Source organism: Mesoplodon mirus, assembly GCF_964341445.2.
Source record: "Mesoplodon mirus genome assembly, chromosome: 4".
NCBI classification, from domain to species: domain Eukaryota; kingdom Metazoa; phylum Chordata; class Mammalia; order Artiodactyla; family Ziphiidae; genus Mesoplodon; species Mesoplodon mirus.
In genome coordinates this window covers 148,852,427-148,923,145 of record NC_138979.1, presented here as the reverse complement: position 1 = coordinate 148,923,145, position 70,719 = coordinate 148,852,427, and the positions used below count along the sequence as shown (strand labels likewise).

The following is a 70,719-nucleotide window of genomic DNA, read 5'->3' as shown; positions in this document are numbered from 1 at the left end:
ATTTCTCTGATTGCATGTCATGCTATTCTTATTCTTTAGGAGAGATATCCAAAAAGCACAAGGGCTTTCTGTCTGTAGATGAGGTTCAACTCACTTAACTTTCCTGATATTGATCTTTAAAAAAATTTTTTTATGTAATATGCATTACAGGAAAACGTACGTAACATGTACGAGTAAAAAGCATAGCAAGAATACAAACACGTATGTACCTTCTACCTGTATAGGAACCAGAACATGTCCAACACCCATCACATCAATCTCTGAATTCCTCCTCTAACCTATTCTCCTGCCTCTGCCATTAGTTTGGTAATGACCACCTTATTTTGTTTCTCATTCTCTTGTAAATATTTTATCACACGTGTACGGATCTCTAGTAAACAATATATTGTTTAGTTGTGGTTGATTTTGAACTTTATTAAAATGGTAATGGTATTGCAATTTCTAACATAAAGTCTTTGAATTGCTTTTTAAGTGTAATAATATTTCTAAGATTCATTTATGTTATTTCTCGTAGCTTTAATTCATTTATTTTCACTGCTGCTTAATATTCCATTGTGTGAATAAACAGTTTATCCATTATTTCCTCAATGCAAATTTAGGTGGGTTCCAGATATTGCTGTTATAAACAATGTTATGATGAACACTTTTGTACCTGTCTCCTCTGGTGTGTAGGATTGCCAGATAAAATAAATGAGACCAAATTAAATTGAATTTCAGACTGCTTCTGGGGTTACTATTTACTTCCAAAGGTCAATTTAGATTTTGATACACTAATACCATACCCTAATTACTACAGCTTTTTTTTTCTTTTCCAAAATCTTATCTAGGAAGGAAAATCCTTTCATCTTATTATTCTTCATGAGTATCTTTTTTTTTTTTTTGGTCTGCTTTTCTTTTCTTTTAACATCTTTATTGGAGTATAATTGCTTTAGAATGTTGTGTTAGTTTCTGCTGTATAACAAAGTGAATCAGCTATATGTATACATACATCCCCATATCTCCTCCCTCTTGCGTCTCCCTCCCATCCTCCCTATCCCCCTCTAGGTGGTCAAAAAGCACCAAGCTGATCTCCTTGTGCTATGCAGCTGCTTCCTGCTAGCTACCTATTTTACAATTGGTAGTGTATATATGTCCATGCCACTTTCTCACTTCGTCCCAGCTTACCCTTCCCCTCCCCATATCCTCAAGTCGATTCTCTACGTCTGTGTCTTTATTCCTGTCCTGCCCCTAGGTTCCTCAGAATTTTTTTTTTTTTTAGATTCCATATATATGTGTTAGCATACAGTACTTGCTTTTCTCTTTCTGACTTACTTCACTCTGTAAGACAGACTCTAGGTCCATCCACCTCACTACAAATAACTCAATTTCATTTCTTTTTATGGCTGAGTAATATTCCATTGTATACATGTGCCACATCTTCTTTATCCATTCATCTGTCGATGGACACTTAGGTTGCTTCCATGTCCTGGCTATTGTAAATAGAGCTGCAACAAACATTGTGGTACTTGACTCTTTTTGAATTATGTTTTACTCAGGGTATATGCCCAGTAGTAGGATTGCTGGGTCGTATGGTAGTTGTATTTTTAGTTTTTTAAGGAACCTCCATACTGTTCTCCATAGTGGCTGTATCAATTTACATTCCCACCAACAGTGCAAGAGGATACCCTTTTCTCCACACCCTCTCCAGCATTTATTGTTTGTAGATTTTTTGATGTGGCCATTCTGACTGGTGTGAGGTGATACCTCGTTGTAGTTTTGATTTGCATTTCTCTAACGAATAGTGATGTTGAGCATCCTTTCATGTGTTTGTTGGCAATCTGTACATCTTCCTTGGAGAAATGTCCACTTGGGTCTTCTGACCATTTTTGGATTGGGTTGTTTGTTTTTTTGATATTGAGCTGCATGAGCTGCTTGTAAATTTTGGAGATTAACACTTTGTCAGTTGCTTCATTTGCAAATATTTTCTCCCATTCTGAGGGTTGTCTTTTCATCTTGTTTATGGTTTCCTTTGCTGTACAAAAGCTTCTAAGTTCATTAGGTCCCATTTGTTTATTTTTATTTCTATTTCTCTAGGAGGTGGTTCAAAAAGGATCTTGCTGTGATGTATGTCATAGAGTGTTCTGCCTATGTTTTCGTCTAAGAGTTTTATAGTGTCTGGCCTTACATTTAGGTCTTTAATCCATTTTGAGTTTATTTTTGTGTATGGTGTTAAGGAGTGTTCTAATTTCATTCTTTTACATGTAGCTGTCCAGTTTTCCCAGCACCACTTATTGAAGAGGTTGTCTTTTCTCCATTGTATATTCTTGCCTCCTTTATCTAAACTAAGGTGACCATATGTGCGTGGGTTTATCTCTGGGCTTTCTATCCTGTTCCATTGATGTATATTTCTGTTTTTGTGCCAGTACCATACTGTCTTGATTAGTGTAGATTTGTAGTATAGTCTGAAGTCCTGGAGCCTGATTCCTCCAGCTCCATTTTTCTTTCTCAAGATTGCTTTGGCTATTCGGGGTCTTTTGTGTCTCGATACAATTTGTGAAATTTTTTGTTCTAGTTCTGTGAAAAATGCCATTGGTAGTTTGATAGTGATTGCATTGAATCTGTAGATTGCTTTGGGTAGTATAGTCATTTTCACAATGTTGATTCTTCCAATCCAAGAACATGGTATATCTCTCCATCTGTTTTTATCATCTTTAATTTCTTTCATCAGTGTCTTATAGTTTTCTGCATACAGGTCTTTTGTCTCCTTAGGTACGTTTATTCCTAGGTATTTTATTCTTTTTGTTGCAGTGGTAAATGGGAGTGTTTCCTTAATTTCTCTTTCAGATTTTTCATCATTAGTGTGTAGGAATGCAAGAGATTTCTGTGCATTAATTTTGTATCCTGCTACTTTACCAAATTCATTGATTAGCTCTAGAATTGTTCTGGTAGCATCTTTAGAATTCTCTACGTATAGTATCATGTCATCTGCAAACAGTGACAGCTTTACTTCTTTTCCGATTTGGATTCCTTTTATTTCTTTTTCTTCTCTGATTGCTGTGGCTAAAACTTCCAAAACTATGTTGAATAATAATGGTGAGAGTGGACAGCCTTGTTTTGTTCCTGATCTTAGAGGAAATGGTTTCAGTTTCTCACCATTGAGAACGATGTTGGCTGTGGGTTTGTCATATATGGCCTTTATTATGTTGAGGTAAGTTCCCTCTACACCTACTTTCTGGAGGGGTTTTATCATAAATGGGTATTGAATTTTGTCAAAAGCTTTTTCTGCATCTATTGAGATGATCATATGGTTTTTCCCCTTCAAGTTGTTAATATGGTTTATCACATTGATTGAATTGTGTATACTGAAGAATCCTTGTATTCCTGGCATAAACCCCACCTGATCATGGTGTATGATCCTTTTAATGTGCTGTTGGATTCTGTTTGCTAGTATTTTGTTGAGGATTTTTGCATCTATGTTCAGCAGTGGTATTGGCCTGTAGTTTCCTTTCTTTGTGACATCTTTGTCTGGTTTTTGTATCAGGGTGATGGTAGCCTCGTAGAATGAGTTTGGGAGTGTTCCTCCCTCTGCTATATTTCTTCCAGAGTATCTTGACTGTTCTTGGACCTTTGCTTTTTCATATAAATTTTAAATTGAACTTGTCAGATTTCTCTAATAGTACCATTGCGATTTTAATTGAATTGCATTAAATCCATGTCACTTTGAGAAGGATAACATTTTTATCATATTGAGTCTCCCTATCCTATAAGTATTTAAGTAATCTTTAGCATCATCAATAAAGTTTTATAATTTTTCCTGCATATGGATCAATTCCCTAAGCCTATGCATACAGCCACAGTGTGATGATAGTGGTTTTAGCAGGGCTCTCTTTGACTGTCTCTTTCCCTGGTCTTTCCATTAAGCTGTCTGCCTCTTTTGGTATCACACCCAGCTAGTAGACTCCACTAAATGCCAGCTGATTGTTCTACTGCTTTTGACAATGTCCTGGGGCATGAACTGCTTCATAGTCCAATTATATTTAGGTTCCTTTGCAGAGATAGCCATTGAATGCAGTCTTGAGGTTTGTTCTGATCCCAGAGGGCTCTTCTTAGTTGTCTCTTTCTCGGGCTCTCTCTGGTAAACTAGCTGGTCTTCAGTTTATCTTCTTGCTGCATGGAGCTACCAGCCTCCTCTTAATTACTTGCCACCAAAATATGCATTGTTTTCAAGAGCACTTTGAAGTTTGAATTTTCTCACACTCTTCCAAATAAAATCAGTTCCTCTGGGGAGAACTTCAGAGTTCTCTGTTCTAGTGGACTTTTCTCTCCCCCCGGGCAAAATCTCTGATCCAATGCTCAAGCTGGGAATGGGGACTGTGTGCCATGACTTTCAGAGTGATACCCCTGCTTTATAAGCAGGGTTCTGGAAGGGGGCATTAGCTTCTGCCTCTCAAGCTGCCTCTCCCGGCATGGAACCCCCATGTGAGCTGTGTGAGCTGGGGTGAGGGTGACTGGGGTCCCAGCACTCATAGCCTCCTGAATCTGGGATAGGGCCTCTGTCCTATGAATAGTGTCTGAAAGGAAGAAAGGAGTTCCTAATCTCTCCAATCTATAGGACATACTTATCTGGAATTTAACGTTTGCAACATGAAGCTAAGGAGGATGAGAAATGCTGGCAGCTTGGCTCTCCCAGGGAGATCCATAGCATTTTTAACTGAGATCTGGGGGAAGAGTGAGCCCCACCTTCTTGGCCATGCCCGCCCAGAGTGGAGCTTTTGTCATACTGAGCAGGGTGGGGGAGGCAGCAGGTCATGGCTCAGGTGCCACTGACTCTTGCTGTTCCGACCAAGATTTAGTAGGTTTCCTTGAATAAATGTTTCTTCATCTGCTGTATTCCCTTCAAACAATTTCAAGAAACTTTAAACTGTTGTTGTCTAAAATTTTCACCAGTTATAGTTGTTTCACAGGGTAGTAAGTCCATAGGGCTCCTCATACTGCCGTTTTCCTGGGGATGCATTTAAAGGCACCTCAGGTTTTCAACCATCTAATGTAGAACAACTCACCTCAAGAAGGTAATTAAAATTTTAGTGGGATAAATATGAAAGAGGTGAGCACAGCACAACATGGGAACACCTAGGAGAAACTCCTAACCAGTCCCTGAGAGGATAAGCTTTCTAAAGTAGAACTGAATTGTGAAAACTCAGGGAAAGAATTAAGAAGATGAAGATGAAAATAGGAAGAGTGCTGCTGATGCAAAAAAAAAGCAAGTGCAAATGAGCAAAGAGGAAGAGAGAATATTAGGACGTTTTATCACTGCAGCACTGGATGCAAAAGAAAGAAGTTGTAATATTTGGAAAAATAGGCAGGAGATCCCAAGGTCTGGAATGGTTTGTGCTGGGAGATTCTCCCCACAACCCCCCAAAATTCTTAGTGTTCTTGTACATTCTGAGCCTTCTGAGTGAAGATGCTTGAATATACGTCCTAAAGACAGAAAACTCTGAAGAGGTTTAGAGACTTATCTCCCCTGGAGCCATTTGCTTGCATTCCAAGGCTGTAAAGGAAAGACAGAGACCCTCTCTGCCCTCCCCACAGAGAAATTTGTTTACATTCCTTAGATGGGCAGATGTGCCAGCTGCTGCATGTAAGCTCCAAGTCTCATAATTTGAGGGTTCCTCTCTTGTGGTACAAACCCTGCTGCACATACAGGTGAATACCTGGCCCTCACTGTGTAGCCTGTGGGGAATTGGGGCACCAGGGAACCAGAATTAACATGCTCTATGAATAATAAATGGTCTGTTCTCTGGTCTAGAGGTCTGGTGTTTGTGTGTGTGTGTATCAGATCCTCACAGTTTTGGACTTAACACCAAATATAAAAGCATTTGAACTATCAGCTAAAGACAATCAATAGCTATGAATATTTTTAAAAATGTTTTTTCTGTTAACAGAAGTAATCATATATTTCCTATACAATATTATAAAGATACAGAAATGTATTATTAGTAAAAGTCTTCTGATACTCCACCCCTCAAGGACAATTACTATTTTACACTCAGAATTTTTAAGTATGGAAATAACATAACCATAGTTTTGCTTTAGGAAGATTGGTTTAGCAACAGTGCCGTGCAGCAGGGACGGGGCAGATAACAGGGGAGGTATAGGAAACCCAGGCAAGAAAGGATGAGGCTCTATTAGTGGACATGTAGAGAATGGTGTAAATTAAATACCTAGAAAAAAAAAAAAAAGACTGTGTCACTGACTTTGACGATTTGATAACACTAAAGCATTACTGTTAAAGTTTTAGGTGTAATAATAGTATTGCGGTATGTCAAAAAAAGAATATAATTTTTAGAGATACATACTGAATTATTTACAAATGAAATTATATGATGTCTAGAATTTGCTTCAAAATAATGGGTGGGGTAGGGAGAGATGCGTAAAGGTACTGATGAAAAAAGCCACGAGTTGAGATTTTTGAAGCTGGTACTGTGGCTGATGCTGGATAAGGCACCCAGATGTCTCAGGAATGGCTTACTCTTCTGGCTGCTGGGAGTGCAGCAGCAGGTGGTCCTCAGTTGTCAGTCCTCCTTGGGGATTGTCTCAGCGGAAGAAGAGCGCCTTCATTAAAGGTCATTTCTTCAGAGGGCAGCCCACATTTAATGACTGGTCACTGTAAGGGCCTCAGCCCTCTCTGTAACTTGGTACCCCTCTCAAGGGCTATCCCAGGTTCACACCTCCCATGTGGCTGCTGAAAGCCTCTGCTGGGACTGCATCTCAGCTCAGTTTTCTCCCTCTGCCCACTTCTGCTTTTTCCTGTCCGCGTATTTTCCCTTAAAACACTCCCTGATAAATGTCCTGCAATCTCCATCTTGGAGTCTACTTCCCCAAGAACCCAAACTGCAGAGACACTTTGACATCATTATACTATTCTCTTTACTTTTGTACATGATCCAAAGTTTCCATAATGAACATTTAAGAAAAGGACAGCATCAGACTGGATGTGGTGGATAAGGGTAAAAGTGACAAGTTTTGTCTAGGGCTCTGATTTTGGAGACTGGGTGGTGCCATTCACTGAGCAGGTGATGCAGGAGGAAGAGCCATTTGCAGGGCATATGAGGAGTTAGTTTTTGTTTTTGTTTTTTTTAGGATTTTACTTTTTTTCATCATTTTTATTTTTTAACATCTTTATTGGAGTATAATTGCTTTACAGTGGCATGTTAGTTTCTGCTTTATAACAAAGTGAATCAGCTATACATATACATATATCCGCACATCTCCTCCCTCTTGCGTCTTCCTCCCACCCTCCCTATCCCACTCCTCTAGGTGGCCACAAAGTACCAAGCTGATCTCCCTGTGCTATGCGGCTGCTTCCCACTAGCTATCTATTCTACATTTGGTAGTGTATATATGTCCATGCCACTCTCTCACTTCGTCCCAGCTTACCCTTCCCCCTCCCCATGTCAAGTCCATTCTCTACATCTGCGTCTTTATTCCTGTCCTGCCCCTAGGTTCTTCAGTTAAGAACCTTTTTTTTTTTTTTTTTTAGATTCCATATATATGTGTTAGCATATTGTATTTGTTTTTCTCTTTCTGACTTACTTCACTCCATATGACAGACTCTAGGTCCATCCACCTCACTACAAATAACTCAATTTCATTTCTTTTTATGGCTAAGTAATATGAGGAGTTAGTTTTTGAGAGGCCAAACTTGACGTGCCTGTGGGGAGCAGTCCGGCCTGGACATGGACTATCAAGCTAGAGATAACTCTAGGTAATGATGATGATAATGAGTTATTACCTTGGTAATAACTCTAGGTAAGGTAATGATGACTTAGCACATCTTTAATGACCAATACAAACTTCACTTGTGTTTGCCCAATTATAGCTGAATGTGTTAGAACCTCGTAGAATGGGAATTAACCCACTGATAGCAGGCACCACATTCTAGAATATTTCTATCACCTACAGGTCTCAGAATAACCCTGTCTTAGTCTGTTCAAGCTGCTAAAACAAAACACCATAAACTGGGTAGTTTACTCCTCATGGTTCTAGAGTCTGGAAGTCCAAGACCAGAATACTATCACGGTTAGTGCTAGCTGTTGAGAGCCCTATTCCTGGTTGCAGATTCCTAACTTCTCATTGTATACTCACTTGGCCAAAGGGGTGATGGAGCTCTCTGAAGCCTCTTCAACGAGGGCACAAATCCCATTCATGAAGGCTCCACCCTCATGACCTAATCACCTCCCAAAGTCCCCACCTCCGAATACTGTATCATCTTGGAGGTAAGATTTCTACATATGAATTCTGAGGGACCACAAACATTCAAAACATCACAAAGATCTTAGACTCAGTCAACCCTCGGTAATTGTTCTTTGAATAAATGGATTTCATTGGAAGAGCTAGAAAATGGTCCTGTTTTCCCCATTCCATTCCTCTGATCATTTCTTCTCTGGTCTCTGTCACACAAGATCCTCTCCTACCTTCAATCATGTGAGTTGTCCTTGTGCAAGCAGAGTGCAAGGTTTTAGGAACAATCAAAGATGAATCAGATGGGAACCTTGCTCTGAAGGAACTAAGAGTTTGGTAGGGGAGATAAGACATGCATAAATGAGCACAGAACATTGAAAAAAAGAAAGAGAAGTAAGAAAGCAGAAGGACTAAAGGTGAAGTTCACAGGGATGGCAAATACTTGCAGTTGAATTTGCCTACAAAGAGGAAAAGCACCTACCCAGGCTGTGCTGGCTCCTCTGTAATTTGCAATGTTCGTAGCTTACTTCAGTTAGGTTTTTGCTTTAAATACTCTACCAGTAGGCTGGAGAATTAGGCAACAGCTTATAATGGCTTACCCCAAAGCTTGTCCAGTACTCCTATTAGAGTATGTCATAAGCAGTTGTGTGTGGAACCATTAAAAAAAAAAAAAAAAAAAAAGCCGTTTTAAAGAGCCAGTTATATTATCCAGAAATATATGGAAAGGATTTCTACATAAAAGTGTTTCTTAATGTTTTAATATTTCAAAGATCTCTAAAAAATATTTGACTTAGCGTCCTAGCCTACTTGTCAGGCTATATATGATGTTTCTCAATTTTAAAAAATGCTTTTGTGATAAACATTAAAGAACCCCACTCCTCCAATCCCCTGGCCTGCTCTCCTCCGTGAAGAATCACCAGTTTACAATGATTTATTAAGCATCCGTAAGACCAAAAGAGTTGTAGTATTCTCCCTAAATGACACCTTTAATTAAGCACAAACATGGTGACTGAGGCTACATTTCAGTTTTTATTAGGAAAAAAATATTTAGAATACCTCGGCCACTTGCTTTTTTCTGTTTTTTCGGCCACTTGTTTTAAATGTTAAAATTAAAAGAGAATTTTTAATGTCCTACTTTTTAGGAAATTCTATTTGAGAAAACATCAACAATGAATTTTCCTGAAAAAAACAATTTAAAATAAAATATAAAATGTAGTCAGCTGTGTATATACAAAAGCGAGTTTATTTATTCTAAACAATACCTGGCTCCGTACTTTACAACAAACTGCGCGATCATAACCTAATTACAGGAGACTAAATTTAATGCTCCAGGCTTTTCTGTTTTCCACACTCACCTCCCTTCTTTCCAAAAAGATTATCTTCTCCCAAAGGATTCTCAGGGTGCAGACACACAATAAGTTCAAAAAACACGACAAGCAAAAACAAAACAAAACAAAACAACAACAATAAAAACCCACCCGGGGCAGCTAAAGTTTCCATTTAATTACTTAATCAAGCATATCTCAAAGTGCTTTATTTAAAATAAACGAAGCCTTTGAGTGCCTTAGGGGTAATATGTTGAAATGTACTTCTCTGTTTTTTATAAGATTAGTGGCTAGGACTAATCTTTTTAAACTGTTGCATAGCTACGCAATCTGTTAGGCGACCCCTCGGCATTTCTCTGTTCTACAGAGCACAGCTTAACACTCCAAAGCATCTGCTTGGGAGTTCGGAAGACAGCTCTACCTACAGCAACACTTCACTTCTCCTTCCCTCAAATCTCCCCCCTGCCCCCAAACTCCAACATCCAAAACGGCCAAGTTTCAGGAAGGGCTGGCAGCCCAAGCGAGCAAGTCACGGAAGACAAAGGGGAGCGCGGAGCCCACGAGCCCCCGCCGGCCCTTCCGCCCGCGCGCGCGCGCGCATCCTAAGGCCGCGCGGGGCGGTGCCTCCACATGCGCTCCCACACGTAGGCGGGAGCCCGGAGCAGCAGCCACACACGCCATTCCTGCCGCCTGGCGCCGGCTCCCAGTCCCCGGCCGCGGGCGGGGCCGGGGCTGCGGTGCTGAGCCCCAGCACGTACTGGGGCGTGGCCTGCAGCGCGGCGGGCGGGGTTTGGAGAAGTTTCTCCGGGCGGCTCACATTTCACATCGTCATCATGTAGGCACCAGGGCGCCAGGGACAGAAGTGGTGCCGGTCCCTTCCGCATCCTTGCTGTTCTCCCCACTGAGGGTCTGATCACTGCCGCTCTCAGGCACCTGTCTTTCCTCTCCGTGCCGGAATGGAGCCAAGACAAAGGAATAAAAGAAATTAAATAGTACAAGGAGATCGGGTGTCTGAGCAGCGTCTTGGATAATACCGTCCACTACAGGTAAGCATAAAAATTATGTCCAAACCTCTGAAAGATGTGAACACAACAAAGCTCCGGAAGGTGTTCATAGGAGGGTAGAGGTAAGGTGTAGTTTTTGTCTTACAGGGAGACTATTTCATTTCACATCCTACAGATTGAACTAATTCTCTGTAAAATGATCTGGGACAACAGGCTCAGCGCTATTTAAAGGGAGGAAATATGAGCAAAGTGGTTAGTGGCAGACTTAAAAAACATCCCAGTAAAATTTTTTTTTACATTTTTGTTGGTTCCACATAGCAACATGTTTGCAAAAGTTTTATTTAACCAAACACCGTTAAAGAAAAAGATTTTGTATTATTTGCAACTTGTTTTTGACGTTGCTACATTGGAAATTTGAACTTTTGGAATGTTGAGGTTTCTGCAAAGCCAGTAATTTTAAGTTCATCATTTTTGCATTTTAGAGGTTGTAGGGGGAAATCAAACTTTAGAATGGTAGTTATGAGGTTAATACAAACTTAAAAGAAAATAAACGTGTCTAGCGTGCTATTAAATCAAATAGCGCTGACAGAACCATACCATATATTCATCTGGCCTTTTATAGTTTATCAACGTGCATTTCATATACCACCTCATTTACCTGAGTTAATGTCTCCATAACCAGACACCGAAATCTCTAGCTCAAACTCAAAACCCACTAAATAGCACCAGAACACCACTTTTATTCATTTCCATTTGCCTTGCCATTCCTCTCATAGAACATCCCCTCAGTGTCCTCTGTGATTTCATTACCATCAAGGGACACCCACCCTCAGTTCCCTACACCCCCATTGCTTTCTATTTGCCATTTAAACAGTTAATGGGAAAAGGGGTAAGGTCCTACTGGACTGGCTAGCACCTCACCAGCTCAGACACTCTGAATCATAGGCCATCTCTCCAAGACTGTTTTCTCATCTACAAAATGAGATACAGGTACTACTTCATAGTGTTTTTTTGAAGATTGTGAGATAACATGCAAAATGCTTAGCACAAAGTCTAGCATATAGCACTTAAAGACATTAGATTCATTTTAACTCCTAATCTAAAAGAAGTGGTACCTAGCAATGGTAGGCTCCCTGGGGAACTCTTTTTCAGTTCCAGAGTTAATAGTGAGGCTTAGAACAAAATACACTAAGCTCCTTTGCCATACTTTTTTCAGATGTAAAAATAATACCGTGGTCATTCACTCACAGCACCGCCAGAGGAAGAAGTATAGGCATTCATCAGGAAGGGAGACAATACAGGACTGTAGCTGCTGGGGTAGAGCTATACTTGGCTAAAGGCATTATAAAGACATTTGTTACGGTCTCAAAGAGGCTGGCACAATGCTGGGAGGAAAGGCTGGTTCTGCTATTTAAAACAGCTTCAAGCACTCCAGGTGACTTATTTTCTGAATGACCAAGGGGTGGATACTTGTTTTCTCCCAGCCTTTAAAGTGGCTTTCTCATCTAAGTCATTGCTCCACAAGTCATTTTCCTACTCTGACCATTAACTAATAATTGAAAACGATAAACTTCTAGATTTCAGCTTAAGTTAATTTGCTGACAAAATGAGCAGAATTTTAAATTTCAACCCGGGAATATTAAGCAACTACTTTATTCTAAAATACCGCCTCTAGTACTATCTGTAATTAAATGCAGAAGCACTCTGAATCATAATATTTGCAGGGAAATATGCATATGCCCCTAAAAACTTAGATTCTTAATATTGTAAACTTTTGTTCCCATATTTTCATGTAATTGTAATCAGATTTTCTTCATTCTAAGATAAAAGCAGCCTCCTAAGATCTGTGGCTTAATTTTGTGCAGGATATTTTGTTCCTGTAACCTCAGGATACAGGGCCTAAGGCTCTGGCACTGCCTATGTAATTTGTCCATAAAAATAATTTGCTGTTACTTCTAGGAGCAGGGATTCACTGTCTCTTATTATATCTTTTTGTGCTGATTTTTAAAATTTTAAGTGGGAATGTATTACTTTTACAATCATAAAAGAAATAACGCTATTTCATTTTTAAAATATAGGAAAAAAATAAAGCTATTTAAAAAATTTAAAATATACAGCATCTTTAAGACAAAAACAAAGCAGCGTTTTTCTAGTTTCATATTAGAGTCAGAAGACCTAAGTTTAAATCTTTGGTCTGTCATTTATTACCTTTAAGGCTTGGACAAATCCTTTATCATTTGAGGTCTAAATTTCTTTATCTGTGAGTGACAATAGACTGGAAATCTTTAGAGCAGGGGTCCCCAACCCTCGGGCCACAAACCGGTACCAGTCCGTGGCCTGTTAGGAACCGGGCCCACAACAGGAGGTGAGCGGTAGGTGAGCCAACGAAGCTTCATCTGTATTTACAGCCGTGCCCCATCACTCGCATTACCGCCTGAGCTCCTCTGCCTGTCAGCATTATGGTGAGTTGCATAATTATTTCACTATATATTACAATGTAATAATAATAGAAATAAAGGGCACAATAAATGTAATGCGCTTGAATCATCTGAAACCATCCCCCACCCCCCATCCGTGGAATAACTGTCTTCCACGAAACCGTTCCCTGGTGCCAAAAAGGTTGGGGACCGCTGCTTTAGAGGAACTTTCTAGCCCTTACAACATTATGTAACTATAATGTTCAGGATTTGCTTCATTCATCCCATTCATATTAGAACATTAAAATTTTGTTTTACTTTAATAAATTAAAGGTTTATAAATGACAAGTTTCTTTTCTAAAAGCATACTTTTCACAGTGGAACATTACGGTTATTATTTAACATTACATTTAGGGACACAGTATAACTTAAGGTGATGGCCATAAGATAAATGTAGAAATAAACAAGAGTAATGTAATATTCATAAAATACTTAAACTGTTGGTAAACAATATTATGAGTTGGAGGTATTAAAGCAAATATTATTTTAACATAAAAGCTGATCAAAGGGGGCCTGGTCCACATAAGATGTTTATTTGATGTAACAAAACAATACAGTTAGTGTTAGATCCAACCACAAAGAGCAAAAGGAATGAAAAATTTGTACAATGCACATAGAAAAACAAGATGTTTACTGTGACAACTATATATTTCTAAAATAATGCTTTTCTAAAATTACTCAATTATTGAAATCTATATGAAAACAGAATGATGTTAATAGCGACAAAGTGCATAAAACCAAACATCAAATTTTGAGCAAATTAACATACTAGGCAATTTTGCTAACAAAGCATGATTTTTTTTCTTGTTCACAATCTGCTCAAAATACCTTTATACCAACAGGGTGGGCAGAACATTTAGGTTTAATATCAATTACACAATATTAGCATAAACTTCCACAACTACAGATAGGGTATTGTTTTCTTTTGAGCTGGCAAAGTGACTACAGAAACATCAGATCATTTCTCTGAATTGAGAATTTTATCCAAATAAATGCCACATACCTTCCAGATATATGCATATCTTTCTATATCATGTAAATGGCTTTACCCATTTAAATAATAAACCATACAAGCATTTAAGAATCATTATTATATGATTAACAATGTCATGTTCCAGGTTTAATAATTTCATAGGCCAAAAAAAATTTCTTCTTAAAAACTAGTTTTATAAATGCAGAATATATTGCATGAGTAACTGCTGGTATTTTTTTAAGAAAATATATTGTGCAATTGTGGCTACCATGTACTGCTGGCAAATCATTACTGTTTATGTAAAATGTGAAAAAACTGAGTAAAAATTTTTCAAACTCATCATGATGAAAGGTTACTTGCCTTCTTAAAAAAAAATTACATTGGCATCTTATTAAAAATAATTCGATAAGGGACAAACTCCCTAGCCCAAAATAAATAAATAAAAAGGTGCATTTTAAAAATGATGCTACTGCAATGCAATGGTTTAAATACCAGAGAACTGTGAAAATGTGCTGTGTGTGATCTGGCATTAAGGAACATACTAAAAAAGAGCATTAATGTAAATTAAGTAGAAAGGGGATCAAAATTGAACTAACCAAGTTTGTGCAGTATTTGTAGCCAGGCTTCTAAAATTAGATATAGAAAATATAAATAGACTGCTTTAGGTAATGAGCCACCAGTGTCCAAAAAAAGGAATGAGATTATGAAAAAGCTCAGTTAACTTGATCCAAAGCTCTGAGTAATTCTTCACCCTGCAGTAGGTTTCTGCTGCCTTGTATAGGAGCATTAACTTCACAATCATAACTGGTCAGCTGTGGTAATCCACTCTCATCCATTGATTGCCCCAGCAGTCTACATGCTAAATCTGAAAAACAAAGATACGTAAGTATTTATTCATCTAATCCATGAATATTATTAAATAGCCACTATGCACTAGGTATTGGGGAAAATAAGGCAAATAAGCGCTAGAAGGGTTTTAGTCTATTAGGCAAAACCACAATCGTGTAAACAAGAAAGTGCAAAAAATTGTTACTGGTGCTATGTCACAAATGTTTAAAGGATACCTTGAAGGCACAAAGGCGTGATAAACCAATTTAGAAAAAGGCATTAAAATGTGCAAGTTTCAGCTTCTATTCAATATTGATAGCACACCGACACAGATCCAAGATAATTACTAAAAATTCATAGTTCCATCTTGAAATAGCTATTACTGATCAAATAAAATGCAACCTTACTTTTTAATCCTGCTAAGGAGTGAAAATCACTCACTTGGAGTAAAGCTCCTAAATAAAAGTTTCATATATTTTAATTCTCTTTGTGATGTTCAAGGGCAGAAAGAATAAACTAACCAGAGGGTATTAAAATAATTGTCTTTTGCTCCATTCCATTCTGTTCACTAGATTTGCATCCTTTTACGCGTTTCCAAGAAAGTGATGTAGTAGTTGCACGATCATCTGGTTGCTGTAATAATGTTCCCTAAAAACAGTAAAGTTATTTCAATTTTACTATGTTGAATTTTTTTTAAGTCAAAACTTTGAAATCAGTGTAAGTTTGCTAACAATATGTGGGCAAGATTCTTAAATACTGCCCTCAGTTATTTTAAATACTTTTTCTTCATACTATGGTGAATTCATTTGCCGCTCATTATGACAGCTACGTGTGTAAATGCTTTCCTGTTAATTTGGACTGAAAATATCAGTATGGATTACACCAGCACTGACTGTTCTGTGGGTAAGAAGGGAGAGTAACCTAAAGGGAAGAGAAAGAGACTTGGTGGTGATACTGGGTGTGGAATGAGGGGAGAACTATACTTATTCAAAATACATCTCTAGTGTTTGGAATTTTTACACCAAGACTGGATTCATTAAATGTTTGTATTTTTAAGAAAGAGTGTGTACAAGTGAAAAAAAACAATGTATAACTTCTGAAAATGTAACATTAGTATTTGGAAGATACAAGGAGTTACCTATATATCTAACTTAGAAATAGCACATTAGCTAGAATAGAAAAGCAAACATACTGTCACACTTACAATTCCTACTGCTTGAAAAAGTGAACCATCATGTTCTATTTTTCGCTTTCTCTGAGCATTCTGCAAAGCTAGTATCTTTGGACTTAGTTCTTCCTCAGGAACAGTAGTTCTGAAAAATATTTTTTAATAAAAATATGGTTGTTTTATTTATTTAAAAAATATCCAGTTAGCTTTTTAAAAATGAAATATATAATGCCTATTTTCCAACATTAAGGAATATAATGTTATACATAAGAGAACCGTCCTGATGACTAAAGTTTATTACCTTGAAAGCCGAAGTTCATTTTTTAAAACAAAATTTCCTAAAATATGCATTTCCCTATTTAGAAAATAGAACTGAACAGAACTAAATTGATGTCACAGAGTTAAATATTGGCCTTTCATCCCACCTAATACACAGATATTCTTGGGACTACTGTAATAAAAGATTAATTTCACATTTGTGTTACGCTTTCAGTTTATAAAACATTGCATGTTCATTAGATCACTGTAGCTTCACTCCAATCCCCAAGATAATACAGGTAATATAATACACATTCTGTAAATGAGAAACCTGAGGCCTGTTAGGTAACTTGCTCTGTTGCTAATTAGTTACAGATATGGAAGTACACTGCAGGTCTCCTGATACCCAGTCTCCTTCCCAGTGATCCTCCCACTAAGCCATTTTGCCCTCAGTATTGATCTGGTTATCAAACTTGAACTATCTGCATCTAAAATTAATACTAAATAGTGAAGAACTGTTTTATGTGTCAAGTACATCGATTTTGTTACATCTGTTTCGCCTTTTCAAGAACCGTCTGCCCACCCCCAACATAATCACAATAGCTCCTTGCTGTCCCATCTAGTTGAGAATGGCATATGGGTAAGGGATGTACTACTCTAACAGCTCTCCTACACACAGTCTTGTTTTGTATTTTTTAAAAATTCTATGAAACCATCAATATATAGACAGGCAGATTTTTAAATTTTTATATAAATGTTACCTTTATTAAGCGTAACTCAGTCTATCATGTAAATATCATCTTAGTAGTAGTACTTTTAATGGTTTATTTTTAATCTTTGCTCTAAAAGCTGCAAATTGTCTGGTTTACCGTAGCACTTTGATTTTGCAAATTACCTAGAGAGGTAGTAAAGAAAAAGCCTCCATATAGTTCTGAATGGTTAAGTTCATAAAGTGTTTAGTGCATACTATATTGGAACTAACGTAAAAAAAATTGCTAAAATGACTAGATGTTTGTTGGACTTTGGTTTTGACAAGTAAATGGTTATTCAGAAAACCAAATAGCCCATGGTTCTCTGTAGCTGTAACTGAAAATTACAGATCACTGCCAATTCTATTGCTATGTTCATTCTTCTCTCCATCCAATAACCATTTATTGAAGAAAGTGCTACATGTTAGGTACTGAGTTAAGTATTAGTAACACAGAAATGTCTGAGGAACTGTCACTGCCCAGAGGAGCTCTAAAGTCGGTTGGTGATAATAGTAAAACAATAATGTTAAATACTTCTTTGTTAATCTAAAGCCCTAAGATCTTTTCCTAGCTCTGGGAAAAGGCCTCTCTTAGCATTCTAGGTCAAAGCAGTGATGCAGGGCAGGAGAATAAAGCCATAAGCTCTAGCTATGGCAGTGCTTTTTCCTATTGCTATTGATATCTGACTCAGTCTAGGCACTGTAGGGGAATCATTCCTCTCCTCTACACACTGCTCCACTGACTTGTTTCCTCTGACTACAGCCTCAAATTTTAAATGTGTCAAATTCTATTACAAATTATACACAAAAATTGTAACTTAAAATTTGGATAGTGTCCATATGTTTGCTCAAACTAGCTCCATAGAAGCAATGCCATGACACATGCTTAGATTCCTGTTATAGCTTTTAAAAAATATTTAACCTATGATATACTGTTCTATAAATAAAAAAAATAAAAGGAATTTATAACTGTACATAAATTTTTTAAAATGCTTATAAATATCTATATTGAATACTGAGGACTGAAGACCATCAAGTTCAATTTGGATTGGAGAACTGGAAATACCCTTAAGTTGGAAAGGCTCTTTTTCAGGTAAGCTTAAAAAGAGCTCCAAGCTATGGAGGCAAGTAAGGATAGTTAACGAGTCTGATTTAAGCAATTACAAGAAACTGGGCCAATTTTTGAACATTTACAGAACTTACTGGCTGGATTTTATTTTTAGAGGTATTAGAAGACCCTTTTACTCCTACATTTAGATAAGTGATATGACTATAAAGTAATACACAAGCTAATTTAGAAATGGTTTTTTGAGTGCTTGTTTTAAGTTCAGAATTTGTATGTCAATTTTATGTTCCTTAAAGCATATATATCAGAAAGTTTGCTACATTTAGAAATAATTTACCATCATACATGTTTCCTCAAAAATAACAAACTATAACTTTAATGTTACATATAAATACCTTTGACTCAAAGCGACAGATAACACATTAGGGCTTCTTGGATGAGATTTTTCTGTCTGTTCTATGACTCCTTTTCCTGCTCTGTTTGGTGAGGCTGTCCGACTTCCAGTGTCACTATATGGTGATGTTGTGGCACAAGCAGTTTCTTTAGGTACGTGGGGAGGAGATGGAAATGCAATCAATATTTTAATGTCTTCCATACCATCTTTTGTCACTGTTTTTAATTCATCAGTGGTGGCTGTGGTAGTGTTGGTGGTTATAGGAGGTTCCTGCATTTGAGTCGGCTGGAATACTGTAATTGTGCTCGCACTTTGAGGAGTAGTAGAACTGCTTTCCAATGGTGACAACTGGTCGAAGGAACGTAACTGGAAGTCATCATCCATTGGGATATAAGGAGCTAACATCTCCAAGTCTAAATCAGTGTCCTTTAAAACAACAAAGACATGAGTTTTTACAATGGCCACACCATATAAAAGAAAAACAAGTTAAACCCAAAGCCAGTTTTGAATAATATATATAATAAACAAGTTCATATACCTGAGTGGAAAATGGATTCTTTGCTTCCGTGTCTTCAGCAAAAAGTTTCTCTACCAATTCCAACTTGAATTCATTGACCATATCACTATCCACATCAAAACAATATTCACTGGGGCTGTTAGGCTGTAAAAAGAATTAATATATTTACTTTTCCCTGAAGAAGCTTACATAAATGTTTTGCTAGTTGTTAGAATGTGCAAACCTAACCTCAGAGAATACACAACAAAGTCTGTCTCTTCTATCAAATTTTATCTAACTAGTGAGAAATGAGATTTTTGAGCTTACACTTATAATTCTGTCAGTACACCCATTTCTAAGTGTATGTAATATAACAGCATTTATAAGATTAAAAGATGCATTTATCTGCTTATTCTAAAGAATAAAACTCACCTAATAATTCAACTCCCATATGGTACCTAACTGGCCAATAACCAGATGATATACTCACTGGAATCTAGCTGTGTACTGAGAGGCCATACTGCTGTGGTGATCTACCTAAAAATCTCACAGCTACTCTGGGGGGCAGGCGAGGATAGGGCTGGAGACTTAAGTTCTTTACTTGTATTCACCTTAATGAATGCAGTACTAGTTTAGTTTTCAGCAAGAATTCTAACCAAAAAACTATAGCTATGTATTCTAAGCATAAAATTTTGCTTCCCTCATCTTAACATTTTTGTTAGATTTACTTTTTATGGATTAAAAACAAAATGACTCGAACATTTTTTGCTAGGCAAACTGAGCAACCAGAGAGTAGGATATATTCTCTAGAAGGCTATGAGATGTCAAACCTCCTACTTTTAGCTTGCCAGTTTGAGTCAGTAAATATTTAATGTAAAATAATATACCACTTTTTTTTAGGCTTATTTGAGCCTCACTTATCAAGTCATAATATTCAAATCTGAGCTGCCATACTCATGAGCATGTTTTTAGACATAGGAAGCTCTGAAATCAAATCATTCTAGATTGAGAAATAGAGCCCTATATGATACCTTCAGTCTTGGCCCAGCCTAGCCCTTAAAGACTATTTTTATTCTGTTTATAGGAAAACTAATATCGAGACAGAACTTGAATTAAAAAGTTACTAAATATTTTTTCTGGGTAAGACTTGGTATTTTCATGTTACTCTTATCCAGAACGTCAAAATAGTGATGGAAATTGTACTAAATTGGGCAAAGAGCTTAGAGTCCTTTCCCTTTTAAGCCTTGCTAATAATAAGCCCTTTTCCACTGGATAATTCTCCAACTCAAAGGGTAATATGAATGGGCTTAGATCAATCATAGGCACACAGTATTGTTCTCTGTGGATATCTAAGTTCAAGACTTTTTTTGTCCTACTGATATAAATACACAGAGGAGCAACATATGTTTTACCTTTTGCCTTATGTTAAGGCAGCTCATTCCCATGTTCCTGACTGTCTTTGAGCCTAAAACATGGTTTGAGATCTAAGGCATAGCTTTTGTAGTAATTTTAAAAGTGCTAAAATTCATAGAAACAAAACTATGACATGCGGTTCAAATTTACATATATATCCCTAAACATTAAAATCTGTAAGTTATCCTTTTCTTGTTATATCATGACACCTACCTCAGGTGAACTTTGTCTGGTGCTTCCATCAGAAGGACTAGCTGGCTGATCTTGAATCTGGGGCATGGTGAAAGAAAGTTCCAGTGACTCTGGATTTGGTTCTAACTTTAATGCAACTTCCTGATTGAGTGCAGGGTCAGCACTACTTCTAAGTGGCTTTGGAGTTTCAGAGGCAGGTAATGGAGACATTGCCAAATTTATATTCTGTAATTTCTCATTGGATGAGGGGAGCATTACATCATTATACAATGGAACTTCCTCAAGTTGCTGGTCATCAGTTTCTGTGTCTGTAGGGGAAAAAATTCGTCAATTTAAAGACTATCTAGATTTCAACATATATAGAAATGTATGCTCCCTTTTACAAAAGGTTTATCTAGTTCACTCAAGTAACAAAAATGTTACCAAATTTTACTTAATCCAAAAGTCTGCAGATATTATGGTATAACCGTAAGTCTAAGTTATCTTTCCAATATACTACTGACAACTTCTATAATCTATATAGCATAAAAACCCCTTCAGTTCCAACTTTTTCAAACCTTTTATTCATTAAAATTTAACCTAGTTTGAAATTACATTTTTCTTTTTTCAATGTTTGATTTCTGGTATGACTTTATCCTTTAATGCAACTTATGTCTACTGCAGTATAACTGCTAACTTGTGAAAAAATATGACAGTAGGCTATAGAAATAGCAGAGCTTATTAAAAGTGAACAATTGAAAGTGGGAAGAAGAAATACCTTAAAAACACTTTGAGAAATTACAGGGGCAAAGACCACAATGTCCAAATGATTACCAACAAAAAATGTTAAAGTTTAGACAATTAACATAGTTTAGGCAATTAACAAAATAGCTAAAGACCCACCATTGCTGCCAAAATCTAAAGATATGATTGTGTCTCCAGCAGCTGGGGCCAGCAAAGTTAAAGCATCAGGTTCCTTCTTAAGTTTATCAAAGAGACTACTTGTATCTTCTGATTCAACTTTGGTGAATAGCTGAGTCATTTTCATGTCTGAAGATTCAACTGGTTTGAGGACACATTCTGTTTGTTGAAGGGAGAAAATCAAGTCGTGCTGAATAATACCACTGTCAAAAAAGAGAGATTAGTAATTCTTAAATGAGCACTTGGCACAATGTGGGGGGAAGAAGGACTCTGAAATGGCCTTGTCTCTCAAAAAAAATTCAAAATTCTGTTTTATGGAAAGGAACATTTTAAGATGCCTTAAAACAGCTCTCATGCCTACCTGGTCACATTCAGGGTTTAAAATACCAATATGAAATAAAGACCTATTAAAATTCACAATACAAGATAATTCAAGTATTTGACTAATTTCATTTAAGAAACTTCAGCTATTCCTTTGAGAAGATTGGTAGTGACAAAGAAATGTAACAGTCAAGTACATGTAGGACAATAAACACATCTTTTGTGCCCACATGTAAGGATATTGGCACAGAAGAACTCTTTGACATTCATATATGAAGCAGACCTAAGGATGGCTCTAGAATATAAAGATATATAAATGACGAAGGTCCTTCTAAGAGGGGAACTGTTTTTTCCTTGGTGGTAAGAAAATGATCTGGTGATACCACCTACAGGATAGAGTTGAAGAGAGATGATGAACAACAGCTCCATCTTCATGTTTGGCTTAATTTTATTGCTCCCTTTAATCAACAAACATTAAGTGTTTACCATGTGAAATGAACTGAGGACACAAAGTTTAAAATATCTAACCCTTGCCCTCGGGAAGTTTAAAAACCCATTGTGAAAGTATGTGTGCAAACAACTGAAATACAAAGTGATAGTTGCTAAAATGGAGAAGGTTTGTGTCACAGAGGCCAGTAAGGTGAAACTTGGACTCAAGTAGGATCTGTTAGGCAGACTGGGATAGGGGAAAAGAAGGACATTCCAAATGGGTGATTCTTATATAATGGGAAGGTCACAAAAGAACTCTTTTGCCTAATTTTAAAACATTAAAGGATGGTGTCAGAAGTGGCAAAAATAAAAACCAAATGATGAAAGTCTTCCTAAGAGAGGTGGCCACAGATTTTAGAAAGAAGGCTAAATCTACAAAAGCATGGGAGTACAGAAAATAATGACAAATGATGCTACACAAGTAGGCAAGGGTTTATCTTGGGGATGATAAAGGGATCTTTAAAACAACTCTAAGGAAAATGAGATGATCAGATATCCATGCAAGAAAACTCAGCCTGGTGGTAATGTAGAAGATGGACTAGAAGTGGGCAATTGCTTACTGAAATAGATCAAATGAAAGATTAGTTTATGATATCCGTAATATTCACAAGCCAATCAACTAAGAGAAGAGTTCATGAATACACATGAGCCATGTGTCACACATACAGCCTTTTACAGTAATTTCACGTAGAATTTCACTTAATCCTCATTTTAACCTTTTGAGGCAAGTATTCCTAAATGGATGAAATTCAGAGAAATGAGGAGACTTCCCCAAGTCATGGAGCTAATGAGGGACAGAGGTATGATACAAACCTAACTATTCCAGGGCCAGAATTCTTCTTATAAAAATAACACAGGTGCCTTGAGATAGTTTATGCTGGTAGCTGTATGACTAGAACAAACTAATCCATAGGAGATCTGGTATTTTTTTCAAGGTCTTTTAAAAAATGGGAATAAAAAAGGATGGGGATGAATAGCTACTGATGGTAATTAGTGGAATCACTAAAATAGCTAGCCTAGAAACTCAGGTCAGAGTACTGAAAACCATAATTAGGTAGAAATGTGAAAATAAAATAAAATTCAGTGAACATTTACAATCTGTCTATAAAAGAAAAGAGTATTCAAAGACTTACTACTTGCTCCCCCCAAATATTTATTTTCCAAGCTTACCTCACAACATAATTTACACATACAATGCACTGCGGTTGAGAGTTCTTAGTGTTATATATGACAGTTGCTTGAGTTTCAACCCAGACATAGCCACCTCTTTTGGCAAGCATCCTGTACTGTCCTGTGGTGACTTGTCCTTTAGTAAACACTAGGAGTGAAAAGGAAAAGAGTCATGTAGAGAAAATAACTTTGAATTTTTAATCGAATGAATAGATGCTGAATGTTGATCATTGTTTTAGAAAAAAGGAGAAATGTTTATTTTAATAGAATCAGTTTTAACTGTTTAAATTGAGAGACAGAGAAAACACCCCAGGATGGCTGAAAATGTACCTATTTCATTCTTCTAATCCCCCAAATAAACTCCTTTCCTGCCGACCTTCACTTTAAATAAGGTGAAAGCCAGGGATGAGGGACAGCAGTGACTAAAATGCCTTTAACTACTTACAGGTTGAAGTATCAGAAATACTAGAGAATGCATAGCCCTGATTCCACAGAGAACATTCAACAAAGTGGCACTGCTATCATTTCCTTAAATTCCTGCTGTAGTTTCCAGAGAACCAAAGATGCTTCAAATAGATGTGCTAGCATATTTGAATCTCAGTTGATATCACTCTGAAATCTTCTGGCAATTTAGGCAATCTTAATTATTGACTTGGGAGAAAGTACGAGATAAATAGTAATGATGATATCATCATGAGTATTGGGACCCTGACTGTGGACTTAGGCCCATTTTTCAGTTCAAGGCTAATCATGCTAACTCAGTGACATTCAGGCATTCCCCAATCACACTGGGAAGTCATGTTTAGGTACAGATTAAACAGACAATTGAGAAATTCCCAAGTTTTACTTATCATGGGATCCTCAAATAACATTCATATGAGTAAAACTGAGCATTATGTCTTACGTCAAGTGTACCTGTTTCCACTGACTAGTGCATGATGTTGATCATATTCGCATTCATTGACTCACTGAACAGTTATTTTCTCAGTGCGTTCTTTGTGCTAACTGTTCTGAATACTTAGGTATGGATTCTGAAAATGATGCTATATTCTATGATACATATTTTTTAGATTTTTTAAAATGCCAGGGTAGTTTTATATATCATTAAATGATTCTGCTTTAACTGGTATTGGTTATAATAAATACAAAACAAAGATTTAATGACCCAGATCACTTATGAAGTGGCTTATTAAAATGTGTGGTCTAGGAAGACTGGTTAATTTTAACCAAAAAGTTAGATATATAACCAAACAGTAGAAATTGCAAGAGTTAAATAATTAGAATATCTATACTTACTATCATGATGAGTTTTGGTCAGATGATCAGAGTCCAAAGCATGATAATATTCATAAATTGAGCGGCCCAAAAGTTCTTCTGGCTCGTATCCCATCAATTCTGTAATTCTGTTAAATAAAAAATGTAAGTAAGAATAAAAATGACAGAAACTAACTAATGAAGAACATTTTGCTTCTCCAGAGTAACTGATATGCCTTAATCTTATGGACAATTGAATTTTCAAAAATAAAGAGCATTCTTCTTTGTTTAGATAAACTTATATCTCACCTATAGTAACTCTACAGTTACTAAATGCAGCACCATGCATTTCTTTAAGCCTAAGGGTTCATCCTGCTATTTAACCCTTTTATCTCTGTTACCTACTTTATTGTACATACTTTTGGTAATAAGACAGTTAATTAACGTAATAGATATGAAGGACTGCTAAATTAAATGATAAAAGCTTTAAAAGTAGTTAATGACATTTAATTTAAATTATAGACTAAACCCATAACATTATTCTACCATAAAACCAGATTCTTTTTGTGTGTGTGTATACAAAATCAGATTCTTTATATAACAGTTCCTCTAGGCAAGGCTTCACACTTTGGGGGATCAATATCTACTACAAAATTTTAACATAGGAACTAAATAAATTCATATTATGTTGGTTTGGGGAGATACTCTTGTACTTAGTTTTTGAAATTACATAAAATTATAGGAATTCATTTCAGATGAAACTGTGATATCAAACTGAAAATGAACTGGAAAATAATCCATTTACCCATTCTGGTTCCCAGGCAGTTCCTTTAGAACACAGACTAGATCTATGACTTTCTCTAACCACAGTCTGAAATGGAGCCCATTTCATGAGAAAGAGAAAGCTGTCTTCTTAGCACCATGCTAAACAGAAATATTCTCTCCTTTTCAGGGAGCAAAACATGAGTTAAGTTCTTTGATTTCTCAGACTTTAGGATTCAAAGGACTTTCTAACTGAGGCACAAGCAAAAGTTATATAATGCACTGTATCCAAAAAACCAGCTAACTCCAGAAAACACACAGGGGAGATATCCTTCTCCTAAAAAATGTATAAAAGTAATACTCTTTGTGTTGTCACACCTTAAGGCAAGATCTGCCATAGTTTATTCCAAAATAAATAAACAGATAAATAGCTGATTTGCAAAAAAAAACAAAAACTAAACTAAACTAAGCCAAAATCCAGAATTCTTTACTAAGGGATATCTCTAAACACATCTACACTAGGTGGCAGCATTACAAAGGAAACTACTGTTAAAAAAAAAAATCCTATTTCTTTAAATTATGCTTTAAAAATGATTTTAATTGGTCTCATATAGGTTATATGTTTGAATAAAACTCTCATGGAATTAAATTTTTTTCATTATTTAAACCTTTATATTCCCATATGTGCCTGCCGTTGTTCTGGATGTGAAAATGCAAAGGCAAACCTCAAAGTATGGTGAATTTTCTGGTGCACTTACCACAGTACTTATGAAATTATGTGGCAAGTGCAGTGATGGGAATCGTGCAGGAATCAGAGGAACCAGCCCTATCCATGATAAGGAATGGTCGTGGTGAGGGACAGCTTCTTAAAGCAGACTTATGAGTTGAGTATAAAAGAGAATCAAAGAGAGAGCAAAACCATTTCAGAAAGAAGGTATACTACAAGCAAAGCCAGAGATGAGAAAATGGTCGACACTGTACAGGCAACAAAGACTCTGACGTGGTTAGCAGGGGGAAGTGGGGAGGTGAGGCTGGAGAAGTAGGCAGGAGGATCAGATTAATGAGAGCTTTTGTGTATCACGTTAAGGAGCTCTGATTTAATCAGATGTCAATCAGTGCTTCTCAATCTGAGCTGAGGTATGTCTATCACTAAAATATAAACATCAAAATATAAACAGCATTATTTTCCTAGAAGGTCAATTGTATTCATATTTGAGGGAGAAAGGTCAAGATAATTTAATGTTAGAGAAATACATAGCTTTTTGTACCAAAAAGGGGAGGAGTGATCCAGAAAGTTTAATCAAAAAGTGTTTTTAATGGACTAGGAAACCTGTAATCTAAAGCAACTATGCAGTACAGGATTCATTCATTCTAAGTATCATGGGGCGGGAATTAAACTTCATTTCTACTTTAGTGCCACAAACATAGTAGATGCTCAAATGTCTGAATGATTGTAAGTGGAAATTAGTATAATAAATAATAGCCATTTGGGGGACATTTTGGATATAAGAAGTTTGATATGTTAGATTTTCTCAAAATTGAGTAAAATTTTTTCTGTATCTTGGTTCTTAGGGGTTATAGCTGTGAGAAGTTCCTAGAAAGAGCTCTAACCAGAAAACAACAATCTCCTGGTCAGACTCAAAAACCTTACTTGGTTGGTCTCTAAGCAGGCTGCCTTTACCCCTCTGTCACGACCATTTTGCTTATTTTCTAATATAACCAGAGGGGAATGCCACTCCCTTTCTTGTTTTCTCATTGTAGCTCCATCACTTTTCTTTCTCCCCAGCCCACCCCTATACTTCATACTGAGTTCAAAAAATAAAAAATAATTCCTAAAAAAACGATGGGCCATCTCTGTTCTATCATACATTGACATAAATACAGGCAGTAAACACCATAAAATACTTCTTAGCTCTCTGTCTTCATTTTTCTTAAAGCTAACCCCAGTGGTGAAGCAGTCACTATGTGTACTAGGCACTCAACAAACTCCTTACAACAGCCTTTTGAAGCGTGACCCTTACTTAACAGATAAGGAACATGATATTTTAGAACAGTTAAGTTCTAACACCCAGGCCACACTGTAAGTACCAGGACTACAAACCAGGATGAATCAAGAATTATGTGATTCCAAAGCCAGTGCTCTGTCACATTTTCTTGTCCAGTAGGGCCGGGGCTTCTTATCCACTTCATGTTAGAGCTAAGGGCTTCAAATTGGTTTTCTCACATAATGTTCAAGTTGAAGATAATACAGATACATGTATTATACTCTAAACAAACTGATGCTCAAAGAAAAGTAGTAATGTGTCTAAGATCATCTGGATATAGGCAGCAAAGTCAGAATTTAGTAGTCTGGGTACAGAACCTATGCCTTCAGCCACTGTGTTACAGTCTTATAGTAAAAAATGGGACAACCAAGCAAATAATTACAAAAGCTGAGAAAAGGTTATGACAGAATATGTACAAGGAACGGTAGTTTTTTAAAGAAACAAGGAAAGCTCTACAAGTAGATGCAGTAGGTGGCTCTTGGAAGCTAAGTACGTGTTTGGAGTTGAGGAAACCATCATTGCACTAAGACAATAAAAACAGCATGTGGAGTTCTCTGGCTGTAGCGTGTTGGGGGCCACATCAGAAGGGGTCTTCCCCTCCTCCTGATTAATATGGAGAAGTCAGCAGGGGCCAGATCATAAATATCTCTGCTTGCCATACTAAGAAGTTTAGATTTATTGTATAGGTCTGTTTTTCTTTCAGCTTTTCAAAATGTATGTCTTCCTTTGATAAATAAAAATCTCCTGCTCTTACAATATTTTTTATAAACAAAAGTTTTTTTGTGTGTGAAGATGAAGGGAAGCAACTGAGGCATTTTCACATGACATGATATGATTTTCACATGAGGAAGTCCACTTCTTGGAAACCTGGATGAGATTAAAAGGGCACAAATCTGTTGGCAGAGATGCAGTTAGGAGACTATGGCAACAGTTCAAGCCAAAGGTAATAATAAGCTGAAGAACTCAATGGCAGGAAAGCAAGAGTGGAAGGAGGGAATGGATCAGGAGGTATATGTAGATAGTAAATCTATTAAGATTTAGGAACCAACGGAGTGTAGATAATGAAAGCAAAAGAAAAGTTAAGGACGACTTCCCAATGTTTGCTGGAGTCATGTGTCTACAGTGGTATATTAATCGTGACAGGCATTAAAAGAGGAAAAGCTGTTTTTGAAGTTGTTGTTTAGGGGTAGGAGTGTTTCAGTCAAGTACAGAAATATTTAGTTTATAATACAGAAGAATATCCAGATAAAAATATCAAATTGGCAATTAAATGGAAATAGTTATGAGTAGAAATTTGAGAAACAGCAATAGAAACCATGGGCAAGGATGAAGCTGCTCAGGAAAAATATGTAGGATGAGGAGATGACCAAAGACTTTCCTTTCTAATCCACAAACAGAAGTAATCCTTCCTCAAATTATGCACTGTATATCTCTGAAATATATTTATTCTTTCTTTAAATAAATTAGAACCCCTAAAGGAAAAAGACCTCATCTTAATAATCTCTGGATAGCACCTGCTAGAGTAAGTATGTATGGTACATAGTAAATGTGCAATAAATGTGGCTGAATTAATCTATAAAGTTAATTTTACTAAATTCTAGGATGTATGGTTGTATTCACCTTAAGTGGAAGAAAGCATACATAGTCTTTATCACAGTTAATAGTTAAAAAACGTTCTGTGGACTAATTAAAAATTTCAAGTTATATTTTATATTTCATTTACCTTTCATCACAATACGAAAACTTCATATCCAGACTGTGACGACTGAGAAAAGTCTTGCTGTCTAAAGGAATTTCAATATTTGATGGATGAGGAATGGGTTCACAAATCAGCACCAAGCACGTCATAGGTGGTTTCTTATACCCACATTGAGATTGGTTACTATTGGTATCATATACATGAATATGGCCTGTGCAGTGAAGTACCTACGTATGAAGAAAAACAAAGCAGTTTTTTAAAAAATTTATGCTAGTAAAAAACAAAATGCAGAGACAGTTGAGTCTGACATGGCAAGTAAGCTTTGATAAAATTTATTGTCATTAGTAGATTACTACATTTTTGAAAATCAATACATGTTTTCCCTACAACACCACCCATGACCTACTCCTCAGGCACCGTAAGATTACTCTTTAAAAAAATTTGCCTTCATACAAATCTGAGCTGATTTTTCACTTATCTGGTCACTGTTTGATGGTTATTTTTATTTTATTTTTTTTTGCGGTACGCGGGCCTCTCACTGTTGTGGCCTCTCCCGCTGCGGAGCACAGGCTCCGGACGCACAGGCTCAATGGCCATGGCTCACGGGCCCAGCCGCTCCGCGGCATGTGGGATCTTCCCAGACCAGGGTACGAACCCGTGTCCCCTGCATCGGCAGGCGGACTCTCAACCGCTGCGCCACCAGGGAAGCCCTGATGGTTATTTTTTGATCTGATGACTGTGTTTCAACACTGAGCAAAGAAATGATACAACAATGAATAGAAAATTAATCTCTATCAAGATTCAAACACTGGGTGGTTGGCAAAGCCAGTAGTGTCACAATGCACATAACTTAAGTTCATGCCTCAAACTGGTGAATCACTACACTGTTTGGATGTTAAATCTATAAATGCCAAGGAACAGTAAGTTTTTCCCTCATAGTTCTAATACTGTCTTAATTTTATTTATTTATTTATTTATTTTTGGCTGCAGTGGGTCTTCGTTGCTGCGCATGGGCTTTCTCTAGTTGTGGCGATTGGGGGCTACTCTTCGTTGCGGTGCACGAGCTTCTCATTGCAGTGGCTTCTCTTGTTGCGGAGCACAGGCTCTAGGCATGCGGGCTTCAGTAGTTGTGGCACATGGGCTCAGTAGTTGCAGCTCACAGGCTCTAGAGCACAGGCTCAGTAGTGGTGGCACACGGGCTTAGTTGCTCCGCGGCATGTGGGATCTTCCCGGACCAGGGCTCGAACCCGTGTCCCCTGCATTGGCAGGTGGATTCTTTTTTTTTTTTTTTTTTTGTGGTACATGGGCCTCTCACTGTTGTGGCCTCTCCCGCGGAGCACAGGCTCAGGACGCGCAGGCTCAGTGGCCATGGCTCACGGGCCCAGCCGCTCCACGGCATGTGGGATCTTCCCGGACCGGGGCACGAACCCGTGTCCCCTGCATCGGCAGGCGGACTCTCAACCACTGCGCCACCAGGGAACTCCTCCAATGCTGTCTTAATACTAGAAATGTCAAGATGTATTAATTTATCTATAAATCAAGTGCATTCACAGATCATTTTTACTTACTTTCCATGTTGCAGACTTTATGTTCATAGTTCTTCCCCGGCTAGTTAGGGTACACTTCATTCTGAGAAAAAAGCTCCGCTGTGTATTTTGCTCTTTACCCTTCTTCACAAGGCCTAATGAAAACATGAAATAAAGTTAAAAAACATAATTAAACACATAAATTTATTACAGTAAGTGTAGCATAGTCCCCAGCACCTAGGTGCTATTCAATGAAAAGTGTCAACATGAGCACAACTGCTTTGCGCATTCTAACACACCCAAGGGATTTAACACACTTCTAGTAAGTAATGGGTTCACAGTAGTAGTGATTCCCTGAGTTGGTGGGATGAGAATCCATATTTGGGATAGCACCTAATCATTTCACATTCAAGCCAGTAAGGTTGGTCAAATTACAAAGAAATATAAACATGGTATGAATTTGCCCTATAACTATGTTATCAGTGTACAAAGCACACCCAAAAAATGAACTTCAGCAAACTCCTCCAAACTTTTACTAGATGTGCTAGCTCAATTTATAATAAATATTCTGTATATTAACTTTTAAAACAGAAAATTTCTTTTCAATAGCAAGTAACATTTTTATATATCTGATTTTTCTTAAATCTTCCTGTAAAGCAAAAAGGAAATTATCTGTACTTTGTTACTAGGAAAAAAAAAAAAAAAAAAAACCATGTTGAATGACTTTTCAAAGCAAAGTTAGATTTAAATAAACTCAAGTCTATTTACTCCCATTCCAAGCCTCAGATAACTAAAAAAATGAGATTAGACTCAGGTGACTAAACAAACAGCAACTTGATTTCTCCTCTTCGTTGATCAGTCTGATTCACAACAAATAAAAAAATATTCATTATTCAGGATCTGGACTAGATACTTCAGGCAATATAAAGATGAACAAGACACAATGCCTGTCCTGAAGAAGTTAAAGATTGAGTATACGTAGTGAGGCCAACAATGACAACAATACGATGTAGAGTAAGCGCCCAAGGCTTACAAGAACTCTTTAAAGGAGTACAGAGAGAGATTAGAAGATAACTTCTAGTCAAGGGGAAATCTAGTCAAGGGGAAACCAAAAAGTCCTTCTTAGAAAAATAGAGATTAGAATTTCAGTAAGTAGAGATGAATAAGAAGAGTATTCCAGACAGAAGGAAGAGAATGAAAAACAGAGGTGAGAAAAAACAGCACATATTTGGGAAACAGTGCATAGTCCAGTTTGACTACAATATAAAGTACATGCAGAGGAGTAATGAGACAAACTTAGAAGATATGGTTAGGGCTATAACTACAGAGGGCCATGGATGCCACAATGAGGAGTCCAGCCTTAAATATACAAAATGCAGCTTCTAAAAATTTTGAGTTGGGAAGCACAATAGGAACTTCAGGAACATTAATCTAGCAGCAATATATATGATATGTTAGAATTAGAATACAATGATGGTAATGAGGGGCTGAGCAGCACGCAGTAGAAGTGAAAAGAAGGGGTGACAAAAGACAAATGAAGAGGTAGAATCTATAAAAACTCAAAGATTAATGGAAATAAGGGAGAAGAGAACTTTTTAAAAAAGACCTAGAGATTTTAAGGCTAGTATATTGAAAGAAAAGTAACATGTGGAAAAGAAACAAGATAATATGTTTAAATTTAGGCTGCTTAGCTAGAAATACTGGACTCTTGAGAAAGAAGAGTTCTAGTTCATACTCACAACTACGGAATATAGGCAAGTTGGGGCAGTCTTGGTGCTGATACAACTTATTTGAGTTTACTTAAATAGGACTGAATTTGCCCTCCCTAGAAGCATTTGAAAGTGGATTTTAAAAAGACACCACAAGAACCATAATGGTCTTGGTGATGGTATTAGGGATGTGTGTGTGTCGGGGGTGGGCGTTGTGGTAGCAGCAGAGATCCACATGTAAATTCTTTGGGGTATTTTCAGTCCTTCAAAATCTAAACTTGAATTGGACTGACCTTTGGGAACCCAAAGCCTTTGAACTGGGACATGAAGATATTAATAAATTTAAAAACTATGGTAAGTGAAAAGTACTAGCATTTTCCTAATGAAAAAAAGTTTTTAAACAACTAAGATTTTAGCCCTATAAAAATAAATATTTTATAATAATTTAATGAACTCTAAATTTTATTTTTAGAACTTAAATGAAATAGGACTATGCTGTATAAACAATACCACAGGCTCTTAGTGTGATGCATTGCAGCAGCCCCACTTTGCTAAAAGTGAAAATCTGCATTTTTCTTTCCCAACAAAATATCAAAAATTCATTAACATTAGGAATGATTTTTTTTAAATGTTCATAACTAAATGACAGATTTATTATAATAAGAGAGCACGTGTGCTTTGAATGTTCATGTGCTTTAAAAAAACATTTGCTTGGGCTTCCCTGGTGGCGCAGTGGTTGAGAGTCCGCCTGCCGATGTAGGGGACACGGGTTCGTGCCCTGGTCTGGGAAGATCCCATGTGCCGCGGAGCGGCTGGGCCCGTGAGCCATGGACGCTGAGTCTGCGCGTCCGGAGCCTGTGCTCTGCGACAGGAGAGGCCACAACAGTGAGAGGCCCGCGTACCGCCAAAAAAAAAAAAAAAAAAAAAAAAAAATTTGGTTAAAAACATACATTTAAGCTATAATAAGTAGACTATATCTGATTTAGAATAATGCATTAGCATCATTACCAAATCAAGACTTCCATATATCTATGCATTTATAGTCTAGCCCAAGGGAAGCACTGAGCTGCCAATACAAACCTCAAAGTGTAAACACTATATTAAACTCATCAACAGCCCACTTAGGTCCTTGCTTAGAGTATATTTACTCCTCCTTTACACAGAATTCTAAAAAGTATTCATTTGCTTTCCAAGTTCACAGTAAGAACACGGCATGAAATTAAATAACTGAAGAGGGCTCCAAGGTGAGAAATGGCAGTAGAATGTAGTGAGAGTTGGTGAACATGAAAAGAGCTCTAAAGTACTACGGAGTGTGGACTTGAGCCAGTCTACCTTAGTTTAACCCTTACTCTGCTGTTTATTAACCAAGTAATCTTCAGCCAGTTATTCAATAACTCTGTAACTCAGTTTCCTCAGTAAAACAGAAATAGTTAACCTCACAGGGTTTTTAAAGGAGTTAAAGCACATAAAATTCAGAAAACAGTGTCCTGGCACAGAGTAATCTCTCAATAAATGTTAACTATTAGTGTAAATGAGGTGAGATTAAACAGAAAACCATAAAAAATGATTAACAAAGAAATATAAATGAGGTTGTTTAATGTAGAAGCAAACAAACTTACACTTAAATGGGAGAGCTGCAAAGAACAACCACAGAGCAAAATGACAAATTTTCAGTGTGGTAACTTTTGAGTCATGAAAGAAAGATCAAATTATGATCCATATACTCTGTTTAAGAAGGCACAAGTGTGGGCTTCCCTGGTGGTGCAGTGGTTGAGAGTCCGCCTGCCGACGCAGGGGACACAGGTTCGTGCCCCAGTCCGGAAAGATCCCACATGCCACGGAGCACTGGGCCCGTGAGCCATGGCCGCTGAGCCTGCGCGTCGCGAGCCTGTGCCCCGCAACGGGAGAGGCCACAACAGTGAGAGGCCCGCGTACCGCATAAAAAAAAAAAAAAAAAAAGGTCACAGGTGTGAAAAGACTTTAATTCAGTTTTTGGTAGTTCACAAGGTACTTTTCTCCCAAATCGTGAAACATTTGATTTTTTTTTTTTTTTTTTTTTGCGATATGCGGGCCTCTCACTGTTGTGGCCTCTCCCGCTGCGGGGCACAGGCTCCAGACGCGCAGGCTCAGCAGCCATGGCTCACGGGCCCAGCCGCTCTGCGGCACGGGGGATCCTCCCGGACTGGGGCACAAACCGCGTCCCCTGCATCGGCAGGCGGACTCTCAACCACTGCGCCACCAGGGAAGCCCCCAAACATTTGATTATTTTTAACAATTCATTCCTGAGTTAAAGGTCCAAGCAGGTCTTTTTTGTTACTGCTAATGTGGAGGCATCCATAATGTAATACTTTCTAACTGAACTGCATAGTCTCAAATTATTGTGAACAACCTGAGGGGTCAGACAGCAGTTATGCTCTTTAAAATTGGGGAAACTTTTTCTTTTTCTTGGGCATTTAGAAGCTTGAACCCAAACTGGCACCTCAACTTTAATAACTGTCTAAAATCCTATTATTTGTATTATGACTTGCCCTTGCCTTAAAGTTACATTCTAAATTAACTTCCTTGGTCCTGATTTTTATTTATTTTTCCATTTTATCAATTCTTATATTTGTATAATTATTTATGGATTAGGTGGGCTTTTTAAAAAATTTAGGTATTTTTATGAAATTCCTAAAAAATAGAATAACATGGACTTAACAAAGAATAGAGTAACATTTTATTAAGCATGAAATGAGGTTTGGCCTTAGGTTACAACAGCAAAATTTTTAAATTAGTGACAGTATCCAATTAGGTAAAACCACCTGTCACAATAAATCAAACAATAAACTTTTCTTCTCACCATTTCTGTGTGTAAGCATTTCTCTCATTTCCTCATGGTCACACGGATGAGTAAAATCAAACACACTGTGTCCGGTTAGTTCAAACTGTAAAAACATTAAAAAAAAATTAGACGTATAACATAAAATCATAAATACATATAGAAGGGCTCTTAATATGTGGGTATTTTACCTGAGTTAATCCCATGTATTTGTTCACATTATCAGAAATGTAAATCATGTCACCATCATCTGTGAGAACCATAACAAAACCATCCAAGGCTTTCAAATAAAAGCAATTCATCTGTGCCTTCATTTCATCTTCAATATCCAAATCACCTAAAAAAAGCACAAGAAGAAAAAAATAATTAGTTAAAAAGTTATACTTAAATGATAGTAATATTCAGATGTTTTTATAAAGTTTTCCCCAGATACTTTATTTAATACATGCAGCATATATTTTTTCTATATATTTAAATTTTTTCTCCTGTCATTCTTTTAACACAAAACAGTCAAGGCCACAGGACAGGAAGACTAAAATTAGATTTGCCAGGGGCTTTTAATGATTATTTAAACTAATGAAGCAAGGCAAACCACTGAAAAGAGAAGGGTCATGTCATTAAAAGTAAGATAGATACAGGTAGGTAGGTAGGTACGTAGGTAAGTGCAGCAAGAGAAAAAGGGGGAGGGAGGCCAATATCTTAAAATTCCTGAATGAAGCTTTAAAAGCAGGCAATAAAAAGGATATCATGTTACAAAAGAAGTGAGAGTATGACCACCTTCTAAAAGTAATTTCCAATTACTTCTGATTTCTAATTTTTAGACCTATCATGTCCTTGTAAAACAACTCACCAGCATCCAGAAGTTTCCTCACACGCAAATAGCTGATGGTAAGCCTCATAACAGAAGCCTTATCAAGATGTGAGCTCACATTATGGGGAAGTGGCAACTGATGAGCAAGCTCATAAAAAACTTCAGACTCTTTACTTCGTCGAGATCTGGCTGCATCTCTAGACTTCTCTTTTCGACGTTCAGAACTTATCCTATTTAACAAAAGAGGAGGAGGAGGAGGAGAGAAAAAAGACAATACGTTAGTTTGCGTTTGCTTGAATAAAACTCATTTTATATTTTTCTGCTTACCATGAAAGGATAAGAAGATGCCATGTAGTTAAATTATATAGCGATTTATCCTACTACATAAATGTATTTTTTTAAAGACAGCTACACAAATTTTTGGATTACTGCAGACAAAAGGAACTCTCACAAGAAGTCCAAGGTGAAGCTTCACACCTGTCCAAAGCAAGTGTTTCCTCCCTGGCACATCAAATTGGAGACGATGTTTTTGATTGGCCAAAATCTTAAAAGTAGCCTGTACATCTAAGGCTGCACTTTCATAGCCATTCAAAAGTGGTCTCAACTTAGAGCCTTTTTACCCTCTATGCTACCACGTGAGCAATACTGACTATGAGCTACAGGAATTTATATCAGCATCTATAATCAGCTACTGTTTTCAGCTTGCTTACTCCTTTATCAACCCCTTATCTATTCAGTATTACTGGCACAAAAGGTACCAAATAAATGCAGGCGTATGGAAGAAAAAAATGATGTGGCATAATACTAAGAATTTAAGAGAACAGTTTAAGAAAAACTAATAAGGGTGTCAATATAATCATATGTCTTTAGGGAACTCTTCCAAGAATAAAATCAGTCAGAAAGATTTTCATAAGTCATCCAAGCAGAGCCATCTTCCTTTGCTTCACTGTGTAGCACTACCTATTCCTCCTGACGCAGCTGAAGGTAAACAAGGCTAACCTGGTTCTATCCTTAGCTTCTTCTTTAATAGCTATTGTTTATTAAAACCTACTATGTGTCAAACACTATCCTGTACTAGTTCTCTCATAACAACCTGTAAACAGGTTAAATATTATCCCTATTTTACGGATGAGGAAACTGGGATTCAGTAGGTTAAAAATAGCCATGCTGTAGCAGACAGGATTTCAACACAGGTGTTTTTTTTTTTTTAATTAAGTCTTTGCTCTTCCACAAGGCTTTATCTTCTTAATGGAGAATGCTGCTTCTACCTCAAATACTCAGCTGCTCTCCTATGACCCTCAACCTAATCCAATTAAATCAATTATTTATTAAATGTTGAAAATAGCCATTACCATTTATTGAGCACTTAGCACTGTGCTAAGAACCTTGCCAGCATTATTTCACTTAATCTTCCTTATATTCTGTGAATTAAGCACATGATTGTCTCCACCTTAAATCTCTCCTCCCTCCAATGATCTACAAAGTTATGAGGTTCAATCATAAAAGTAACATTCTCAAAAACAAGCAAGGCTCTTCATTCTCAGAGTATGCTCCTGTTATGCTGTATAATTACAAAGTGAAATTCCAGCAGCGGTGTTGTGACAATAGTGATGATATAGTTTTAGCACCTGCTCAAGTTTGTGTGCTCATCTGACTTTTATACTTTAATAAGGAATGTGAACATTTGCTATTATTAGTGAACTTTGATACAAAAATTTCAATTCAAGCAACTAGATCAATTTAACTTGAATACCTTGAGATTGAAGGTGAGCTATTAAAAATTATTACTACTTATAACTACTGATCTATGTGAATCAGGATTTTCTCAGTGCTGTAGAATTTTTAAAAAACATAAAAATATATTCGATGCTATAAGTCTAACATGAAAATCCAAGTGTCCTCAGTCTACAACTTCATTTTTTATTTGCATTAGAACTTCATTGTTCTCATTGATTTTAAGTAAATGTATTAAATTTGAACTTTAAAATGTACAATAATAAAAGTTTAAAAAACCTATCTTATACATATCCTGAAGTTCCTGGGGGTGGGGGAGACATCTAGTGTGTCCCTATTGGCCCTAGCATCTCAGATACTGTTTCTCTCACTTCTTTTCCCTTTTGAATTGGCAGGTAAGAGGCAGCAGTGGAGTGGGAAACAGATTTCTATCTGGTTCAAGTAAAATCACCAAAAAAACAGTGATGATTAATGATCTCATGATAAACCTGAATATTGGTTCAAATGCCACAATTAGTGCAGGTGATCAGAATTTAATCAGCAACTTTCATCAGATTTACTAAGCCCTCTTTCTTTTAATTACTCAACCAAATCTAAGCTACCAACAAATTACTACCCAACTGAAACACCTGGTGAAAAACTTAAATCCTTATATTACACGCTATATGCTTTTAAAGGGCATCTGATCAAGCTAACCATGCTGATGGATTATCTCTATATCTTTAGAAATAGTTGTATTGTTCAGAACTTTAAAGATAATGAATGTCCAAGATATGGCAACCACGTTTTATAAGACAAATCCATTAGAAATGTGAGCTTGGATAGAACATTTAAAGGATAATATATTTAAACTAGTTAAGACTGTGAGAATAAGAATTTGAGCACGAGCCAGGATTTTGGAAAAAAAAGTAAGCCTCAATAAAACAAGTAATATGATATCTCAAGAGTTGACAAACCTAAATTAGATGAAGAAGGTGATGAAAATCAGTATGTCTTCTATTCATAATCAATCTAGACATAAAGCAATCAGGAGACCTGTAATAAAGATTTAATGAAGAAATTTATCTGATGTTCTTCACATGTGACTACAGGAGCTCTTAAAACATTTCTCAGCTTAAAGCTAAAACTTCCAAAATTCTTAACAGTTTTAGCATCTAAACTGCCCAGCTTCTTGTCAACTCACAGGAAGGCTCTTTTTATCAGTTCATACCCCACAGAATTACAGTATTATTGACCACGAATTATTTCTGGTAGAGCATGGAATCTAGGTCCCACAAAGATGAATCCTGTACTATTTATTACTTACTATTTAGATGGCACAATAAAAGTTTTGTAGACCAGAACAGGCAGATTTTTAGCATGCAAATAAGGGCACTGTTATTCTCTAAATTACCAATTCCATCTATGTTGTTTTTATTAAGTACAGATCAAGTAAAGATAGTCACACTAGAAATCAGTCAAGAGTACAGTAAAAATTCTGTCTTTTGAATAGTTTGCTTACCCATTTCCATGACCATTTTAGAATCAATGTTTGAGTAAACTAGCAGTATAGCTTAATCTTTGTGGTACTATAGTTTTCACATACTTACTATTTCATTATTTAGCATACAGTACTGGACAAGAAGCTAGTAGTTATATCTTCATATGATTTTGTATAGGAAATACATTTAGAGCTGCTGTCTTATTAAGCTTCTTGTGTACAGAGTTCATGAATAAGCAATAGCCATTTTACAGAGAAAGCCTATTATTCTTCAGATTAATAAGAACACAAAATAATTGCATATATGTTAATTCACCTGTGTTGTCTACTAATTGCACAAGAAAAGCCTGTTGGCATTCCTAATTGTAAATATTGGCGACTTTAAGAAGTGAAGTTAGATCATAATCATTCGAAATGTTAACAGATGATCAGACATTTCTAATAAAGTTAAGGTATAAATTTTTAAAAAATCTCTCAGCTCTATTATTTGCAGCTTTAAAAATTCTTTCTGGCCCTGAAGGTACAAGTTGTTGTTGTTTTGCACTTCTTGTGTATTTCTATAAGATAGACATTCTGAAGTGAAATTCCATGATCTAAAGGATGTGGCATTTAAGTTATCCTTTCCAAAAAGATCTGTTTCCATTTTTGTCTCTGCCAACCCATGAATGTGTATTTATTTGCCCATGTGTTCTGTGGTAATATATATTATGGGTCTTTTTTATTGTTTTAATTTTTGCCAAGCTGAGAGATGAAATTTGTATATCTCATTGTTTTAACTGCTCTGTACTTCTTAATGTCTCAGGTCAGAGGAAATTCCAAGGAAATTTTCATTCTTTAGGTGGCCTGCAGCTTTAAATCTAAACATCTATACATGGTGCGTACTATGTACACAGTGGTATTCTAAACGTTTTTCACCTATTAACTTATTTAAATCATTATATCATCACCATATTACAGATAATGGAACCTGGATAAATAGTTTACCCGTTTACACAGTTAATAAATGGTAAGCCTATATTCAAACTTAAGCCGTCTGGCTCTAGAAACCATGCTATTAACACTAGACTATGCTGCCTCTCAGAAACTCATTTTAATAACCAAGGTAAGTATTTGTAAGTCCAGGCCATTATTATAAAGTTGAAAATTGGTCTACTTTACATCTCCAAAGACATAAAAGAGAGGTATAGGGGTTGGCTTTGGAATTTAGGACCTGACCCTAAGCTATTCAGAGGAACTCATGGCCAGGCTCTTTCCTGGAGTCTGCTTATAAATCCAAAATTCTAATTGAAAGGCATCTAACAATGGCAATCCTTTGTGCCCCACCGACTACCTGTTCAAGGCAAAGCACCCTTTAATGGGTACTGCCAGCCACTAAGGGGAGAGAATCAGTAATCTAATCAACTCATATACTCCCACTAGACTTTATTTTTAATTTGTGCAGAGGAGCATCTCTGTACTTAATTTGAACATATTAAGCTCACTATTGTTGCTGTTTTTTTATTTGCTTAACATCCAGTTCCCCAAAGTAAAACCAATCTGCATACTTACTTCAGGAGCTCTGGTCAGGCATAAACCAATTGCCAAGATACCTATTTACACAAAGTACCATGAGAGAAAAGATGAAGAGAATTTTCCCCCTTCTAACATTTATTGAGCACTTACTATGTGCTAGGCACTGTGTATTGCTTTCACTTTAATGTATTAGCTCATTTAATTATCATAACTCTTTAGAGAACCAAAACACTAGATGGGAAGTGGCCTTCCTGAACCTCAGAATAACCATCTTCATTCAAGAACAATTCATTCAATAAATATTTATTGAGCATTTATCAAGTACCATGCACTGTGTAAGTACTAGGAATATAGTGATAAGCAGAACAGCCCTCATGGAGCATACCCAGCCTCCCACTTAGTCTACTGAAATAGTTACCTAACGAGATATTCCCAAATGCTGATCTAGCTGCATTGTAATTACTTGGGGACAGTCAATATTTCAGACTTCTGGGCCTTACCTTGTAAATCTGATTCAGTAGATCTGAAGTAGGGCCCCCAAATCTGGGTTTTTTAAAACTCCCAAAATGTATATGATACACAGTGAGATTTAGGAACCACTGACTGAACTAATCTGCACCATCATTTTCATTCAATTTCGCCCTCAAATTACCACCACAATGATACTTCCAAACTAAGAACTCTGATATTATGTCCTGCTTAAAATCCCATCAAAGGTACATAGAACAAAGTCTAATTATTTTCAGATGAAACCCTCCTTTAGCTAGTTTCCTGCCCATCTCTTCATCCTCATCATTTCCCACATTTCTTCGGCCACATTGTAGTTACGCAAAAGCATAGTATTTTATTCATTTATGGCTCACTCACTCCACTCTCTCTGCTGGGGTATCTTTCTCAATATGTAACTTGGTAAATTTATGTGAGAAACTTTCAAGATTCAATTCCATCATCACTTTGTCTCTGTTTTGTCTTCCAAAAACTGCTCCTCTCCCCTAGATCCGACCACTCTGGTTATTTTGCTATACTTATGTTCCTCTACAGTCCTTAAAGCTTCCTGGAGGCAGGAGACTGCCTCGTTCATTTTTGTGTTTTTAGTAGGCATGTGCATAAGTGGCTTCAAGTATTTGGCCCAAATCTGCTATTTGACTTTAACTTCGGTCCATGGAAGGTTAACTGCCCCTTCAACATTCTTTTTTGGTATCACTGAATTTGTGATTCACCAGCATTCCTGTGATCCTATAGATTACAATCATAGTTAAACAGCATAACAATGTCAGTACTGGGAACAAGGCATACTATTTGGATTTACTGCGATTATCTGGATATGCACTTTCAAATATAAGTAACCATACTAGATGTTAGGATGGAAAAAAAAAAAAGCTAAAAATAAAAAAAATTCACCAAGCGGTGTAACAGTGAATAGCACCGATACCATCACCAAGGAGAGTAAGTGATCTTGACAGAGAAGCGATTTAGAGCATAGGGAGAGAGCTGAGAAACTAGAATACCTATCTGCTAAAAAGAAGCTTGAAGTTTAAGATTACTTCCCCTATCACTGCAATCTATGTCAGGAAAATGCATGAGTTATAGTTAATGTTGTTTACCAATTATATCAATACCTTTATCGCATTTATGTCTTCCTAGTCCAGCTGGAAACATGACAGTTGATTCCTTTTATTTTCTATAATCTTTTCCTAGAAAGTGTTGTAATTATTATCATAAGACACAAAAGTTTTCAGTAAGTTGATTTCTAATCTTACTGGCTTTTTTTCCCAAGGGGGGTTAGCCTTAGACAAGTATTTTGTATTTATTATTAGGAGTATTCTCATCATAAATAGGATCTGTTGTTATATTTTCCATCTGGTAATTGCTGCAAAACCAGAATACTTCAGATAATGTTTAATTTTTAAAAATCCCTCTTAAAGGACAAATCAACAAAAATTTGACATTTCAAATTCAATTTTCAGGACAGTTAGCTAGCTATTATTTATAATTAATTTCTCCGGAAAAATGTCTTTGAATTCTAATCAATAAATTTAAAAATGAACCTTTAGGATACTCATGTTAGAGAATGTATTCATTTATTCCACAAATGTTTCTTGGTCATCTCCTATGAGACAGATGCTGTTCTCAGCATGGGACATAGTACAATAAACAAAACAGACCAAGTTCCTACCCCCATGGAGCTTATATTCTAGGACAAATATGTCTTTGTTTCTTGTCTTTATTCAATAGTCGTTACCTGGGTCAACCCCTAACTGACAGAACATTAGCCATAGAAATAATCTTCCCACAAAACCAAGTAACATAAAATTTTAGGAGACAAGGCGAAGTCTACAAAAATTAATCTGTACTTATATAAGATGTTACAATACAGTAGTATGCAAAAACAGCAGGCTCTACAACAAAATTTGAGTATGAATCCATTTCTCTCTGTGTCTATGTAATGCATATTTATGTATATAAATAAATGTATAACTTATGAATGCACAGATAAAACCAGAAAGATACAATATATAAAGGGTTAGCAAAGTTTACACGTTAACAATAGCAGTTTCAAGATGGCAGGACCACAGATTACTTTGTTCTTTAAGAAAATCCACCACTGAACTAACACTGACACTATCAGTGCACCTGCACTTGTCAGAAACATCTGAAAGAAGTAGTCACCTTTTAAACTTGTTTTCCAAAAAGACTAACTGAAAACAAGTTAACTTTTTTCTTCATTTTGGAATAAAGCAAGAGCAATCATATTTTTTCCAGGGAATGGAAAGTAAAACTGAGTAAGCAGTATAATTCAGTATTTTCAGTTTCTCATTGTAATCTAATTTTCAGATTTTGAAAATTCATCATTTCATAATTAATTTGAAATTCCAAAAGCCAGGTGAAATGGTTTATAAACAAAAAATATTAAGAATACATATACTGGGCTTCCCTGGTGGCGCAGTGGTTGAGAGTCCGCCTGCCGATGCAGGGGACACGGGTTCGTGCCCCGGTCTGGGAAGATCCCACATGCCGCGGAGCGGCTGGGCCCGTGAGCCATGGCCGCTGAGCCTGCGCGTCCGGAGCCTGTGCTCCGCAACGGGAGGGGCCACAACAGTGAGAGGCCCGCGTACCGCGCAAAAAAAAAAAAAAAAAAAAAAAAAAGAAAGAATACATATACTTGTATTATTTTTGAAAGCAGCTTAAAAATTTCTTGGTTTAGATGATAATTATCTTACTAACTTAAGATCTCTTAAATGTCCACAATTAGAGAAAGATGGATTATTCACTTTCCAACAACCTCACAAAAATGCTTAGTTTTAACACTCGATTTTCTAACGTTGCAGTAAAATAAATAGGGGGAAAAAAGAATCACTTTTAAGTTAGAGGGTACATTCTGAAAATGAAATCTGTATCACATCTGAGATAGCATTAATATGTAAATGTTCTATCTATGCACTAATTAAATTAATTAGCTAATAGATTTACATCTGTTTAATGATTGTGTATATTGAAGTTCTGTTTGGAAAAAGAATATGCTTTTGTTTTTAGATTATTCTTAACTAGTGATTTAAAAATCAACTCTCTCAGTTCAGAATTGGTATTGAGCCTCTCAAAAAATCTTTGATCCCCTACAATATATAAAGTACTAGATACATTTTAAAAATGTGAAGCTATTACTCTAAGATGGAGGTTCTCAAACTTTAGCTTCCCTCACAATCGGAGTTTCCAATTTGAAGGGCTGGATGGGGCCTGAGAATCTGCAATGCTAATAAATTAGCATTACCCCTCTGCTCTAAGAAAATACTTCATTATGTGTCCTTCAAAAATGCCCAGAGAAGTAAAAGACTGTTCATCAACACTCAAAAATTGTCTACTAAATACCTTCTCTTTAAAAATCTGCCCAAATGCTTTACAGAGAAAACATATCCAGATTCTAAGACATTAACATAGCCACATACTTAGAACTCAGTAACTATAAAATACAATATGGACTTACACAAAATTAATCAATGGTTGACCTGTGGTCTGCATCACCATCACCAATAAAACTTTTCCCCCCAGATGTTTGTACCTAGATCCCAATCCTGGAAATTCAACTTGTAGGCTTGGCATGTCAGTTTAAAATACAGTCTTCTGTGTACAACATGATTAATAAATTGGCACTGCTGTATGTTATATATGAAAGTTTGTAAGAGAGTAAATCCTAAGAGTTCTCATCACAAGAAAAACCTTTTTTTCTTTTTTAAAAATTTTGTATGTATGTGAAATGATGGATGTTCGAAAAACTTACTGTGGTAATCGTTACATGATGTATATAAGTCAAATCATTATGCTGTCCACCTTAAACTTACACAGTGCTTTACGTGAATTATATCTCAAGAAAACTGGAAGAAAAAATAGACGAAGTCCAATTAAAAAATAATAATAAAAAAGAATTTTCCAGATGATTCTGATGAGCAATCCTAGCTGTTCAAGGTTTGTGTTTCATTTATAGGTGCTTGTAAAGTTTACAGATTCCTGAGTCCCATCCTAAATTTACCAAATCAGAACCTCTGCGGATGGGTACCTGGGAATCCTTATATTAATTAAACACCCAGGTGATTCTTAAGCCACAGAAGTTTGAGAACCATCAGCAGATCTTATAGCAGAAGTTTAACAGGTTAGCCAGCAAATTTGAAAACTGAGAAAAATTTATTTGTAGCTGCAGCTACCTACACATACCATGATAACTGTTTGTCAGGCAGAACACTGAACTGAGTGGATTGGGCAATGCTATGTAGAACGAAGTACAATTGCTGGGAATAAAAAGCTAGAGGTACCACTCAATGACAAGCCAGTAATAAAGTATGTGCTTAGTAAAAACCAGTATTTTCCTCAAAAAGATCAGAGCATAATTAGGCTTTAAAGATGACCAAATGAAAAATGTGATAATGGTGTGACGTTTTTTCAATTCTCTGAAATAATTTTTTATAAATCACCTTTTAAACTCCTTATGAATGCCACAAACATCAAAGGATTGAGACTCACTGTCCGTAACAGCTGTGTGTTAATGGCTTTCCCGAAATCACATCACCTACTCTACTACTCTTCTCCCTTAGCATTACCTCCCTCTCAGCTTGTAAATGCCTTTCTGTTTCCCTTATCATATGCTTTCCGATAGTAGTAGAACTGAGACTGGAAATCAAGGTCAGTGACATTAAACTTTATGCATGTGTATATTCAGAAAAATGTATCCTTAATTATTTGCTTAAATATAACAAGATACGTAAGTTATAATAATCAAGTTTTCTTATATAGTAGGAAAAAAATCACATGGAATGAAGGTATTCACACAGAAATCACACCCTGAAGATTTTTCCTGTTTAGTTCTAAGCCCTGACCATGATGAAGTTTCTGGAAACGATGACAAAAGAGAAGTTCTTCTGAAGTAAATGTCTTGATTTTCCACCTACACCAATCCATCCAATGTTACCAAATAAAATTTCAAGTAACCCTCTGATCCCATTTCTTTGTCTATAAAAAGAGGATAAGTAATACTATTAAGTGGCAGCTCTCAGATTCCACCTAGGAATGATGCCTCTGTATTTAATACGGCCGATGCCTTTCCACACATCAGATGCTTAACATATAATTTTTAAATTTAAATTAAAAGATTAAAGAAATTTAAGGATGTTTTTACTTGGGAATAGAAGGAAGAGACATGATAACTACCTTCAGATATTTGAAAAGGATGTCACACAGAAGGCAGATTTCATAATTTACGCAATTCCAGAGAGTAATAAGTGGGAGTTACAACATGGCAGGGTTTGCTCAATAGAGTTAAGCAGTGCTGAACGTAAGCTATAAGAATTTTTAAATCTTATTCTCATTTTGGTGGCAATGTAAGAAAAAGAAAAGGAAAAAAGCATGTTATGGATCATCTAGAAGGTCTCTATATAGATCTCTATCATTGTTAGAAACGTTCTGTGTTTGAAGTTGCATTTGTTTATGATCAAATTGGTACCAAATGATCACTAAAAGGAACAGGGTTACATTTTTAAATGTGGTACACACAGATTGAGGTCACTGGGCACATCTCAAAGGTTCACAAGGATTACTTTGCTCCAGAAGAGATCTAAACATCAGTCAGGGTTGAGAAATACTGGGATAAAGAACTTTCTAACATTTAAAGCTGCAAAAATGAATAGACTGTTTTGTGAGAGTGCTTTTTGTGTGTGTCTAAGAAAATTCTCACAGCAGACTGGCAAATTTGTAAACACAATTATAGAAGATACTCCTGTGATGGCTGATATTAAAATAAATAATAAAACAAATAAATAAAAAAACTTCAATTTCAAAGTCAATTATTTTGCAAGAACCTCAAACTTAAAATCACACTGTACTAAAAAATAGAAGATGGAACACATAATGGATGAATCAATTAACACCAAAAACTGAATGTTCAACTATGGCCTGAGCCATCAACAATTCACTGCTCTGCTTGACAAATTAGATGCACAAATATCTGCTGAATAAATGAATGTGCAATAATATGTTACAGGCCATGGTGGTTAGGTGCTAGAGTAGTGGTCTAGGGTTGAAAAAATTTTTTGAATCATTGAGATAAATCAACTTCTTCATATTATCCAAGAAAATATCCCTTCCTCCACTCACAATGAAGGTTCTATTGATTTGACACATAACTCATTTAAATATTTTAGCTATGTTACCTGCAAAGGTAGGCAATTTCCAACTCTCCTCTGCAAACAGACTAAATAGACATTTAATAAAGTTCTGACATCAAAAGAGCATGGAAAAGTAGGCTTTCTTAATTTCCCATCCTGTAACAGCCAAACAAATATCCTTGAGAATATTCTTCTTCCTTTACTCTTATCACTGTAGAAAATGATTATTTTAGAATAACCTGTCTACACAAAAAAACAAGTATCTTCACTTAATTTTCAAAGGCCAGACATTCATGGAAAAATAACAATGTAGAGGAAAAGCACCACCAACTATTCTACTACTATTATAAGTTCACTGATGGTTTGGCTCAAAAGGACATCAGCCTTTGTCAGACTGTCCTAAAGAAGGTTTGAAGGATTCTAAATAATACCATGAGACTTCAAGGGAGTGAAACTCTTCTGAAAACAACTTAATAAATATAATAATAATACGGATACAATTGGTTTCTAGTTTATTAAGCCCTTACTTTGTGCCAAGAACTGTTATGAGTGTTCCACATGGGTTAATATCTCTTTTATCCTCACAACAATACTATAAGGCAATTACTCTTACCCTAATTTACGGATAAACGAAGTGAGACCTAGAGAGGTAAAGCAACTTGTGCAAGATTACACAGCTTAAGTGAAAAAGTAAGCAGCCAGCCTCTACAGCCAAACCTCTTAGCCATTAATCATTCATTACTACAACTTTCTTAAAGAAATGAAAGCCTTAGTCCAGAGAAGAGATTTTAAGCTTTCCCAAAGGCACAGCAAGAACAGTTGTAGACCAACTAGGCTTGATAGAGAACTCTGCAGAATATGAATTCTGGTGATTTGCAACAAAAACCTATAGCCCAGTATTGATCAAGAGTCCTGTATAAGGAGATAAATAATAATCTACATCAAGACAATCAAATAATCTACAAAAAGACATTTGACTCGTGTAATAAGGGAACCCCACTGACATTTAGAAATGAATAGTCCAAGCAGGGAAACTGGCATTCATCCAAGAGACTGATATGTGGATACTAGAAGACAGAGGGAGTTTTCTTTTTTTTTTTTATCATCACAAACTCTATGGATGCAGACATGGGAATGCTTAGTGGCCATAATTCATACCATATTAATAGCTTGTCAATGGCAGAATGAGGCCAACATGCAAATCAACCAAAATATAAACCAAGTAATGTTCAAGAGAAAGCCTGAGATTACACTTTAAGGACATCACTTAAGACTCTGGGTCTAACTGTCCCTTAAACCAAAGCTAGATTGTGTGAGCTAGTAATAACCTCCCAGCCCACACCCCCCAAACTAGTTTGAGCTGTGTTTCATCACTTGCAATAAAAAGAATCCTAATACACTTACAAACCCAGTGTTTCATATTAAAAACAAACTTTAATGATGATGAAGTACAAGAAAAGGGCACTCTCAAATACTGCTAGAGAATATAAACTGGTCTAAACTTTCTGGAAGTTTAGAGTAGATTTAAGAAATGTTTGCTAAAGATGAAACAAGGGTTAAGATATTTTCCACATTTGCCTAGCTTATTTTCCCCAGCCATACATGCCTCTTAGTAAACTTTTTACTCGGTGTTCTAAATACATAGAATTGGCAGGCACTAACCTTTAACATACCTTAAAATAGGGTACTGAGATCTTTTCAAGGCCAGTACATGTTACCTAGCTATATTTATTAACAAAAGTGTTTTCTGACCTGGTTTTAATAGATACTATAAATGTTTTTAAGTGATGAAAAATTAAAATTCGAGATTCAAGAAAGTTCTAAAGTAGCACAAGAGATGCCCCAGCATAAGAAAAATTCCTATCAAAAGTGCAACATAGAAGAGCAATAATGACTTCCAAAAAATCCTTTTAAAAATCTTAAAATCTTCCTCTGCTTTCTTTGTTCATTCAGTTATCCTTTCATTTTGTTCATTTATTCATTTAAATACTTAAGAGGTCACTGTATGCCAGTAATCTCTTTTACATCACAAGTTTCAAATTCAGTCTATTTGTGATCTTGCTCATTGAAACATGTTTCAATTTTATAACTGAAAAAAGGGGAAGGGGTCACTTTAAATAAATTTGCTTAGCATCTGAATTCACGAGAAAAGATCTATATATAAGAACAGAAATATATTCCAACTCAAAGACTTAAACGTTCTGCCTTTAAACCTTCTGTTTATTTTTTACCATACTATTATTCAGTTGGAAAAAAATTCTCACAAACTATTAGGAAAAGTGGAGAAGCACAGAGAACTGTCACTAATGAGTGAAAACTGCAATATTAGCTAGTAGACACTTTAAATATATTGTGACTTTCAAAACAACTGGTAGAACTACAAAAACTACAGTAAGTTATGTTCCATCACTAATTTTTGTCCCATTTACAAAACAATAAATTTTGAAAATCATACTTGGAAATAATCTTTATGTTTAATATTATAACCAAGTGAAATTTTTAAATGAAGACACGCATAAATAACAGGTGAGACCACCAGAACAACTAAAAGATAACATCTTGGGAACAGTTATTTTATAAAAATAAGTCATTTCAATTATAGTTTTAAGTTCTTTAAAACAAAGTTACTAATGAAATGGGACTTTATCAACAATAGAACAGGTAGAGACCATTTTAAACAGTAAGTATTTTTCTGAAGAAGTACTGGCACATCAAATCTTTCTAAGTCACTAGAAAAACTTAATTCTCATTTTAGAGTTGCTTAACCTCGCTTCTGATAAAGCTTCCAGTGGCAACTGTTCTCTGCTGTTAGTTTTAAGTTGGTTAATTATTCACAAACTAACCCTTAAAAACACAACCACTTCAACAAATCTATTATGATGCCTACTACCATAAAAACAGAAAATAACAAGTGTTGGGAAGGATGTGGTGAAATAGGAACCCGTGTGCACCGTTGGTGAAACGTAAAATGGTGCAGCCACTATAGAAAACAGTATGGGCAGTTCCTTAAAAAATTAAGTTATCATATTATTCAGCAATCCACTTCTGGGTATACATCCAAAATAACTGAAAGCAAGATCTCAACGAGATATTTGCATACCCATGTTCACAGAATCACTATTCACAATAGTCAACAAGTGGAAGCAACTGACAAAAGAAATGTTCACATGTTGAGGTGTGGGGAAATCATTCTGGCTTATACATAAGTTAACTTGAATTTTATGCTAACTAGAACAGACTGTGGCCTACCAAATATACACTGTACATCTGCTTTAATTATTACAGAAAAGGGCACACTGACCAGAAGTAAAGAATGTCCATGTTAAAAATAAAGATTAAATGCCTCCCTTTCTGGGACGCCAAAGCTGGTACTCCTTCAATGATAAGACTCCCATCCCAGGTGCCAAGGCCATACTAGCTGTGTGCTTGCTGATCTGCTTTTTTTTTTGAAACCTGGAAGGAATGTATCTCTGACTTGTTTTTGATGTTTTTTTGTTCTGACAAGACATAAAACTATGCTAAAACCATGCTTCTCCAGAGCAGTTTCTCAGAGTAATCTGGGAGGCTGTCTTCTGGGCTATAGTCCTCAGTTCGGTTTAAAGAAAACCCTTTCCTATTTCTATTATCGATCGTCTATTGATTATTTTTGTCAACACAATCTAAGTGTCCATCGAAAGATGAATGGATAAATAAAATCTAATATACATTATTGAGCCTTAAAAGGGAAGAAAATTTTCACATATGCTACAACATGGGTGAATCTTGAGGATATTATACTAAGTGACATAAACCAGTCACAGAAAGACAAAAATTGTATCATTCTACTTATATGAGGTATTTAGTAGTCAAACGCATAGAAACAAAGTAGAATGATGGTTGCCAGGGTGTAGGGAGAAGGGTAAATTGGAGGTAGTTGTTTAATAGTTACAGAGTTTCAAATTTACAAGGTGAAAAAGCTCTGGAGATTGGTTACACAACAATGTGGATATACGTAACACTACTGAACCGTACAGTTATTAATAGTTAAGGTGGGTAATTTTATGTTGTTTTTTAAAACCACAATTTAAAAAAACCCCACAATCACTTCAAGAGCTATGGAGGGAAAAAAAGTCATGAGGTAATCATTAAAGTTTGTTTTTATAGATTTAGATTTTATACATTATATTTTCCTAAAAGGGTCATGTCTGGCAAACAGATATGGGTTTATTACTTTTTACTGCAGAAAATACAAGTTTTAATATAAAACTCAATGCACATACAAAATAGTTAATTTTTGATGCGCCAAGAGACATAGATACAATTATCTTTAAAATTCCAAGGCCTATAGTAGATTTAAAAGTTATCACTATACTTTCACCGAAAATACTGAGCAACAAGAAGATTGGCTTATCTTAGTTTCAAATTCTAGTTTCAAATTCTTTTTCTAACCCTCTAGTTAAGCAGAAAACATACACAACACATATATCATACATACATACATACATCACAAATAGCAGAAGGCTGGGTAAAATCCACCAACTGGATAATTAGTCCCAGTGTTTAAAAAAAAAAAAGAGAGAAAGAAACAAGAAAAAAAGAGAGCATTCTTCTTATGAATTAAAGTCAATATCCTAATAGAAAACTAATCCAACAACACATTTAAGGCAGATTATTTTCTCCTACTTGAAAAACAGACCTATGTTAACAATCTCAGACAAGAAAAGAATATAGTATTTTAAATATGTAAATTTTAAAAAATTATATTTTAAGAGGACATGTCTATAAATAAGCACAGTAATCTAACCCAAATCTTTAACATCCATGCGTGGTAAGTTTTTTATTTCACCACCAAACACAATAAACTATTATGAGTTCTTCTGAAAAAAATCAGTCGAGACTAATCCCCCTCAGCCTCCTATACACCATTCTTAACATAAAACAATAGAATGTAACCACAAAATCTTTACCTTGAGCCCAAACACCATTAGAGCTGCAAAGACAATGGAAGTCAATAGGTAGAAAGACTGGATGTTATCTAAACTGCACAAAATGCTTTGCAGTGGACCGCAGGAATGAGCTACCACACATAATCTAAAATAACATGATAATTCAGTAAACACATACACATGGAAGAGTGCACTAATATAAATTTTATACAAATCGAGCTACAAAAATCAGACAAACAGTACAGGCTTGAAGCCTTGCCTTGAGATAAAAGCCTAAGATCTTACCTCTGGAGAAATTCATAAGTAAAGGACAGTTTTTCTACTATGTAGGCTCATATGTTTTACCACAAGTATTTTATCAAGTCATCATATTTAGCAAAGATTAATATTTATAAAATTGTCTACTCCAAACTGTGGCATCAAGACAAAAAAAAATGTTTTAAGTTACTGCCATTCCTAAGACTGCAGTGCCTTGCACATACCCTGCTAAAATGAACTGTCTGACTAGTATATGTGTTTATGACTCTAGTCTCTAAAGTCCAGAGTAAATTTTTAGTAGCCTGTTTGGGGAGGAAACAAGGGGGTAAGGAAATGTGAAAAAGGGGGCCTAAGGTAGACAGTAGATCAGATGCTCAAGAATAATTGATGCTAGATGCCAACATAATCCAGGGATGTACTGTTTTAACTGAAAAGAATCCCCTTTAAAGTTGTGGATCCAATGACAGTCTTTTCATTTTTAGGAGATATAGAAAAGAAAGTGGGGAGAAGGGGAACTAACACAAAGAAATATTTGGAAGGACTTGCAAAAAAGAGTTTTAAAGTGTTGTGGAAGTTTAAACTAAAACTTTAACAGGTAACACCTATTTTCAAGTGTATAATGTTACCAAGACTCCTTAAACCAAGCACTAGGCATTATCACATTTAATCTTCATAATAACCACTAAGATGGTTGCTATTATTATCATCATTTCAAAAGGAGGAAATAGGCTCACAAGCATTCAGTAACTTGCCCAAGCTCACAAAGCTAACAAGTGAAAAGGCTAGACTCAGAAGTGTCAGGTTCAAATCTTACGCTCTTAACCACCAGGCAACCTCTTCAAGAGTTTCAAGAGGAAATCAAAGTAAAATTGTAACAAGAAAAAAGTTTACTAGTAAATGAGAGCTTCTTGATTTTTAATGACCAAAGTTAAAGAAGGAAGTTAAGAAAAGTCCATTCTCTGAGATTTTACTTTAATGATCCAATAACTATGTTTTGGAAAACACTGAAGGAGTCTGGCCTGAAACCTGAAAGCGAACAATGAACCTCTTGACATTCCACTGAAATCTAAAAATCAACATTAATGTGCTATTAAGTCCAATCCCTACTATTAAGGAATCAACACGAAATTCCCTATGTTAAATCTATTATAACTATACCCAACCTCTGTTCTGATTTTTTCCAATCCTTCAGGTTTTGAATTTCCTAACCCTCCTTTAAAAATGACAAATTTGTCTCCCCACCTGCACTCTACAGGCTCACTTAAAATGGAAAAATTCTAAGGAGAAAAATCTCTGCCCCTCAATCTTTCAGTTATCTTTTCAAAAAGTTTTAAAATTATTAGTTAGAAAAGGATAAAAAAACAGACATCTTTAACAAACAACATCTAAAAGTTGTGTAGCTACCATTTATTGTTTAACTTAATTTTTCAGTTTTAAGAACCTCTGTATTAAGAAACATTAAATCTGATCCAAGTTTGCTAAATTTTCAAATGAGAATATTTTGAAAATAACAAATGTGACTGAGGAAAATCTAATAACTAGTTTAGACTTGGGAGTGAAGCACAGTAGCTAATTAACTCATTTATGTTAAAGCTGCTTATGCTCCTCTCAACTGATGAACTACAAAGGAGAAATAAGTAGAACACTGCATACAAAAAGGGAGTGACTGGTGCATAACTTCATGCACAATATTAAATATGATTCAGCATATAAGGACAGAATATTGGCAATACATAGAGATGGTGTGCCTTAGGTTTACAATATAGCAGCCTCATCATTTCATCAAAAACCTTGTAATCACTTCTGCAAAATTAATTGCAATTAATTCCTGGCAACCCTTGGAATGGAAATCTAGACCTGTTTACTCACTTTTTGAATTTTATACGTGCTTTCTCTGGTGTATACAAACTGCAAACTTATCATTCCATTAGATAAAGACCAAAAAGGGATCCACAAAATAGCAAGAACATAAACAAGTTTATCTTCTGCTGATACTGATTAGGGCAGTTAATCTCTCCCAGACGAGGGGGAGGACTTAACAGTAAAGCCAGCCTACTAACCAGAACTCTTACCATAAATCTTCAATTCCTTAAAATAATTTCCTCAAAGGTTAAAATACCAGAGTGGACCAAAAGGTGGGAGTGGAGGTGGGTCACTTAATTCCACTGGTTGGACTCACAATTCTTAATCCTAAATCCTATAATGTACCACTTAAGACTCAAAATTCAAGGTGTTTTTAAAACTTGCATTAAGTTCTAACAGGATGATTATTTACTTCGGGTATATTTTAATATACTTCAATTTCAGGAAAATGAGGCAGGTCTGTCCAAAAACTTTGCAACATTTTACTGCTGCATTTCATTTGCTCTGATCATATACTTTTCTTTCAATCTCATTAAAACTGTTTGCCTGAATTTAGCCAGCCGCTACGTTTTCACTAAAATATTTCCAAGAATGAATGAAGCATATAATTCACTTATAAAGTCTGGGCTCTCTTGACAGATGATAGAAAGTATCCAATTCTTATGTTCTCATTAAAATGTTGCCATTCCCCTAAATTCCCGTTACTCCGACTCTCGCTCTAGGCAAGTTTTTCAAGGCGATTAAAACCAAACCAAACCAAACCTGCACGTGCAAACTAAAAAGTTAGCATCCCAGGCCATCGCGGCAAATCCCTAATGCACAAAGGCAAAGACACACGCCTGGCCGGACAACCGCGGGGCAAGATCGCATCCAACCCCGCGAGTCCCTGGGTCGGAAACCCAGGGCCCAGAGCCCACAGGGAAGCCAGGACCTGCGTGCAGGGGCCGCCCCGGGGCCGAGTTTTCAATGGAACCTGAGAGGATGGGGGCGGGAAGGAGCGGAAGCTCGGGTGCAAGCGGCGGCGACCGAGCTGCGGCTCATTTCTCTTCCCGGGGTTTTCAGGCTCGGGGAAGTCCACACGGAGTGGGGCACGGGGCAGGCTGGGGGTTTGAGGCGGGTAAGGAGGGCGGTGCGAGGCCCGGGCGGCCGGGAGGGGAGGCGAGCAGGGCCCAGCCCCCGGCCCCCGGCCCCTGAAAGCACTTTCGACGCGTCTCCCACCCCCCACGACAAGATGGCGACGTGGACAGTGGGGGAGCCCGGCCGGCGAGGCTGGGGGGAGAGAGAGGGGAGGGGAGAGAGGCAGAAACAAAAAGGCGGCCCCCCGGAACGCGGAGGCCGGCCCGCGAGCCCCCGGCGGCGGGCGGGTAGGCGGGAGGTCTGGCGGAGAACGCGGCCGGCTGGGGGAGTGGGCTTACTTTTTCTTGTCGTTCGCGCCGCCGGCGCCCTCCATGGCGAATCGGTCCCCGCGATGCCTTCACTGCCCGCGGCCCCCAGGCTCGCTCCGGCCTAAGCGCTGGCTCCCTCCACACGCGGGGAGGGGAGGAAAGGCACGTCCAGAGGTGGGGGGTGCGAGGCGGGAAACCCCTCGTGAGACCAGAGGCGGGAGATCAGACGGCTATCGCAGGGGTCCAGGTCCGGCTCCGAAGAGCCTCCCCTGGGGCAGTTTGTCAGGGCCCGGCCCAACGCACTGGCGAAAGCGGCAGCGATGGCAATCCTCGCGTCCCCTCAGACGAGGCGGCTCTGTGCACTGAGGAGCTGAGGCAGCGGCAGGGGGCGGGCAAAGGCGGAGGCGCGCGGGGGGTGGGGGGGAGTGTCGGGCGCGCGCCCGCCCGCTGAGCACAGGGCGCGCACACGCAAGCCCGCCTCACCTGAGGGGGAGGTGGGTTCCCTGAGAGCCAATGGCGAGCGACGCAGGCGGCCAGTCCCCACCCCAGCCCACGTCTGTCTCAGCCAATCAGGAGGCGGTCAGCTGAGGCACAGCTGGGACGCGCTGCCGAGCTCACGTGCTCGTCTGTGTGCCGCTGCGGAGGAAAGAGAAAGGAGATGGGGTGCGGCCAGCCTGGGTCTGGGGACTCTGCGCCTTCTCCTAGGGAAAGCACTGGCTGGCTTTGGGAGGCGCTGCTGAGAAGGGATTTCGGTTTTTGGGTCCCAAGCCTGCATCACACTTCCTGCTCTCGGAGCAGCAAGTCTTCCGCTGTCTTTTTCTCCGGCAGCTGTGCTGTGCAGGGTTGCCGCGCGCTCTGCCAAGTCTCAGTTTAAAAAAGCAGACTTTTCGCTTCGTGGCAGCAAACCCTTGGTCCCTTTGCTCAGCTGTGTTACGGTGGGGTCTTTCTTGCCAGGTTACCCAACCATGGGCCATGTCACCGACCGCAGCCTTTGCCATAGAACACTAGGGTACTCTTTTTGTCCCCTAAGTTTCTCAGTGATGAAGTTTGATTACTGAGTAAATACGAATAAAAATATAAAATAAACTCCTCTTGCTGTAAACCTCTCAAAGGAAGTAGTTAAGGTAGCAGGAACTCTTAAAATCTGAAATTATTATAAGCATTACAAATAGATACGTGACTTTAATAAAAAAGCATAAACCCGAATTTCAGAAAAAAAGTAGGAAAAATGGTTTTAGGTTGACATTTATTTTCCTGTTACTTTTCAAAGAGTGGAAAATAATCTTAGATGGATTTAGAAAAAGAGGAAGACGACCCTTAGTTCGAGACTTACCACCTGAACTGAGTTCACTGTGTAGACAGGAAAGAGGAAGGAGACTCCAAAACCCGCACCGAGACCTGAGCAGGGGACCTCAATGGTGGCAGCCACTATTGCCTGTTTGCCAAGCTCCTGGATAAGACAATCACTTTTTGGCTTTTGAAGCGTACATTTCAAGACTGTCAGTCTTTTAAATGAAAAAGAAATGTGTTTTGAGCCAAACAAAGAAGCACTGCACGCACATGTCCAGCTGGCACTAGATTATTTTACTTCTCACCTTTGCCTTATTAGTTATATTGTTACAATCTAGCTTTGGGTTATAAATTAATGTGGATATCTGTAGTAGATTTCAATTATATTGTCATGTAAAAACAATGGTCCACGTAGCATAAGCATTAAACTCTGGTAAGACAAAAATCAATTCACATAGCACCTCTTCTTAACTGGTCAGCAGATCCAGAAATATGGTTAAAGATTGATCTTAATGCTACTTTTTTTTTTCCCAAATCTACAACACTGAATGATAAGTCTTCTTGAAAAGTAACATGGAAAATGCCTGAAAAGAGGAAAGGACCAAAAATAATTATTCATGTTTTTCTTTTTTTAATTGTGGAAAGAATAATTCTGTAAATTAAAAACCTTTTAATTTAAAATTCTGAAAACTCAGTGTTAAGAACACTGATGCCAGAGTCAAGAGTGAGCTTGAGGGCTTCCCTGGTGGCGCAGTGGTTGAGAGTCCGCCTGCCGATGCAGGAGACATGGGCTCGTGCCCCGGTCCGGGAGGATCCCACATGCCGCGGAGCGGTTGGGCCCGTGGGCCATGGCCACTGAGTCTGCGCGTCCGGAGCCTGTGCTCCGCAACGGGAGAGGCCACGCAGTGAGAGGCCCGCGTAAAAGAGTGAGCTTGAGTACAGGCTCTGACACTTTCTAACAAGTCATTTAACCTCTCTGTGCCTCAGTTTACTAATTTATGTCTATGCCATAGAATCCGGGCATGATTAAATGAGATAATGCATGTAAAGTACTTAGAATAATACCTGGCACGTAGTAAACTATCAATAAATGTTAGCCATTAGTATTGTTGGTGGTCTTGTTTTCATTATTCTTATCATTATTATTACCCCCAAATTTGTGCCTCTGCTAGTGATAATTACTTGGGCTTCTACCGCAGTTCAGCCAGTTTTAACTTCCTAAGAATGCCAATTATGTTAATATAAATTCACATATATTCTCTGTTTTCAACTGTGGAACTGCCCATAGTGTTCCCACCCTTGTATATGAGCATGATTGCAGAGATCTTCAATCATTTCCTCTCTCATTATGCTGGTGAGAAATTCTCTCTGGCCAGTGATTATAGCTAACACGTATAGTGTTTATTACAACAACAACAAAAAGTGAGCCTTTTGTAATACCAAATCTAAGTCATTTTTAAAAGTTTAAAACAGAATGATAATCCGATCAGCAAAAGATATTTTTGAATAGTCATTACATTCGCCTCAAAGTTCAATTTTCCTTTCAGAAAAATGTATAAAATATGGTATTTTATGTGTGTATGTAGACATATATATGTGTATACTCACACATATGAACATGGAAAGCGGTAATATTCAACTTGTTTTCACATAATTACAAAGTAGCTAAATAGTGTTCCCTAATTCAATCAATCCTGTTAAATAACAGAATTCTAAAAAGCAAAACTTTCTATGGGGTAAAATTTTAAATTATCTTCTTTATAAACACCCATTAATAAATGCATTTAAGTTATTATAATGTGAATAAACCTTAACGAACAATCATAATTATTTTCTAATCTTTGTAAGTGTCCAAATTTCATTCCAAGCCACTTTGCAGAACTTTCTAAGTAGGCTGAAAGATTACTTGCAAATGACTCAATTGACCCTTAACCCATATCTATAGTAGTAAATTAGGCAGTGACTCAGGAAGAGGCAGGGTAAAACTTGAAATCTAGATTAGTACTAAATAACATACAGCTTTGAGCCTTTTAAAGAGTGAAACACATCAGATTCAGGTAAGTTAGAATGTATCAAACTATATAAGAAGACCTACTGGTCAATAAGTGATTCTTGACTCATTACTATCCTTAGTGCTCCTCCTCTCCTCCACCTTGATCTATTCTATTATAAGAACAACGAAAAAGCATATCATTTGGAAGGAAGTGCTTAGCAGATAATAGACATTAAAAGTCTTTTTTTTTCTTTCAAGGATCAAAACAGAAAATAAATATGTATATTTGTCTGACTTTCTGGAGAAAAAGAATAGACTGAAATTTTGACACTAGCACTTTTCAGTTATGATAGACATTTTAAACATAAATTTACAAAGGAATGCCAAAGGATTTTCAGTTTCTGGTCCAACATTTAAAGAGCTTGGAAGAATCCATCCTTGCAATAAGAAAAAACAACTTAACAAACTGAAAACCAACAACTCTTCTTAGATCCACCAGGGAAATGAGGTCACAGGGCAAACTGCTGCCCTGAAACCTGGAGGGACAGATAGACAGATATAGAGAATCATAGCTTACCAGAGGATCACAGTTTACCAGGGGCGGAAGCCAGAACCTGAAGTCAACATCACAGTTGGAGCCAATATCAGTAGGAACACTTTAAACTGCAAGTGAGGAACTGCTGGAGGCTCTGTGTGGACCAGCTTGAGAATTAAAAACTACATAGGGGGTTCAGCCTTAGAGGGGCCCCACAACTTTCTTGAGTTTCAACTCCAGGAGCCTAACAGATAATCACTGTGAAGATCTGAGGAAAATCTCTTGCTTTTTGCACAGCTAGAGAAGAAATTACCTTTTTTTTTTTTTTTTTTTTTTTTTTTTTGTTACACGGGCCTCTCACTGTTGTGGCCTCTCCCCTTGAGGAGCACAGGCTCCAGATGCACAGGCTCAGCGGCCATGGCTCACGGACCCAGCCGCTCCGTGGCATGTGGGATCTTCCCGGACCGGGGCACGAACTCATGTCCCCTGCATCGGCAGGCAGACTCTCAACCACTGCGCCACCAGGGAAGCCCGAAATTACCTTTTTGAAACACTTTCAGAGCACTCTGTTCTTAACAAGATCTGTCCTCAAGGGAAGCTATTTTACCAGAGCCTAACCTACCTTAGGGATGGGGAACACTCAACTCCAGCCCCTTCTAGCCTTCAGCATGAGAGAAGGGAAATCCTCAACTCAGGCTCACCAAAAGGCTGAGCCCTAATCATAGGATTATAGAATGCTTTCCCTCCATCCACACCTTACCATACCATACCACCACATCAGTAGGGCTCCTGGGTAATAACAGGGGATTAGAGCTAAAAGAACTGCAAGCCTCAGACCCTATTTAAAGAATCACTAGGGATATCCAAAAACAGTAAGAGAAACAAAAACAAGGACACTAGAGAAATTTTTAGCTTCAGACACCACAACTACAGCAAAAAGTAGCATAGCCTATCTCCTTGCCAGACAAACATAAAACTTCATTGTAAAAGCCTATCTACCTAAGTTCCTTTTACCTAATATACCATGTCTGTTTTTCAACAACAAAAGTATAAGACATGCTAAGAGACAAAAAACATAATCTGAAGAGATAAACCAAACATTAGAAGCAGACTCAGATATAGCAGAGATTTTGTAATTATCAGACCAGGAGTTTAAAATAACCGTGATTAATATGCTATGGGTGCTAATGGTAAAAGAACAACATGAAAGAACAGATGAGTAAAGTAAACAGAGGTATGGAAACTCTAAGGAAGAATCAAAAGAAAATACTAGAAACTGAAAACAATGTAACAGAAATAAAGAATGCTTTTGATGGACTCATCAATAGACTGGACATAGCTGAGGAAAGAATGAATGAGCTTGAAGATATGTCAATACAAATTTCTAAAACTGAAATGCAAAGAAAACAAATTAATGAAAAAGATGGAACAGAATAAGATCTGTGGGACAATTACAAAACATGTAATCTAACTGTAATGGGAATACTGGAGAGGGAAGAGAGAGAGAGGAACAAAGAAATATTTGAAGAAATAATGGCTGAAAGTTACCCAAAATTAATGACAGACATGAAACCACAGATCCAGGAAGCTTAGAGAATACCAAGTAGGAAAAATATCAAAAAGTCTGTTCAAACTGCAGAAAATCAAAGAGAAAATCTTGAAAGAAGTCATGGGGCAGAGGGCTGTAGTGGAGATACCTTACCTATAGAGGAGGAAGGATAAGAATTACATTGGATTTCTCTTCAGAGACCATGCAAGCAAGAAAAGATGGGTGAAATATTTAAACTGTCAAAAGAAAAAAACCACCAATCTAGAATTCTGTAGCCAGTGAAATTATCCTTCAAAAATGAAAGAGAAATAAAATTGAGAAAATTTGTTGCCAGTAGATCTGCCTTACGAGAAATGTTAAAAGAAGTTTTTCAGAGAGAAGGAAAGTAATATAGGTTAGAGACTCAAATTTGCATAAAAACCAGAAGAGTGTTATGGAACAAATAAATGAAAGTAAAATAAATTTTTAAAAAATTTTTCTTATTTTTGGTTTAACAGATAACAAATAACAGTTTGTTAGCAGATAACAAATAACAGTTTGTTCAGAAAGATAAAAGTAAAAGTATAGTTGATGATTATACTTTATAGATAAGTGAGATGAATGACAGCACTATTAAAATGGATGGGGGGAAGAATTGGGAAAACCCTATTAAAAGACATTTGCACTACTGGTGAAGCAGTATAATGTTACTTGAAAGTGGACTTGGATTAGTCATAAAAGTAAATTGCAAACTCTAGAGCAACGACTAAAATTTTTTAAAGTATAATTGATATGCCAAGAGAGGAGAGAAAATGTAATCATATAGAATGAATCATATGGAAAGCCTCTTTTTAAAACCAAAGAAGGCAGAAAGAGAGTGGAAGACAAAAAAGAAACAAAAAACAAGGGCAATAAATAGAATTCCACAGAATCAACAACAACACAAACAGAAAAACTCCTAGAATGAATAAGTAATGATAGCAAGATTGTGGGATATAAGGTTAATATATAAAAGTCAATTGCTTTCCTAAATAAAGAAATGAGCAATTGGAATTTGAATTAAAAACACACAACACTATGAACTATAGTTAATAATACTGTATTGTATACTTGAATGGTGCTATGAGAGTAGAGCTTTAATGTTCTCACCATAAGAATAACAACAACAACAAAATTGTAATTATGGGAGGTAAAGGATGTGTTAACCAACCTTACTGTTGTAAGAATTTTGCAGTATATACATGTATCAAATCATTACATTGTACACCTTAAACTTACATAATATTGCAAGTCAATTATATCTCAATAAAATGGGGCAGGGGGGCTGGGGGGGACACAAGACTGTTTACATTAGCTCCAAAAAAAAAAAGAAAGAAAAAGAAAAAAAAAGAAATACTTAGGTACAAATCTAACTTAATATGTACAAGACCTATGTGAGGAAAACTATAAAACTCTAACGAAAGAGATCAAAGGTCTAAATAAATAGACGTTTCACGTTCATGGATAGGAAAACTCAATACTGTTAAGATGTCAGTTCTTCCCGTAATTGATCTATAAACCCAATGCAATCCAAATCCCCAGCAAGTTACTTTGCAACATCAATGGGCTGATTCTAAAGTTTATACAGGAAAGCAAAAGATCAGAACAGCAAACACAATATTGAAGAAGAAAAAAGTAGGAGGACTGACACTACCAAAATTCAAGATTTACTATAGAGCTACAGTAATCAAGACAAAGTGGTATTGTCAAAAGAGTAGACAAATAGAATAATGAAATAGAATAGAGACCTCAGAAATAAACCCACACAAAAATAACCAAATGATCTTTCACAAAGGAGCAAAGGCGATCCAATGGAGAAAGAATAGCCATTTCAACAAATGGTGCTGGAATAACTGGACATCCACTTTCAAAAAAATGAATCTAGACTCCAACCTTATTACACCTTTCATAAAAATTAACTCAAGATGGATCCTAGAGAGACTTCCCTGGTGGTCCAGTGGTAAAGAATCCGCCTTACAATGCAGGGGACGCAGGTTTGGTCCCTGGTCGGGGAACTAAGATCCCACATACTGCAGGGCAACTACACCCACGCGCCACAACTACTGAGCTCATGTGCCTCAATGAGAAAGCCAGACTGCTGCAAACTACGGAGCCCACATGCTCTGGAGCCCGTGTGACACTACTAGAGAGAGAAAAGCCCTCACGCCACAACTAGAGAGAAGCTGGCACGCCTCAACAAAAGAGCCCGCGTGCCTCCATGAAGATCCCACGTGCTGCAACTAAGACCTGCCGCAGCCAAATAAATAAATAAATATTTTTTAAAAAGATGGATCCTAGACCTGGATGTAATATGAAAACCATAAAATTTCTTGATGATAACATAGGAGAAAATCTAGGTGACTTTTGCTTCAGTACCAATAGTGTGATCCTTGAAAGAAAAATAGCTAAATTGGACTCGATTAAGTTAAAAACTTCTACTCTGCAAAAGACACTGCTAGGAGAATGAAAAGTCAAGCCACATACCAGGAGAAAATATTTGCAAAACACCTATCTCATAGAGGACTTCTATCCAAGATATACAAAGAACTCTTAAAAATCAACAATAAGAAAATATATAACTCAATTAAAAACTGCAAAAAAAGTTCTGAACAGATACTTCACCAAAGAATATATACAAATGGCAAACAAGCCAATAAAAAGATGCTCAACATCATATATCATTAGGGAATTTCACATTAAATAGCAATGACATACCACTACACACTTAAAATGGCCAAGATCCAGAATACTGACAACACCAAATGCTGTTGAGCGCGTGGAGCACTAGGAACTCTCATTCATTGCAGCTAGGAATGCACAATGGTAGAGCCATGCTGGAATACAGTTTGTTTGTTTATTACAAAGCACACATAGTCTTACCATACAATCCAGCAATCATGCTCCTAGATATTTACCCAAATGAGTTGAAAACTTATGTTCACACTAAAACCTGCACATGAATATTTATAGCAACTTTATTCAAAATTGCCAAGAATTGGAAGCAACTAAAACTTGCCAATAAGTGAATGGATAAACGAACTAGGCCACATCCAGACAATGGAATATTATTCAGTTCTAAAAAGAAATGAGCTATCAAGCCACCGAAAGACATTAAATGCATGTTTAAGGAAGACCTTAAATGCATATTGCTAAGTGAAAGAAGCCAGTCTGGAACAGCTTCATTCTGTATGATTCTAGGTATTGATGTATGACATTCTGGAAAAGGCAAAACTATGGAGATAGAAAAAATATCAGTGGTTTCCAGTGATTAGAGGGAGGAGAGGAGGGATGCATAGGTGCAGCACAGAGGATTTTTAGGGCAGTGAAACTATGTACCACATAGTTTCATGGTATGTACCACACCAATACAAGATGTCAATAACGGAGGAAACTGGGTTTGTAGGTGGAGGAAGAGGGAGTATATGGGAACTTTCTGTTAAATTTTTCTGTAAACCTAAAACCACTATAAGAAATAGCCTATTAATTATAAGAGAAAAAGGGAATACTCTTCCAAAGTCAAATTTTCATATATTCCTGAACAAAGCAAAAGGCTTTAATTTGTAGCAATGAACCTTGATGAAGCATCCCTCTGAATAGAAAGGAAAGTGATATTTGGATATTTTTCCAACATCAAAGTTAGTTGAAAGATTCTGAAAAGCCACAGCTTCATAAGGTTTTTCATTTCTAGAAAGGGAAGACATAAGAGAAAAAAGAACAGTCTTCTCTTTGAAAATTAATGGTACTACTACTTCCTGATCCAAATAACTACTTACAGGATTTCAACTTTTTTTCATCTGTATATAAATTGGTACCTTAATAAACTGAAGAAAGATGTTTATTAAGAACCTGTCTTGCCCACTTCCTAGCCCCCATCCCAGACCACACCAATATGTTAGCATAGTTAAAATATATCATTGTTTCATTCATTGATTCAATATACATTGTAGCCATTCTATTATGGGCCAGGCATATACTTTTTGCTTAATATGCAGGTTTGTGTGCCATTATAGAGTGTAGAGAGGTTTTGATGGACAGGAACTTTCATCTTGGCAGCCCCAGAATGTAGGATGTTAACCAGTACACAAGAACAATCATCTCTTGAACAGCGGCCGTATTCTAAGCACTGTGCTTAGGATTTTTAGGTGTGCTCTTTCATTTAAGCACTAGGACAGCCCTATGAGATAGAAATTGTGGTGGTCCTATTATGGCTCAGTAAGCTTACTGTCAAAGAGCTAAAAATACAAAGTCACAAAGCTAAGAATCAGTGGAACCATGCCACTCCTTTATGCTATTCAAACTGTGATACCCATGTGGCAAAGAATACTCAAAGCTGTAGAAGTCAGTGGTGGGGAGGACAAAAACGTAGTGTCAATTTTAGAATGAGGAAAAGTGGAGTGATATAACAACGTGTGTGTTTGTGGATATGTTATGCATTTGGCTAGAAAAAAAACAAATACAGCAAATGAGCAAATATAAAAAAGTTCTCCTGACTTCTCTTCCCTCTTCTTTCTCTATAGAGGGAACTGCTGTTACCAATTATTTGTTTCTACCCAGAGATATTCAATTAATATACCAAATATTCTGTCTTGTGTCCTTTCCTTTTTGTACAAATGATAGACTAGTATAGACTTTGTCCACCCATCGAATTTACTCCATGTGACAAAATTGTTTGTAGGTTATTTTTTATCCGTTTGTATAGATCTAATAATTTCAATATTTATAATAAACAGATGTACAACAAAGCAGAATGCAAAATCACAAGAATTTTAAAGTAAAACTAATGTAACGTTAATATCTATGAAAAAGATCTTTTACATTTGATTACAAATAAAATTGGGTTTCTCTAGGTTAGCAGAGACATTCAACAGCTAGAAAGACAAACTTTTATATTATAGTTTGCTTTGGGAAAACGCTACCATGTCAATTTCTGTTTGTGAAAGCTATCAACCTTAAATGAGTTACAAATAGAGAAAACTGCTTTCTACCTATACTCACTATTCTAACCAGTTAAAAAAGTATTTTTTCTTTCCTTTGTCCTTACTATCTCTACAGCAACTACTCTGATTTTGCATATCATACATTCTATTTTTCAGCTGCAAGGATATGAAACCTCTTCATTGTAAATAACTAACAATTTCAAAATCTGGTTCAAACCAGCTTAGCTCCATCTGATTTTTATGAAAATGAAGAGTGAAAAGTACTCTATGAATCTAAGCATTCTAAAGTAGGAGTTTTAAGAATTCGATTACTAGATTTTGAGCATTTATAGTTGTGATATGAATTAATATTATATAATTATTCCTTATTTGGGGCCAAAATTCAGATTTGCTCACACATCTCTAGAGAAGAAAATCTTCAAGTTCTATATACAGTCTGCTGAAGTTCTGCCAAAACCCTGCTAAACGATAGCTCCTGCTAGACTGTAACGTTCCAGAATTTCTGTGCAACTCCATCCAACTCTGTTTCAATGCTACAAGGAAAACTTTTTTTTTTTATATAGTAATTCAGGCAGTCAGATGACTGAAGGTAGGTGAGAGAATCCCAAAATAAGTCTTATGACAGAAGTGCTTACTTTTATAAACTGTGCAATATAGTCATCCTCTCCAAAACAACTGTGGTTTCTGTCAGGAGGAAAGCACTACCAGAACATTAAAGATGCCAGTGAACACGCCATTTAAAAGGTATTTTCCTTCTAGATCATATTTTCCACTACAAGTTGTATCTTTTTTTATACAGGGATTTTAAAAAATAGGCATTTTAATTTATTAATTTATGTATTTTAGAATAGGCATTTTTTAACATCTTTATTGGAGTATAATTGCTTTACAGTGGTGCGTTAGCTTCTGCTTTATAACAAAGTGAATCAGCTATACGAATACATATATCTCCATATCTCCTCCCTCTTGCATCTCCCTCCCACCCTCCCTATCCCACCCCTGTAGGTGGTCACAAAGCACCGAGCTGATGTCCCTGAGCTATGAGGCTGCTTCCCACTAGCTATGTATTTCACAATTGGTAGTGTATATATGTCCATGCCACTCTCTCACTTCATCCCAGCTTACCCTTCCCCCTCCCCGTGTCCTCGAGTCCATTCTCTACGTCTGCGTCTTTATTCCTGTCTTGCCCCTAGGTTCTTCAGAACCTTTTTTTTTTTTAAGATAGAATAGGCATTTTTAATTGAAAAACTGTGACAGAAAAATTAAAGCAGAAAGAAAAGAAGGATCTTACATTGACTAATATTTATTCTAGCTTGATTTTCTTTCCATGTGCGCTAAGACACTGGCAACTCATATTTTCCAAACTCTGGGTGGATGATGTTTTCCCTTTGATTTTTTGTGGGTAATGCAGAAACATTAGCTGTTTGGCTCTCATATTGGAAAACTTATAAAGGTTCTTTGGTTAAGTGTGTCAGAACTTGCCTATGAAGAAGCAGAGGCAGTCACAAGAAATTGGCTTTTATATAATGCATGGACTTGCAAAGACAGGTTATCTACTCTCCTGTATGAGTTTGAATTACAAGGCAATACCAAGGAAGACAAAGCTTCACAGCGTTGTCTTATTATCAGGGCTCAGGATACTGAACATTTACTATGTGCCAAGGTTTGGGGTGTATCTTGAGAATTACAGACATTGTGTCTCATTATTTCAACCAACACCTTCTAGTCCTGACCTTCACTTCCATTCTCGTTTCCTGTCCACTCTTCTAGGATTGTGAAGGACAACAGGAAAACAATCCAATTAGTTGTTAAAATTGTTTGTATTTGGACAGATAAGCATCTGGATCTATGACCTGACTGTTCCCTCCACACTCCCCATGTGACCAAGCAGCAGAACATCTATGATACTTGCTTCATGGATGTTCTCCAAGCCCTTTCCCAATCCTGTTAGCAATATCTGTGGCAACTAGCTTCAGGGACAAGAGTTTATCTCAAGGTCTTGTTGACCTGGTACTTCCTTGATACTTTCTGTTGGAGCAAAGACAATCCCAGAGCTTGGCTATCCTACGACCCGCAGGAGGACATAGCTGAGAAGATTATGTGGTGGGAAAACAGGAGTCCATACTGAAAACTATTATATTGGTGTCATGGTGGATACACAAGTAGATCCATATTTCAAAACACATCAAACTCACATAAAATGGATTTATATTACTGTTTGTAAATTATATCTCAGTAAAGTTGATTAAAATTTATACTGTCATAATGAGGCTCACCACCCGTCCACTGATCCACTCTTCTAACTTCTGACCCTTTACTTGGTATCATTCTCACCAGACTATATTTCACCTATCAATTAGTTGATCACTAGAATGTTGTCTACACCCTAGCCTTTGGTTGTTCATCTCAGCTCTGTCTATGGCCCATTGGCTCCTGGGTCCCAGCTCCATTTCTCAGAGCTTTACACACCCTGCTTTCACTATTCCAACCAAAAGAATATATATAGCAGCAAATGGTCAGCTGGCGCAAAGGAGAAGAATACAGAGGATAAAATAGCTGAATGAATTCCGTCTGCTCCAAAATGTGGAGGGAAAATAAAGTGGCCAGACACAGATGTTAAAAGCTGGCTCTTTTCTCCTTCTACTCAACCAAGTGCTGCTGCATGTTTAGGAGATGAATGCTACCAAGGGTATAAGCAAAATATGTGTTTCATTCAATACAAGGTAGATGTGAAACATAAAGGTGGTTCTCATATTGCATGTGGGCTTCCATAGACGTATTCTTCTTTTTTTTTTTTTTTTTTTTTTTTTTTTTTGCTGTACGCGGGCCTCTCACTGTTGTGGCCTCTCCCGTTGCGGAGCACAGGCTCCGGACGCACAGGCTCAGCGGCCATGGCTCACGGGCCCAGCCGCTCCGCGGCATGTGGGATCCTCCCAGACCGGGGCACGAACCCGTATCCCCTGCATCGGCAGGCGGACTCTCAACCACTGCGCCACCAGGGAGGCCCGTATTCTTCTTTTTTAACATCTTTATTGGAGTATAATTGCTTTACAGTGTTGTGTTAGTTTCTGCTGTATAACAAAGTAAATCAGCTATATGTATACATATATCCCCATATCCCCTCCCTCTTGAGCCTCCCTACCACCCTCACTATCGCACCCCTCTAGGTCATCGAAAAGCACCGAGCTGATGTCCCTGTGCTATGCTGCTGCTTCCCACTAGCTATCTATTTTACATTTGGTAGTGGATATGTCTATGCTACTCTCACTTTGCCCCAGCTTCCCCCCCACCCTCGCGTCCTCAAGTCCATTCTCTATGTCTATGTCTTTATTCCTGTCCTGCCACTAGGTTCATCAGTACCATTTTTTTTTTTAGATTCCACATATATGTGTTAGCATATGGTATTTGTTTATCTCTTTCTGACTTACTTCACTCTGTATGACAGACTCTAAGTCCATCCACCTCACTACAACAAATAACTCAATTTCGCTTCTTTTTTATGGCTGAGTAACATTCCATTGTATATATGTGCCACATCTTCTTTATCCATTCACCTGTTGATGAACATTTAGGTTGGTTCCATGTCCTGGGTATTGTAAATAGTGCTGCAATGAGCATTGTGGTACATGTCTCTCTCTCTCTTTTTTTTTTTGCAGTATGTGGGCCTCTCACTGTTGTGGCCTCTCCTGTTGCGGAGCACAGGCTCCGGACGTGCAGGCTCAGTGGCCATGGCTCATGGGCTTAGCCGCTCCGCGGCATGTGGGATCTTCCTGGACCAGGACATGAACCCGTGTCCCCTGCATCGGCAGGCGGACTCTCAACCACTGAGCCACCAGGGAAGCCCCTACACGTCTATTTTTGAATTACGGTTTTCTCGGGGTATATGCCCAGTAGTGGGATTGATGGGTAATATGGTAGTTCTATTTTTAGTTTTTTAAGGAACCTCCATAGTGGTTGTATCAATTTACATTCCCATCAACAGTGTAGGAGGGTTCCCTTTTCTCCACACCCTTTCCAGCATTTATTATTTCTAGCTTTTTTGATAATGGCCATTCTGACTGGCAAGAGGTGATACCTCATTGTAGTTTTGATTTGCATTTCTCTAGTAATTAGTGATGTTGAGCATCTTTTCATGTGCCTCTTGGCCATCTGTATGTCTTCCTTGGTGAAATGTCTATTTAGGTCTTTGGCCCATGTTTTAATTGGGTTGTTTGTGTTTTTGATATTGAGCTCCATGAGCTGTTTGTATATTTTGGAGATGAATCCTTTGTCAGTTGCTTCATTTGCAAATATTTTCTCCCATTCTGAGGGTTGTCTTTTCGTCTTGTTTATGGTTTCCTTTGCTGTGCAAAAGCTTTGAAGTTTCATTAGGTCCCATTTGTTTATTTTTGTTTTTATTTCCATTTCTCTAGAAGGTGGGTCAAAAAGGATTTTGCTGTGATTTATGTCATAGAGTGTCCTGCCTATGTTTTGCTCTAAGAGTTTTATACTGTCTGGCCTTACATTTAGGTCTTTAATCCATTT

The 70,719-nt window shown here is 37.1% G+C and overlaps 1 protein-coding gene across 2 annotated transcripts; it reads right to left on the bottom strand.

The window, feature by feature from the left end:
- Nucleotides 1-13,538: 13,538 nt before the first annotated feature.
- Nucleotides 13,539-56,251, bottom strand: HIF1A (hypoxia inducible factor 1 subunit alpha). 2 transcript variants are annotated; one of them, XM_082620185.1, is made up of 16 exons: nucleotides 55,904-56,251; nucleotides 38,757-38,835; nucleotides 36,106-36,296; nucleotides 35,447-35,592; nucleotides 35,277-35,361; nucleotides 30,771-30,883; nucleotides 29,227-29,429; nucleotides 24,739-24,845; nucleotides 23,443-23,590; nucleotides 21,445-21,665; nucleotides 20,584-20,870; nucleotides 19,000-19,122; nucleotides 18,463-18,887; nucleotides 16,032-16,140; nucleotides 15,349-15,475; nucleotides 13,539-14,864 (listed from the first exon to the last, which is right to left on the bottom strand). In XM_082620185.1, the coding sequence occupies exons 3-16, from the start codon at nucleotides 36,152-36,154 to the stop codon at nucleotides 14,713-14,715; spliced, it is 2,295 nt and encodes a 764-aa protein (XP_082476311.1). In that variant the 5' UTR covers nucleotides 36,155-36,296; nucleotides 38,757-38,835; nucleotides 55,904-56,251; the 3' UTR covers nucleotides 13,539-14,712. The 2 variants fall into 2 exon arrangements, with proteins under 2 accessions (XP_082476311.1, XP_082476310.1); XM_082620184.1 differs by lacking the exon at nucleotides 38,757-38,835.
- Nucleotides 56,252-70,719: the final 14,468 nt, after the last annotated feature.

Bases quoted from the DNA above. Each gene is read 5' to 3' on its own strand.
- HIF1A (XM_082620184.1), bottom strand. From the start codon at position 55,938: ATGGAGGGCGCCGGCGGCGCGAACGACAAGAAAAA. The intron at 23,591-24,738 runs GTAAGTATAGAT...TTTCACTCCTAG, and splicing joins GACCAAAACTCATCATGATA to TGTTTACTAAAGGACAAGTC. The intron at 14,865-15,348 runs GTTAGTTTATTC...TTTGTTTTTCAG, and splicing joins AATTATTTTAATACCCTCTG to ATTTAGCATGTAGACTGCTG.